At 46.5% G+C, this 72,089-nt stretch overlaps 3 protein-coding genes across 3 annotated transcripts in view; 2 read left to right on the top strand and 1 right to left on the bottom strand.

The window, feature by feature from the left end:
* LOC125944426 (double C2-like domain-containing protein beta) overlaps window positions 1-285 on the top strand; it is an 11,572-nt gene extending 11,287 nt beyond the window's left edge. The window contains exon 6 of the mRNA XM_049664902.1: window positions 1-285. This exon is cut by the window's left edge and continues 2,299 nt beyond it. The gene's annotated coding sequence lies outside the window, so the exon portion shown is untranslated.
* A 23,806-nt stretch (window positions 286-24,091) lies between these two features.
* Window positions 24,092-65,061, top strand: LOC119445158 (uncharacterized). The gene is made up of 11 exons (XM_049664901.1): window positions 24,092-24,328; window positions 26,225-26,257; window positions 28,136-28,315; window positions 29,969-30,120; window positions 30,512-30,604; window positions 31,629-31,859; window positions 33,854-33,977; window positions 45,661-45,840; window positions 46,285-46,442; window positions 50,053-50,364; window positions 64,792-65,061. The coding sequence occupies exons 1-11, from the start codon at window positions 24,256-24,258 to the stop codon at window positions 65,059-65,061; spliced, it is 1,806 nt and encodes a 601-aa protein (XP_049520858.1). The 5' UTR covers window positions 24,092-24,255.
* A 3,164-nt stretch (window positions 65,062-68,225) lies between these two features.
* Window positions 68,226-70,154, bottom strand: LOC119445157 (neprilysin-1-like). The gene has a single exon (XM_037709481.1). It carries the CDS (start codon window positions 70,152-70,154, stop codon window positions 68,226-68,228), a length of 1,929 nt encoding a protein of 642 aa, XP_037565409.1.
* Window positions 70,155-72,089: the final 1,935 nt, after the last annotated feature.

Below are 72,089 nucleotides of genomic sequence, written 5' to 3'. Positions count from 1 at the left end.
TAGTGTGGCTACCTGTTGTGTAAAATGAAGAGCGTTGCATCACCCAGCAGTGGCTTTAGAAAGTCTCGCTTTCCCCTGTGGCAGAATGCAGCCGCCTTTCATGCATGAGCGATCAACGCTAACTTGGCGGCAAGGCCAAAAATAACGAATGAAAGGCAGGAGCCGTGAGGCACGCGAAAATGGGTCTTCGCATTTGGGTTTTGACCTTTTATATTGTCACTGTACGTGTCATTTTGCCGAGCGCAGCATGGCAAGTTGTAGACATGAGATGCATAAAGCATCGTAAGAAATGATTGTTCAGGCCAGTTCAGCCCCCCCCCCCCCCCACCAAGAAAAAAAAAAGGAAATGAAAACATTTACCACGTAACCTCCATATTCAATAATCCTGCATGTCAATATGAGAAACGAGAACGCACGTGGTTCGTTATCATGCGGCACGTGGTTCTTTCGTTTTCTTTTTCCTTTGATTTAACAATCGTGCTCCGACATTGCTATATGCGTACGAACAGGTGCTCATGACGTGTTCTGTGACCACAAATCACAATGTTTTCCTTAGCACGCCTTGTTTCCTTCATAATTATTGTTTCGTTGTAGAAGCCACATAAATCAACCCTGCACTATTTCCAAAAAAGAAAAAAGAAAAGCAAACCTAACGGCGCGTGCTCAACTATACAGATGGCATGATAAGCGACTACAGCTGTAATTCTGCGCAGCGCTAACGTATAGAAATATAAAACCGTCGTCTGTGCTGTTTACCCAATTCAGAAATCATCCAGTTGAGCCAAGTCCTCCCGTTGAGATAAAGAAACACACAGGGAAAAGACTGTGAAAACAAAACGGGCATAAGAACTGCATACCATGCAGCTGAACGTGTCTAGAGTCGATACTAGCATATGAAAACCAGCCCGAGAAGCTTGTAGGATGGCTGTGACTGTGACTGTTATGCAAGGCAGACCTAGCGCACTGCGATGTGTAGGGGGTTTTGCTGCCTTACATCTGCGTTTACATTTGCAAGAGTTCTCTTTTGTGATTTCAGCTTTCGGCGGCGTGTGCTTCAAACAAGTAATTCGCGCAATTTTTTGGTTTACCGATCAATCTTAAGATTAGGCTAGTGTTTCATGGAAGCCCATCTGGCGAGGAAGGAACATAAGGGGAAAAAAATCCGAGGCCACATAAGCACTTCTTATGAGCTGCGAATGCAAAATTATGAATGTCCAATTGAACGCCGCGGAGCGGTCCTTCGAATCATGAACTCCTCGCGGCCAAGTTAGTGCGTTGAGACGCTTAAGGGCCGTTTATAGTCCGCCGTAACGTGAGCGCGCACCCTACGTCACGTTGGCGAAAACTACCCCCTCTATAGTCGGGCGCACTGGCGCAGCCAAAGTAACCGGCGGCTTCCGCGCGCCCGGTGCCGAATTGGCTCCTGACCCATTCGCGTGTTGGTCGCGTCGACTGCGCCGACCCACAATGCATTTCGGGCGAAGAAATAAAGGCGCCCACGCCGCTTCGCCCCTGCTTCGCCGACGGTCGCAAACAGCCGTTCAAAGCGGCGCTCGGGCTTCGGATCGTTCTGCGCATGCTCCGAAGAGCCGACGGCGCGCGCGTTGGAGTATAGAGGAGATGGCGTTTCGGCTGGCGCAGCGCAACCGGCGTAGCGTGACTGGCCGCAAACGACGCTGACCCACGCGCGCATAACGTCGGACTATAAACGGGCCTTTAACCAACGCCTCCTAGAGAGCACAACGCCGCTGCACTTCGATTCGTGACGTCATGCTACCTTGCCCGACTGCCATAGAATCTAATGGGAACGTTCCCGAGTAAGCCGCGGTGATTTAGACGTCATCGCTTTCGTCACGCCAGGCTTGGCAATGATAATTTCGGTTCAAGTAGCATTATGTCATAAAGCAGAGTGCATGGACCTATCTAGGAGAGTGCATGGAAGCTATCTAGGAGGCGCTTGTTTAGCCCAGTGTGTAAGACACTCGGCTTGTCAGGCGGCAGGTTCTAAAGTCGCTATCACCAACGTTCTTTCCTTTCGAATTTATTGTTCTTTATTACCGAGGCGAAGTTAGAACGCAAACCAGAGCTTGCGCGGACAAGGAAAGTGCAGATAACACCGGCTTCCGAGAGCAAGGGCGACGTGGTGTCGCGGCGATGAAACGTTGGGCGATGCCCTCACGCCACACCTGGTGCGCCAACGGGGCAGCAGGTGTTCCCTTTCGCCTGCTCTGCTCCTTCGAGGCGAGCACGTGACGGGTCGTCGCAGCCAATAGGAATTTAGGTGCCGCTTCTCTGCTACAGACGCCGGATTTTTCGCTCGATGGGAGATTTGATGTTTTCGCATCAATACACACTCGCCTAACCAAGAAAAGAAACAGTCATCATCATCATCATTATCATCAGCCTATATTTATGTCCACTGCAGGACGAAGGCCACTCCTTGCGATCTCCAATTACCCCTGTCTTGCGCTAGCGTATTCCAACTTGCGCCTGCGAATTTCCTAACTTCATCATCCCACCTGGTTTTCTGCCGTCCTCGACTGCGCTTCCCTTCTCTTGGTATCCATTCTGTAACCATAATGGTCCACCGGTTATCCATCCTACGCATTACATGGCCTGCCCAGCTTCATTTCTTCCGCTTAATGTCAACTAGAATATCGTCTATCCCCGTTTGTTCTCTGATCCACACCGCTCTCTTCCTGTCTCTTAACGTTAGGCCTAACATTTTTCGTTCCATCGCTCTTTGTGCGGTCCTTAACTTGTTCTCGAGCTTCTTTGTTAACCTCCAAGTTTCTGCCCCATATGTTAGTACCGGTAGAATGCAATGATTGTACACTTTTCTTTTCAACGACAGTGGTAAGCTCCCAGTTAGGATTTGGAAATGCCTGCCGTATGCACTCCAACCCAATTTTATTCTTCTGTAAATTTCTTTCTCATGATCAGGGTCCCCTGTGAGAAATTGACCTAGATAAACTGGTGGCGTGGAGCAGAGGTAGAACACCCGACTTCAAATCTGAAGGTCGTAAGTTCGAATCCTGCTCCAGTCCACTAGATCTTCAGGCATGGAGTGGTGCCTGATACCGGCAAAAAAAAAAATCTTGCCGAGAGCTAGTGGGGCTATACTAATTCAGGTGCAAGCAAACTAGGCAGGCCCACTAAGCTTCATAAAAGTCACTCCCTCACCAGAACAGGAATTGGCCACTACCTCCCTCATGACTCCGACAATTAAAGAAAAGAAACAGTACTGGTCTTTTATTTTGGGGACCCATGAGGGTCCGATGTGCTGCCGTTTCGGTGCCCATACGGGTTGGACGTTCTGACGCTTCGGGGGGCGTACAGGTTCCTTGTTCACATGAGGCGTGTGCACCAGAGCGTTGTAGTTTCTCTTCCCCGAAGCGTCAGAATCTGTGTTTTAGCATCTTCATTAAGCGAATTACGTGTTTTGTTTCATCTTCGTTGCATAGCATGCATTAGAACAGTAATTCGGCCTTCTGCAGATCGTCATTTTTGCGGCATTTTGCCGATCATTGCATATATTCATTCAAGGCCAGAAATGATCGCGTTGTTAGGAGCGTGTGTGTTAAATGGAGTGACGACTGTGTTTATGGCTGGTAAGGAACTTATCTTACTTGACAAAAAGTACGGAATTGAACGTTGTAAGACGCGAACATTTTCTTGAAGGTCTGTCGCTGGCGGTAGTAAAGACGTGAGCAAATTATAGTGCCGATACTAAGTTGTGTAAATGTACATGTTTCTGGGCCCCATGTCCGTAGGTTTACGGTTAAGCACAATTCATTTCTAGGTGTGTACAAACCTCCCGATGTTCAAGTCCGCCCTATCCGCACACCAGCTCTAACTTTGACACCTTTCAGCCTTTTGCATCGAACAAAGCTCTGTTGAAGACGTGGCCACCTAACAGGTGACCACGCTCTTTATCCGCTCAGTGGTTTTGGTTGCACTACGGTTTCTGCGCTTGTCTCGATGTTATCAGTTGCGATAAGCCGTGAGTGCTTTATGAAAAATATTTACGCATTTAAATATTTCGGAGGGTGGTCATTCTTAAATTTTATTAGACTCTCTCCACCTTGTAGATTTCTGCAGAACTGATTTGTTTAGGGCATGACAATTTCACCAAAAATTTCGCAGGCGTTCACTGTGACGGGTTTGACGGTTACTAATCGCCTTGAGACACTCTTTCTGGAACAAGCGTCCGCCCCTACGCGCTGCTTACATAACTTCGGACTTGTTCTCAGGCTGAATATGTCATAAGGTTGCACGTGCTGAAATCAGCGGCGACAGTTGGCGTGTTCCGAAGGGAAAACGCGAACTGTCGCCGCTGCTTGCCTTTGAAAGTTTGGTTGTGCTTCGCATAATCTGAGTAACTTTGATTCGTGTGTGACAACGTATTGGTGACAACGTGTTGGTGACAACGTAGCTTTTGCACCCTATACGGTTAGAAACATCATTCTGAATTTTGATCATGTATCGACGTATCCCAACAAAACAGGGTATACTTTACGTGCTTATGCTGCCCTTGCAGGTCAAAAAAAAAAAAAAAAAGAGAAAAATTAATGGACGTGCTGCGACATTGTCGCTTTGCACGTGTTGACACTTTGCTCATTTCGTAGCCTTACGGTGCATCATGTACATAAAGTGCCCTGAAGACCAGGGTCTGTACTCACAAAACCTTTATTGCACAAAGCCACACACACACAAAAAGAACTCTGTTATTCCTTGTATTCCGTATGTTTTCAGTAAGATTCTTAAGAAAAATACGCAGAAATTATATCACATCAATTTTCACTCCATAGAATTGATACTGAAATCACCGGGATAATATATGGGATTATTGGACAATTGAAACTATTTTAATGGCGACGTAAGAGCGTTTTCTCATTGCCCGTTTTCCGGACGTCTGCCACTCACGATATAATAATTGGGGTGATAAGGAGGCGATCGCACCGGGCACTTGCGTAAGCAGGGTTTTGTGAACCCAGGCCCTATTTTCTTTAATGTGTAGTGACGCAAGTGTTTGTTCGTGTGGACATGCCTCTGACGCTGGCAGAAGAACTGCCAGAAGTTTGCAAAACTTTTCTCTATTTTTAGTTAAGCGCCCTCGAGAAGGGCTGGCAGTATTTATTCCCGGGTCCCTGCACTTGGTATTTATTGTCGAATAACCTGATATGCCAGTGTCTCTACCTCGTATCGCACACTTCACATCTCGCGAAGCAGGCTTCCTACTGCTTTCGCTCATCAACACCAGTCAAATGTCTCAGTCTGCACGACCACTGACATTGAAGTACATAACATATGTGGATCAACTAGTGTTTCCCGCATCACGTGGTTCAGCCATAAAGCAAGGAAAACGCGTCGCAGCTTCTAGAAAAGACGACAACCTTATTTTTTATTCAGTGGAGACAATGAGACACTCCGACGAGGAAAATTTCCTTGCGCAGTAACACATGATTAGGCGCGAAGTTTTACTGGATCGTGAGAAATGTTTTTTACACGAAATGTGTGACCAAACAACGAGCAACATGGTTCAGCTTCTTCGCACTCAGCCATGGAAATTTTGTTAGGCCCCCCCAAAAAGTACCACAGTAGATATAGAAATTTTCTATTCCTCGCCAACTGCACGCTTCTCTTGTTTGCGTGGAAGGCGAGCAAAAGTCAAAGAATGACAATCTCATGTTTATACAGGTGAACGACCTTTCAGTCTGTCACGCGAAGCGTTTGTTCGAGTATGTACAAAGTTTAGCCGAAATTAGCTTATTTACAACTTAGGCGCTCGAACGCGAATGCTTTGAAGAAGGACTGGTGAAAGCTCGAAAAGTGTATTTCTTGTGTGATGCCACTGCAGACTATCTGCATGAAATGCTGAGATGTTTATCTGTGCGGGAACAAGAGGCGACGGTCTCGTAAAACTTGCCTTCCGGTAATGGTAGGCCCGTATACGGATGAACCACGTGATTTTTTCTCCTCCTGTCTAAATGCTGTCTATGCACGCAAACTGCAAAGTGTGCCAAAGACTGCATTGCTGTATCAACTGACGACTACCATGATTGTGTATACTGCCACGTCTCAAAGCATTGTAACGCAATGGAATAAACGTTGTTCTATACAGACCCTCTTTCATGTGGCGCAAAAAAAGCAGTGCTATTTCATAAAACGTTTCAGACTGCATATTTCTTTGAACATGAGCTGTTCGTCAAACGAGATTGATAATCGACACAAATGTGCGCATTGTGCTGTTCGAGCGCGCCACTCAGCTCCCGATTCTTAATTTCTTAGTATCTTTATCAGATGCTGAAATGAACTTGGTAATAACAGAACCTGTGACCAGTTAGTGCCGCAGATATGCAAGATGCTATCAATATGGGACATTTATTTCCAGTAACACGCCAGGTCGCTGCGGCCTCAGTGCACTGACCACGTTGACGGCGCTGGGCGGCGCTCCCGGTGGTACCCGTACAGTTTGAATGCCCCTGAGTCATAATATTTGTGGCACGTCATTCATGTGACAGCGCCAGGCATTATAAATTGTACAAAAAAAAACGTCAATGACCTCATTATTTGCCAATTGTTACGGTTTATGTTTCTATTTATTAAGTTTATTCTGTATGTCCCAATAGCGTCTGTAATATTGGGATTTTTAATTCTGAGTTCAGTGTCACTTTTCGCATATTCGTTCGCAAACTTGCGCAGCAGCGCATTTGCGATGCACGTGTCATTCCCGTGCGAGGACTTCCAGTTAGTAAAATTGAACAGAACGAATTTTGACTAAAAGCGTTTATGATTTCATCTGGAATGCGGTATCTTCAATAATTGGAGAAAATCGTCGACGTAGCACCCCGTGCGCTACAAGCGCCTGAAAGTGCCCATCAGAGCTATAATAACGTGATCATTGCCTGGCAAGCTTACTGACCCGCAAAATTTTCCTATATATAGGGATTTAACGTCCCAAGTAATACAAGAAGGGCTAGGGGAGACTCGTAATATAGAGGGCTCGAAATTAATTTTGACCACCACGCCTTCTTTAACGTTTATTTACCCAAAGCTCGGTAAACGAGCGCTTCAGCATTCTGCCACCCATTGAAATATGCGACCACGGCGACCGGGAGTCAAACCCACGACCTCGTGGTCAGCAGCAGAACACCATGGCCACTGAGCCACTGTGGTGAGTATGACACAGCGAAGAATGCCGTGCGGACCGACGCGTAATCGCGGGAGCGTGCATTCGGTCTTTCGCCGAAGATTGGAAAGGGGCATTGGTGACGTGCTGGGCATGGTCTTCATCGACAGAGCAGCCGGAGCAGTGAGGCTAGAATGAAGTAAGTGAAGCAACCTCGGCCTGCATGGTCTAACTCTGGCCAGCTATTTGCGGCGGGAGAAGGGACTCAGAAGTTATAGCAGTGGTCATAACCGAGGACCAAGGCGCAAGGTCCATGCTCGTTTCGTGTTTACGGGTCAGTGTTACCGCGTGTGTGCCACCTTAGCATTGCAATCATGCGTCATACAGTCAGGCCACACCGATTATCCCCCGTCCAAGCACTTCTGGGCCTTCTGAGCGAATTCGAGTGTGAGCGAAGGCATTGACGCATGCGCGACAGCCTGAGATTGAAGCTATCATATTAGGCACGGGGTCTCCATTCCGCGCAGGAACTATATTGCTATTTTTTTTTGCAACAGTGGCGTCACATATTAGGGAACTAAACTATTTCTGCTCGAAATTGGTTTGTGAGCAGAAGTCTGGCCCCAGAAGGACCACTGAGGCCGTCGGCCACTGATCTCCGGAGAGGCAGCAATGGGTAAGTTGTCATTATGCGTGAACCGAAGGAGTTTTGTATTTTTGGCCGGGTCAACAGTCACAGAAATAAATGGAAACGCTAAGTTCGGTTGTGTTCGAGTGAATGTGCAACGTATATAGAAGGTGGCAGGTTGTGCATTCGAGTGGGTTCATCGGAAAGCGAATCTCCCGTACCGTACCTTGCGGTAAGCCTTGTTTGTCTACAGCATGCACCGTCTCAATGGTACCGTTCGGTAGAAGGCAGGGCAAATGTTTAGGATGAAACCTTCAGACCAATTGCGAAAAAGAGGAAACGCATGGGCTTAAACGAAGAACCAGAACATTCTGCCTGGTGGGCGGAGCCATCTTTTTAAGACTCCTGTATAGAAGGTGCAATTCTCAAATGCCGTTGAGTTAAGGAGTTCAAGCAATGGTTGAAAACATGACTGCCACCCCAAGGGCTGCTTCTTCCATTTTCTTTCTAAAAAATAATTGAGGCGCTTCGTAGATATAAGCCTCAAGACTTCGTAAACAAGGATTAACAATTGTAGACAGTTTCACACGAAGGCGAGTGTTGGACAAAATTTCTTGTAGTGCGGCCATGATCATGGCACAAATAAAAGTACCGAGACACCGATGGCAGTAAAAAACTGATAAAACCTTTTGCCTTATAGTCTCTCTGCCGATCGGCGCCTCTCGTGTTTCTTCACTTGTGTTAGGCAGTTTAACAATTTGATATTCATCACCGAACCAGGCTTTCAGTAGAGCTGAAGTGAAACATACTATTTCTTAACAAGACTACATTTACAGGAAGGTGGAAGATTAAGTGAATGACAGTTGTCAAATAAGGAATGTCACAGAAGCCAGCGCTTCGAAATGTCTTCGTGAATCAAAGTTGCTTCTTAAAAAAAAAAGAACGAAATGAGCAATCTTGGTGCCAGTCCTAACAATCACACAAAATGAAGGCATAATTAAAAAATTGACGAAAAATAACTTTGAAAGAAGTATTTGTTTATACGAGTTCTTGTTCATTTTCGGCGAGGGTGATCGCTTTCAACCTGCCACCTTAGAGCACAGACTCGAGCGTCTGCCAATGTCTACTTCGTGCGTTCTACAATTCATTTAGCGAAGCTGTAGTGCGAAACCTGACGGCTAGCTGTCAAAATCGTCTAGAATTTACTCTGTGTTTAAGCGGTTATAGCAAAATGGACAGCAGGAACATCTTTCCGAAAGTCGTTAAGGCTGCATATGATTCCATTCGTCACATTCACGTTGTTCCAGTGTTTACGTCGATGTGCAATTAAGTGGCCTCGCAAATATACATCGACCTCTGTTCATTTGTCTGATTTCGCGAATATATTGCCCCTTTTTGTAGCCTAGTATTTGCAACCATTGGCGGAGATTCAAAGCTGCACAGGCTGTATAGTGTAAAAGTCTACGGGACTTAAGGTTGCGGAAGACACCATGCGAATGCGACCGAGCATTGGTGCCAATTGTGTATTCTACTTGCCGTAAATGTCGATGTTTATGCATTGCAAAATTTTAAGTCTGGGTTTAAACTAATTAGCAGTGTTTAAAACATCACTCAATGGCCGAACTCTCACGAAGTTGCAGTAAGTTGATAGCAGATAGAAGAAACGTTTCCGAAACGCTGAACGTTTCAGCGCTCGTCTGTGCACACCTGAAAAGCAAGCTGCTAAAAAAAAAAAAAAACAGAAAAAAAAACTGACAGCACGCCCTTGCGCGGCATCCGGCTTGACATGAAAAAAAAAGGAAGAAAGAACCACATAAAAGGTAACTTGTTGGAAACGTTGCAATGACGTGTTTTAGAACTTACCTAGGCGTTGCACGTGCTGACTTTTACCGCCTGTCAAAGTGGAGAAATGTGCATGACCTATGAGAAGGCAGTGTGCTTTACATCTTTCTCAGGAATGTACATCACCATGGTTGCCGTTGTCATCAACATCATCACCGTTATTATGTCTCAATGCTCGTCATTCGTGAATAAACACGTTCCATTTCACGCGTATTGAGCATCCTTTAATCTTGCAAAAGCAGACACTAACATGCATAACATTTAGCATTTTAGACAGTGAGATTTTCTTTGCGGAGGCAGAAGTCTGCTAGCATGCTTACCGCCTATGTCCCTTGTCCAACGTATGCACGGACTGTATAGAGCATCTTTAGGTTCTGCTTCCTTAATCAATGCATGTAATACTATAATTCTCATAGCCACAGCTGAGTAGTACATGTCAATACTTTGATGGAAATGGCTCGTAAACACTGTCAACGATACCCCATTAACAGACGACATTTGGTAGGAAGCCGATTCTTGAGCACGGACCCCGACATGTTGACAGCAATTATGATGCCGTCACAGCGCCGTGCAGAGCTTGCTGTAGCGAAGAGGAAAATACCGACCACTTCGTCCCGCTCTGTGCGTGTCTGTGTCCTGCTCCAGCGTGCACTGGGGTTCGAAGACGCCATTCGCTAAACGGCCGGCGTAAGGTCGATAACCAAAGGAACGCAGCGAGAATAGCGGACGACAGCGCAGCGATAGTCGAGTTCTGTGTCTACACGCGGAAATTTTATGGGCTTTGGAGACCTCGTGGCAGTTGCGAGCGCGCGTGGAACGACGTGTGTCTGTGGAAATCCCGGTAGCGACTGTGTGCGTCCATTATTATTACGACCAGCGTGTAATAGACACTGTTAAGTGTCCCTAATTTATTTTGTCTCTACTTTATCTTAATGATTCACTCGATATGCGCGATAAAGTAAAGAGTGGCTTTGAAAACCCGAATGCCTCGCGCTAAGGATTGTGGGTACTCAACGCCGTGGTGCTGACGTCGGGTTCTCTATGAAGCGCAGCTAGCGCTTCATTGTAGCTAGGGCTTGGAGGAGATGCTCCCGGTAGAGTCAATGAAAAACTGAAAAATTCGTCCGTAGGTGAATTCCTGGCATCAACATCCGAAGTGGCCATCACTATCGAGCGATACAGCGTTGGTTCAATTCGCAGGCCAACATCTGGTGAAGCGTTAACAATGCTGACAACCTCCGAAGACCGTTTTCCCCTAGTTTGGATAATAAAGGTTCCCAAGATTTCCCTACATTTCTGAAAAAATGTGATTGTTAGATTGTCTATATGGTTTTGAAAAATATAATTTTTTGTTTGTGTTATGAAAATAGACTAGAGATATTATAGAATAAATTTATTTATAAGCTCGTTTTAATATATTCAGATAAGGAAGTCACTCACCGCAAGCTGAAATGATGTCGTACGGCAAGTTCTTATGCTAAGAAGAATGACTCCTGTTTAACATTTTTACAGGAAACGACGCCAGCACGTTTATACATTATTGTTGTCCAAACTTAGTTTTTTCATCACGCAGAGCAAGGTGCCGGGATTACACGGAATTTTATTAGAGTTGTAAGGAAGTTGGGCACTGGACCTCTCTTATAGAATGTAACAATGTCAAAACAGTGTGCCACTTCACGACACCAATTTAAAAGGTGTGAATAGTCTTTTGCACGCCGCACAATGACGTGGTGACATCGCACTTATGCGCTTACACGCCATTTTCAGCGCAGCATGTAGGTACGGGGCAAATTATTATCTTTCTTCCAAAGCAATATTCGTCCAAACAGATGACCCCTGGTACTCTGTCCAAGGTACCTAGCTCCGCCTACGGGAGGATTCCGGAAAATATTAGGACAAGTGTGCGTAGTCGGATATTTAGTGCTACGACCGCATTGTCATGCTCGACGCTAGGCACGTGTCCACTAACGCCTAAATTGGCCCGAACTGCTTCGTTTGGCTTTGCAGAACACATTTGTTTCGCCGGTTGTTTATAAGCTTTTAATGCAAAGTGCACAGAGACATTGACAGCACAGCTTGAGGTACGAACGGCAAAATCGCAGTAGCACTGCTTCCTCAAGGACCCCACGGCATCTGCACCCTGCCGTTTACTTGGTGAGATGCGTTCACTGCGCTGCAGTACGATCAAAAGTATACTTCGCATGGTAATGCTAATGTAATTTGGGGTGACTGAAATCAAAACGCTGCCATCACATCAGTATTTGCACAGCTTTAATATCTCAGTGCGAAAATTCCCCAGATTGAGTGAGTGAAAAAACTTCAATCGGTCCACAATAGACGCGAGTAAACTCAACATCACCTGGCTACACCCACCATCGGGGGCCATCAGGTCAAACCTGACGGCCCTCTCGCGGGCCCTCTGGACTGCCAGATTAAGACAAATTTTCCGATTTCCCTGAACAAGGCCCAAAAATCTCTAGATCTAGAGAAATTTCCATGGAGTTGGCAGCACTGTGAGTCGGAATAAGGAAACAAATACTGAACGCCCCGTTTTGCCCGCCTGAACGTAAGGGTCCTCAAGGCTGCTGAGTGGCACACGACTGCGGCCGTTCTAATGTAGTTCTCGCGAAATTGAAGAGCTCGATGCTTCGTCGACTGCTACAGCCTGTGTCGCCGATAAACTAACTGATTACATGTAATCGACTACTAAAAAGTAATTGAATTGAAATTACTGAAGGCCAGTAATCAATCAATTACAAAACTATCAAATAGTGTAATTGATTACAAGAAATTATTGCATGGATGGATTTAGATGGACGCTAAACGAGTGCACGCTCACACTATTCACCAAGGGTCTGTAGACCCTTTTCGCTGAACAGTTTTCTCTAGAGGAACAAGATGGCGCTTTCGGATGGCCACGCCGCACGTTGCCTCAGCGAAAGCGGGATGGAATGAACGTGTGTGACCAAGTCCACGCAGCGCTGCTACTTTGTTGCCGGCCCTCAGCGATGCACGGCTTTCTCCGAAGATTAAAAAAATGCACTAATCTGCTAGCATTGTGTGGATAACCTTCAAAGACAGGACTTCAACCCCGGAACGTCGGCAAGAGTGTGTATCGCTCGTTACACAGTGACGAAGGGAGTAGCGCCGCTTCCTGGCATAGTATGTTTATCGCACGTTATCTAACTCAACTCACATGCAAACTTTCGCCCACTCTATCAACAACGTAACAAGAACAAGTGAATGGGCGCCCACTTGAATCAATGCGCCCTAGCATGGGTGATGGCGACTACACCGACAACATAAGAATTTTGGAAGCTGAACGTTTCGTAACGGTCCGCACAGTAAGCGAGTGACTAGCGATAATGCGTCTTCGATACAAGCTATTACAAAGTACAGAACATCTACGCTCCAAGCGTCGTGCGCTGCAAGAACAAATATATTGCAACTGAGCACACCCGCGAGCAATGATTAGGCAGAAAATAAGACCATCGCATAGTGACCTCATCGAGGACCTTTACTGAGTCAGAAACACGACAAGCCGCTGCTCTGAAGTGCTTACCAAATACAGAACGAAGAGCATAAATTTAACTCATAAGTGGGAAACTTGGGCAGGTTCGATTAGCTTTCTAGCCCCGCTTTTAGTACAAGCACCGTATAAGCTGCTCGCGCCGTTTGGACAAGGCGTAATGAGCTCCGAAGGTGCCTACAAGTCCTCTGAAGCAGTGGCCAAAGCTTCGTGTCGTCCACCCAGGCACGTTCTACGATTTCCGCCGAAACAGAGGTTTGTTACAGAGCCGCACCGGCGCGTCATGGACACCCATTGTAAACACAGAGGCAACGTATGCAGCTGAGGTAAGTAATGGACGCGTCACCACGTGATCAAACATGGCGGCGCCGACAGCGTCGCCGTGAAAATAGCCGACGCGTCTGATCCGCAGATCAGATTTCAACGATCAACGAGTGTGCGCTATCATTGTGCTGAGCGTTGCTTGTTTTGCTGGGCGCAGGTTTGCCAAATAAGCAGTTACATTTGGGACATGCGCTGTGCCACCATGGTTCTTCACCGCCACAGCAGCGTGACGATATCATCACTAAAAGAGTTGATGCTGCAAGAGAGCTTCGCCACCTTGTGCCTTATATCGCGTTGTCTGATTGGCTTACTTCACGGAACTCCAAACGTCGGTTATATAGCCTTGGTCTGACATTACAATTGTAGTTATTGCCAAACTCTCAGGGCGTGACGCAACACTACTTTGTCGGCTTAGGGTCGGAGTATCATTCAACAAGTCGTACAATATGTCGCGTTGGAATGACACAGGTGATATGCAGTGAGGAGACAATCGACCAATTCCTGTATCACTGTTATCGCGTCGACAAACAGTGCCCGACTCTCAAGCGTGCCTTGAGCGCACTACACGTGATCAGACTGTTGCCGGAGAGTCTTGCCTTGAGCAGGCTACACGTGATCAGACTGTTGCCGAAGAAAAAGGTCCTGGGAACTTGACCTCACAGCACATTATCCCAGAAAGCCACGCGATCTATTCTACAATACTTCAATGTGACATACTTGAGTTCATGACTGTAGGAACGCTGGGCATCATCCAGTGCACGCGTATAATGCGAACTCTTGTCTACTCACTCTCTTTCACTGCCACTTCACCTCGCCACGTGACGTATATGTATGACCGAAAGGCCAGGGATACTTGTTGAGCTGTGATATGAAATGCACGGGTGCTATCCAAGAGATTACACGAGACTCACAACAAGATTACACGTTGCGAAAACCAGTTGTTACACCATGGGCAACGCTCGTGTCCGATGCCCAAATGAATAAAAGATGCCCATTTCGTAACAAATCAAGAAATAAGCATAAAAGCTTCCCTATCGAAATCTTTCATATGACATCACCCTTACACATTGAATCATCTCGAATGATCACCTACCTTTTGTACGTGAGCTCCTCTGATCATGCAAGTCTTTTGAAATGTGGTTTATCCTCCTGAGACCCGAACCCAGCTATGGTACATAAGACAGTTTCAGTTAAGCTCCGCTTAGCTCCGTTCTGCCACACGTATAACTAGCATAACTAAAACGTGAAAATCGCCCGCCGCTCCGCTGTGGCTTAGCGGGGCAACTGGACCGTAAAGACGCTCAACTAAAACACTCTATAATTGCTCTTCGAGCTGGTCTTTATTAGAGAGTTTTACAATAGGGGCCCCGAAAGTTTGGGGCCCCAAAGAAATAGCGTCGATGCCACTGCGCATGCGCGAGACGCAAACTGCGTTTGGGTTTTGCGTCGAGCACGCTATTTCACCGATTCAGCGGCAGCCCCAATAGCGGCCCCAAAAGCTTTGAGTCAACAAACATGGCGGCACCCATCGAAGTGACGGCTCTCACCGAGCACCAAATTGGGCTCGATTCGTGGTAACGCGCGAAGTTTGTAAGCTAGGAGAAGTGACTGGGATTATCGCTTTCTCTCAACTAACGTGTGCAAGGAAGATTGATTCATTAGACGCCGCTGATTCCGAATTCGATTGTCGATTTCATGGCTCGTAGGCCTAACATGGATTATCTTGGCTCATGAAAGCACGTAAAGTTGGTTACTCAAAATTAAGCACCACAAATCGCTTGCTGTTATTAGAATAACCTCTAAAATGTTATTAAACGCAAAAACGCGAAAGTCAAAGTTGCTCTTCTTATCATAAAATGGTATAGTTTATCTTAATATTTGTAATAGTTTCTCTTTGACGCCGTCAGAAGGTGGCACAACTTGCTGCTTTTTCTGACGTCGTCTGCCTTCATGACGCGCTGAACATACCAGCGACCTGTCGCTTGGCTCCCACTTGCTTCCTTTCCCTGACCGCCCTTGGCGAGAAATATTCTTCAGCCACGCTTCCCGACGCTGTAGATCGGAGGAGAATTCGTGGTACTTCACAGTAGCGTCTCTTCTCGCGTTCGAGTTGCACAGCGGCACGCAACAGCTTCGCGGCATCACACCGCTAGAAAAAACCGTCTGCCACACACGCGCACACCAAAGAACCGTACTCAAGCACAGGAAACATGAGGCACGCTGCTCACACACACGATCACACAAAAAGCACAAGAGAATGCGCATGAGAAAGCACACCAACACGCATAAATCCTGAGGCAACCACATTTTAGCACGAACCGGCGTCTGCCTTGCGTACCGGAGCAGTGGCGTCCTCAAAAAAAAAAAAAAAAAAGAAAAAGAAATCACACCATATCCACGAAGTGAATGATGATTAGTGGGCGAAGCACCGGGGGATCATTCGGGTAAACCACAGCTACGGACGAGAGATAAAGAGAGCGTGCGTCGGGAACGAGAGAGAAAATTACACCATCTTCCCGTAGGGGAACCCTGAGTAGTATGCGAAGCAGCCATGGGGTCGACTCAAGGTAGTTTTATCAGCTGTATAAACTTGGACATGCAGCAGCACCAGCAAAGCGCAGAACTGTTGTCGACGCCGTCGGCGTTTTGCCCGCGTTCGCACCGAACGCGCGCAAAGTGGAAACGGAACCGGAAGTGGAAGCGGAACCGGAACGCCATCTAGTGAACACTTCATAAAACTACAGGTGACTACGGACACACAACGCCATCTATTGAGCAATTCATAAACTAGAGGTATGGTATGGTATGGTAAAACTTTATTATTGTCCCTCGGAACGCGCGTCAGCACGAAGCGGGCCGCTCCCACGTCGGTGGCTACATACTACTACTACTACTACAGAGGTGGGAACGACCCACACCCTAAGGAGCTTCGCCCCTAGATTAGCGGCCGCAACTGTTAACTCAGCCGAGACGCGCTCGCCCATTGACGGCGCCGCACTGATATCTACATTAAACACAGTTCAGGTCAGTGCGGCGACGCAACGCAGCAGGCCGCACCTTTTTATTGCGATAGCAATTATATGGACACTCCAAGGCAGATTTCTGCCGTCGCCGTCGCCGTGAGGTTCCGTGTGACGTCAGTGGAGATGAAATCGTCGCCGCGCGCCGAACGCTGTATGTGCGAGTGAAAGCGCGCGAGGGACGTGCGCTTTCACGGTGAGTGAACCCACGGCGGAGAACAAACGCGCGTTCTGCGCCAAGCTCCCTTAAGGGCTGCAGAAGTAGGCGTCTCTTTCCTCCTTTACAATCACCATATATGTAGAGAAAATGCGCCTTCTTCCGACGCGCGAAAGGCCGGAAGGGGGGGGGGGGGGGGGGAAGGGAGGCGACGTTTAGCTGCGGCACCACGTGCCTATCTATATCAAAACGTTGTGAGGCGAGAAGGTGGTAAAGACTTCCGACGCTGCTCGACGAGTGTCCCGTTCTGATGTCGAAAACCTCCGAGCCGCCCCCAGAGGCAACAGTCACCAATGCCGCACGCGTTTTGTGCGAACGCGGGCAAAACGCCAACGGCGTCGACAACAGTTCCGCGTGTTGCCGGTGCTGCTGCATGTCCAAGTTTATACAGCTGATAAAGCTAGTATCATTACTCCGTATAGCTCTCTACAAATTTGCTATCGCAATTGATGCTTCGCCTTTCGGGTGAAACTGCGACAAGTTTTTTTTTTATGTAGCGGCCGTGCTACTGGTATGTTACGAATATGAAGACCATTTTTAAAAATTTAAATACCATATGGCTAGATGCTAAAAACTCCACCTCCATGTACATACGTGGAAGAAGTAGCCATCTCCTTTTATTTGTTATTGTAAAATAAAAAAAAATGTGGGTGTCCATACTTTTCGGAAACGAAACACCGTTCACAATATTATTCTAGTATTATACATATCTTCTCTCCAACAGGAACTCAATCTTGATTCAGTAAAAAGAAACATGCTTAATAATGAACTAGTTACGAATGCTATTTAAGCTTAACAATTGTCGCAAGCGCTAAAGAAAACGTTGATCGAAATAAAGAATATCACTTAGAGAAGGTGAGGAGGTTCCTTTTTGTGGCTTCCAAGCAGTGTTGCCCTTAATAACTTGGCTCCGAAGCAGTGCAGTATTCGATGCTTTCCGGTATCACCTGCCAGACTCGTACGTCACCCAGGTGTGTGCTGCTTTTTTTCATAATGCGCGCTGTTGATTATATATGTGCCACTGTCATTATTAATTGAATGTTTTGTAGCCAAAGCTACATGGGCCGCATTCTCGCCGTTTCGCTGTGGCGGTGGCAGCACCGCGAGCTGAGCCGTTGCCTAGCAACCGCCGCAGCTGGCAGCGTTTCTTTCTCTCTGGTATGACCACCCCGCGGCGTCTTACCGGCGTCTGACCACGCCGCAAGCGGCGTATGACACGCGTATTTCGTCCGGCGAACTGCTTTACTGGAGAGGGTCCGGAATGCCAAGCGCGCGGAGCTAGCGTCGGAGACTGAGTATAGTGCCTAGAATATACTTATATTCTAGGCACTATAGACTGAGCGAGAGCTAGCCGTTCGGCTCGAAAAACGCTTGGACTTGTCGGCTTATAATTTATACCTGGCTTATATCGATGAGTGTATACCTAAGTATAATAATTACAGCTAAATCAAAGGCTAACCAAGTGAAACCAAGGCTTAACCAGACTAAACCAAGCTTTCGCTTTGCATATCCAGCGTTAGCTGAGCTAAGGCGCAGCCACATTTTTTTAAAGCGAAGCTTTATAGGCTCACAAGTGTCGGCGGTGGTTGTGGTGGCGGCGATGTCACGCGGGAAAAGTGGGCCGATCCTGGCGATAGTGCAGAAAGGGTCCAAGCTCAATGTCCCTGGCATGTACCAGGGTCAAAAAGAAAGAGAAATAAAGAAAGAAAGCGAGAAAGAGCGAGAGAGAATAGAAGAGAGAGAGAGAAAGAGAAGAAAGAAATAGTGAGAAAGAAAGAGATAGTGAAAAAGAGAGAGAAATAAATAAGGAGAGAGGAAAGAAAGATAGAAAGAGAGAGAGAAAGAAAATCACCACGAAGGTCAGAAATTTCGCTGACGCTTTTCATGATTATAAAATTATAAACCAGGAAGGTTATCATCCTTGGCCGGTGGCCGACTGCTGTAAGCGGCACCTCAGAACCAAAAATGCTTCTTGGCGTACGTCTCAACCACAGTGAAGCGAGCAAAGAGAATAGATGGTGACTTTGATGAGAAGCTGGACGTCATAGGCTTGCTGATGGCCCGGCATGCTGTCCAACGTGTCCGGTGATAATTATGGCACATTCAGTGCGTCATGCGCCTCCAGAAAATACAGCAATGCACCTGTTAACGCAAGATAGAAAATCTTTTGCGTTAGTTATTATACGATACCTTGCTTTATTGTCTCATAATAAAATCGAAGTTTGAAGAGATTTTGAAGCAAAACACGGAAGCTACAGTGTGTAAAAATTTCTATTGATCTACCAGTTCAGTGACAACTATAACGTTGGAAAATGTATGTGTTCGGCACATTCGGTAACCAGCCGATATATATTGCATCAGGAATTGGACAAACACGTAGACGGCAAGATAAGGAAACAGTACAGTTTGCTGCGTACTAGATTTGTTCGGCATTACTTTGCCAAAGTGGCAAAAAAAAGGAAGGCTGCGTATTTTTTATAGTGCAGGGGCACAGCTCTTGAAAGTGAGACATGCCTGTCTTGTAGGTGTTTTTTGTAAGGTGTGTGGTACCGTCGAAATGCCGGTTAAAGGCATAAGAAAGCAAGCAACCGAAAGCATGAAATGGCAGTGAGGCAAGCCTCCTTTGACGAGATAGCAGAGACTGTTTAAGAGTGCTGTGACGGCTTTACTTTTTCGGGGTCTGCCATTTCAGATGGAAATGAGAGAGATAACATGGAGACGAACAGTGAAAACAAAAATAAAGAGGAAGAAGAGAAAGCGCACGTAAAATAAAAATAAACTCTAATAAGAATGAAGAAAAGCCAGTCTAAAAAAAATTCAGATTGCACAGGAGAAAGACGGGAGCGTCCACACTCTCATATCTCGCAATGCATTCGGTGCGGCCTAATAACGTCCCGGTGTCACAGCGTGCCTGAGTCTCCTGACAGTCTTATGATCCTCCGCTCGCCTCCTCGCCCCGCGTCTCACATACAATCGTTGGTCCGGTCCCTGATCTAACCGCCGTGTCTCTACAATCCTACAACCTGGGTGACCGACTGCTGTCAACGGCACCTCAGAACCAAGAATGCTTCTTGGCGTACGTCCCAACCACACTGAAGCGCGCCTAAGGAGCGAAGAGAAGAGATGGTGACTGTGGTGAGAAGCTGGACGTCATAGGCTTGCTGATGGCCCTGCATGCTGTCCAACGTGTCCGGTGATAATTATGGTACACGTAGTAATCCCACGAACAGCATCATCTACGCACAGACAAGGCGTTCACAGGCCTTAACGAAACATTGTGAGTAACTGAAAGAGAAGGCATAGACTGATGTCGCCTGTTCATATATATATATAGTTCAAAAAATAGAAGCACGCAGGAAAAACATAACAGGACTTTACTGACGTTTCGGCCGGGGTCCGGCCTTCATCAAGAATCTTGATCAAGAGTCTTCATTGACTCTTGATGAAGGCCGGACCCCGGCAGAAACGTCAGCAAAGTCCTGTTATGTTTTTCTTACGTGCTTCTATTTTTTTAACTACTTCTGTGCCGGCTCCTGTTATTCTTTACTTCACTGATACATACATACATACATACATACATACATACATACATACATACATACATACATACATACATACATACATACATACATACATACATACATACATACATACATACATACATACATACATACGTACGTCCATACATGCATACATACATACATACATACATACATACATACATACATACATACATACATACATACATACATACATACATACATACATACATACATACATACATACATACATACATACATACATACATACATACATACATACATACATACATACATACAGGTAAACGCTATGTATAATTTGCCTCGTCGCAACGTCCTCATTGTGGTCACCTTCAGATAGGTGTACGTCTTTACTCTGAAGGTTCACAGTATTTTTGTTACATTTTACAATCGTGCCATCGTTTTTCTTGTCGCAGTGTTTTGTGGCGTCTAAAGCTAACATAGAAAGGGAAAGTGGTAGATAACGGTCTAGCCATGTGTCGTGTTACGCCTGATATGTCTTATGACATTAACCCTGGCGCACCAGTTAACTCCACACTATCCGCTTGTAAATTTTCATGTCGCCAGAGTACGGAGAATATGTTTCGCACCTGTAAATGATCTATGGTTTTACAATTAATTCGCTTTGCCTTTGTAGTGCCTGCAAGCAATGGTTGATTGATTCATTCGTGAAAATTACCGTCCTAAATTGACGCTGGCGCTACGAGGTACACCGCAGTAGATGGCTATTGATTAAGTTTGACCCACGATGCGTTCTTTAACGCGCATCTAAATCCAAGTGCACGAGCGTCTTTACATTTCGCCCACAGATAAATGTGGCCGCCACGGCAGGGAATCGAACCCGAGACGTCGGGCTCCGCAGCAAAACGCCATAGCCACGGTGTCATCATCGTGCCGGGTGAGTAAACAATAATGACGTTACAGTACAGCATGTGGGGTGTTGGGCGTAGACTTTGACGAGACGGGGAAACCGTTCTCTTCAATTAAATGAAAAAAAAATGTCTTTAGATGAAGCGAGTGCTTTGTCACACAGTCAGGAAATGGCGGGACAGTAATTTTTCATACGCGCTGTAAAGCCAGCACTCTTTTAGATTTACGCGTTTCTATACGGGCCACATGTCGCAGTCATGTTCCGGAGCTGTACGTTTCGCTATACTGTTTTAGCACACGTTTCTGTTCGCAGAAGCGTTTAACTCGAAACCGGATGTAGCCACAACACGAGGAAGCAGCCATAGAAGCTCATGAATGACGGTTAAGCAAGTGTACGATGGCTGGTGTGTCGCATCTGTTTTTACTACTGCATTATATAAAATAACAAAATGGATACCAAGAGAAGGGAAGCGCAGTCGAGGACGGCAGAAAACTAGGTGGGGTGATGAAGTTAGGAAATTTGCTGGCGCAAGTTGGAATCAGCTAGCGCAAGACAGGTGTAATTGGAAGTCACAGGGAGAGGCCTTCGTCCTGCAGTGGACATAGGCTGATGATATAAAATAGCGTCTTTATGAAGTACACTTTCTACACGTACCCCCAAAGCCAGACACGCCTTTAAGCTGCAAATAATGATGAGACATTCATGCGGATTTTGTCAGCGCGATGACTAATTCGCTGTGTTCAGCTCATTGATCGATATACGAGTTGATTGACCGACTGACTGATTTGACGTTACAGATCTTATCAACTTATCCTGCCAGCTGCTCCACTGCATTTGACTGTCGTGTATACATAGACAAAAACGACATGCGACTCAAAAAGAGAATGCGGTTTCAGGGTTCACGGTAATCGACACGCTTCAATGAATTCCAGATGTAGTCGAGTGGATTAGATATGTGAAGTTTAACGTATACCAAAGCAATGCAAGTGTTACGAGAGGCGCCGTAATGTGAGGCTTCGGTTTTGTTTCGTCCTCACGTGGGGTTCTTTATCTTGCACACGAGGTTGGGTACACGAGCGCATTCGCATTCTGCCTCCACGGGAAGGCGGCCGACGCTGCATGGACTCGAACCCGGCACCTCGGGCTCGGCTGCGGAACGCTATATCTGCTAATTCCCCTGGAATTGTGCGAGTGTGTCGGGAACACTAAAATCTATTTTCATAAAAGTGCGACTGAGAGGACTTCCGAGAGCAAATTTAAATATGCAATGGACATGGTGCCCATTGCGCCATGCTCCTGATCATCATTCACCGCTTCAGGTGCACGTTCACAAAATTGCTTTAGCAAGACGCATTTACTAGGCGCCTTGGTGAAAACCTCTCTTCTTGTGGAGGGGCGCCATTGCGCCCCCACCTGGAATGTACTAGGCGAATAACTATTTGTTCTTCGTGTTTAGATTAACGACGTACACCAGGCTTCACACAAGGTGACACCAGCCAATAAAAACATGACGTATAACTTTCTATCGCATGTAAAATTTCTGTGATTGAACCTCTCGGAGGCACATATGACACAAGTGAGACTTTAGACAAGAATCTGCACGTGCAAGTACGAACACAATATATATCTTACCATCGGAAGTAAACTTTTGCGGGATTAGACATCTCGGAAGCACATATGACACAGAAAAGGCTTCAGATAAAGGGCTCGACGTGCCAGTACGAATAGTAATTATAACTTAATATATCGCAAGTAAAGTACAGCCCACAAAACAAATTAACGAGCGCACGACGGCGTCCCCATAGTATTCACGACAGGGAATATTATTATGCACATATAGGTGCACATTCCCCTTCCCCCTCCTCCATACGCGTAAAATGCCACGCACGACGCAAACCAAAAGTCATATCGGAAAATAATCTCCTGATGGCAGCATCCGGTTGTCGGCATCCGGTTGTTGGGACGACGGTGACGACGAAGTTGTTAATGCAGCTGTAAAGTTACTACAACAGCTACGAGCGCAAAATCCACGAGACTTGATCCTCAACAAGTGCCGAAGTATCCTTCATTTCGCGAAACTACTTCCGTGTGGGGCTGCAAATTATACGAGTTGCGTCATCCAACCTGAAATGGGAGCCAGGAGAACACATGGCTGCTCCCCTGTCTGCCTCTGATCGCGCTCCGTGCGACGCCGACTTATAGTGGAAGCCTTCGCGGTAGGATTAGTAGGGCACAATGGGCGAGGCCACCTCGCTTCTTTTGAACACGCAGCCGGCTCTCGTTTACCCTGATTGGCTGACAGGAGTCCTAGCCTCTGCTGCAATCCACGGAGTGGGTTGCAGAGGAGGATACTAGGTACTTCTGTTCACACGCTGTTTGCTTGTTAGCCCAGCTTTTTATGCTGGCTATAGCCATCATGCTTGCGGCGTACTGCACATATACTTGCCCTGGTTTCCCTGTAGTAACCTTAGCACGATACTATTCGTTCCTCCTCTAAGATTCATCAATACCCTGTCCCCAATGGTTCTTGTAATGTTTCTCGAAATAGCACCCAGCAAAAGAGGATTTGCATCCTGGGACGAAAAACATGGGCGCGAGAGGTGAGGGGGATGAAGGAGGGAGGGCTTTAGTTTACGTGTTGTGTGATGAGAAGGTTTAGTTGGGAGGGCGCGAGGTGTGTGGAGAAAATGACACGGCAGGTTTTCCGATTTCGTGCACATCGTTTACGCGTCAGTGGAGCGGCAACCGAACAAGGAGTAACTGGCAGCCTGTACTTGATTTTCTTGTTTCAGTTTTTCGTTTTATTGCGCCGTGATGGCCCCTTGCACAGCATGGCGCTCGATTCACCGGAAACAAGTAAGCTGACTCAAGGGTCGAAAAGCAGCTGCGATGGGGCCTACACCTGCGAGTGAGCGGCTGACGTCCGCAAGCTAATTAGCTTGTTTTTTTTTTTAGGTTTTGCTTTTCTGTGTTCAGTACAGCGAATCTGTCTGCGTATCTCGCGATGAGTAGGTTAAAGAGGAGCGCTCCACCACCACACCAACGTGTATCTGCTTCTCCGTGACCATCAGCTGGAAGCTGTCAGGCGGCTGGGCGCAGAGTTATACAACTGAACTACGCTCCCTACTTATAATGGGTCGCTTCTCGTTCAAAAAGAGGGATTCGACTATTTCGTTGGGCTGCTGTCTCATTCTGCTCGCCGCATGTGAGTATTGGGGTGTGTTCTACGGTTCCTGCTCGTATACCCTTAGGGCCTGAATGACTCGTAACGCGTGGAAGCAGTTTAGTGGTCTCGATGATCTTGGCATTCTGCAACAGAGAGATAAGCCATGTCTTAACTGGCTTAAACTGGGGCGGATATCGAAAGCGTTTTTATCTCTCATGGTAACGTCATGTATCGCGAAAAGACGCAAGCCTTTCACAAGACGCTCGGTGTGACACTGTGACTTAAAACCAACTAACCCACCAACAAACCATTACCAAAACCCATGCGCGCAGGGAATGGGTTGTATATTGAATATATTGAATATCGACAATCTTTATCAAGAAACCGGAGCTCTTTGCTCTTCAGTAACGTTTTAGTAATTCGCAAAGCTAAGACGCCAAATGAGAGAGAGATTACAGAAGCTTTTCATTTCTACAAACTTGGTCTGGACAAGTGTGTTAGTGCGTCATCTGTGTTCTTGACAAGCAAAGAGCTCCGGTTTCTCGATAAAGATTGTCACGTGTAGTTAGATGGCTTGCCTTCAAGTGACTTGCAGTGCTATCACGCATACTCAGTTTGGTCCTTGAGGACGCCGTTGCTCAAGAATAAAGTAAGTTGTTAGTCTAGCACCCTTCTTGTTCCCGTCTCTGTGTCTTGCCTCACAGTTTTTTCTAGTTATTTCCGTTTGATGGTAATCCCTTACCAAGTAATTGCAATGATACGACGACTCATATGCCACCCAACTGAGGTAAATGTTTTGGACCTGAAAGAGGGAGGTTGGGTTAGAAATAGTTTTCTTTCCTGGTGATTTTTTTTTTTGCCATGGAAGCATGGGATCATAGAAAAGAAGGCAGGCGCCACGAGAAGAGGCTGGAGTATGCCTGACAGCCATTCTTTCGAAAAGTTGGTTTAGCGGCAGATTTCGCGAAACGCGACAGAAACCTACAGTAAACGCCACGCTGAATCTTTAATTTGACCAAGTCCCGGCCGGCGGCGGCCGCATTTAGATGGCGGCGAAATGCAAACACACCCGTGTACCATGCATTGGGTGCACGTTAAAGAACTCCAGGTGGTTGAAATTAAGCTAGAGTCCCCCGCTACGGGTATCTCGTAATCACATCATGGCTTTTGCACGTAAAACACTAGAATTTAATTTAATTTAGTTCTTCATTTCTAGCTTGACGTAAGTCTCTTTAATCATCAAAATAAAATAGCCTCGGCGCCCCTTTTCTGACAGCTCGGCACTGACGAGTTAACCATTCGACTGGCCCAGAAAGTGGTCACGCTTATGACCGATTGAAAAATAAAAGCAAAGAAAGCAACCACATAACATGCTGGAACTCGAGAGAGCGAGACTATCGACCTAGTTCATTCTGTGCCGCATTCTGTGACGTCAAAGTAAGCTGCTTCAGTAATTAGGAGATGGCATCGACACGGGTCATTTTTTTATTATTTTTTGTGTGTGGTCATGTCTTCGGGGGTACTACAGTTTTGCTCTCGGTAGATGTGATTGACTTGCTTACTGAAAACTGCAATGCGCAGCTATAGTTTTAACTAATCATTCGTGTCCGTTAGTTCATAGGTCCTCGCTCGCTTCCTTTTTCTCAACGATTGCGTCACCTGTCGCAGTAATGACCTCATGCGACAGAATCTAAATTCCCCATCACTCATTGTGGATTAACGCAAACTAGCGAGTATTGACTAGTTGGTTTGTGGTCAGATGAAAACAGCGCTATACCACGCGGGTACAGCGCCATGTCTGTGTGCTCATTCTTCTTCTCTCGTCTTGTGTGGTAGCACTGCTTTAATCTGATCTTATCGTAAGCTGCTGACCTATTCAGGTTTCTAATATCGCTCGCTGGCTCGCACTCACCTTTTCTTCGTTTCCTACCTCAGGTCGCGGGGCGGACGAATGGACTTACGGAGACGGTGAGTGTTGGTGGTGGTGGTAACATTTATTTAGGTCCTGGACTCACCCCGTTTTTATAGGGGCAAACTGCGGGCCGCTCCCACGTTGGTTAAAAAAAAAATAAAAAACACCACCGGGGTGAATGATGATGAGTGGGGTCCGGAGGGAATCTTAAACCGTAATCTTCCGTCTAATTGCAGTCTCGGCGCCTAAATCTAAGACTTCCACCAATACGATATGTGACGTCATTCCTATTTTATAACAGGCCCTTCATTATATGACCATCTTCCGCTTAAGGGGACGCTAGCACAAACGCTGATCAGTACTCCTAGTAAGGGGGAGAGGCCACATCGTCTTACGCAGGTTTACACATGCCGGAACGTACCGCGTTTGCCGACGCCATCACATGACTGCTGAGAGAGTATAACCCCCGATTCATACGCTCCTCAACATGACTGCCACCGTTCAACGGTCGAACGCGCTGAGCGGTGGCAAGTCAAGTCAAGTCGAGGAGCGTTTATGAATACGGGGGTAACGGAGATAGCGAGTATTGACTGTTGGTTGATGGTCTGATCAAAACAGCGCGCTACCACGGGGGCATACAGCGCCGTGTCTGTGTGCTCCTTCTTCTGTCGTCCTGTGTGGTACCACTGCTTTCATCCTATCTTATCGCAAACTGCTGATCTATTCAAATTTCTAATATCGCTCGCTGGCCCGCAATAACTTTTTCTTCGTTTCCTACCTCAGGTCGCGGGGAGGACGAGTGGACTTACGGAGACGGTGAGTGTTAAAAAAAATGAAATTCTGGGGTTTTACGTGCCAAGGACATGGTGAATGTCATGCTCACCGTTCTATTGTGCAATGACCCTGGTACGAACGGTGTGACAGAGAGGGAAATGAATGGACATTGAAACGAAACTTCATTTCAGTGGAATCGAGTGTTGTGGTGCGAGTATTCTGCAGTATTGTTTGGCGAGTGCTCTAACTCATCAAGCCATAAAAACTGAACAGCGGCCGTTCTTTGTTTATTTCTTAGGCATCCTCCATTACTGATGTCAGCGTCTCAAATTTTGCGCTATATCAATGCTTACATAAGTATCTTATGCTAGTCTGTGCTTAGGCCTTCAGAACAGTACTGTATACTAAAATAGACAACTGTTTTCATCTGTGCCCTGGCACTTTGACCTCCCATGACGTAATGACGCTTACAGTTTGAGCTGTCTCTTGACTGTTAGTATTCATATGAGCCATATAGTTAGGGTGTATATGTGTTGGGTTACTGCAGGAGGCCCTCTAGTTGTCGACTGTGTTGCCAGAACGCTACACATAGTGCATCGCTTTTCTATTTGCATTAATGGTGGATACCTGCATGGCGAATAGCGACGCCGTTATTATTCAAGCGCACTAGCAATTATTATTATCTGGCAAATGCGGAGCACTCCGTGGGCAAGCAATGTTATACACCAACGGTCAGTTTTTCCATAGCTTTGTTTTCACCAAGAAAGCCGTTCTAAACGTTTCTTATTACGTTCTTCCAGCCCAAGAATTAAGGTCGAGATGTGCTGAAACTGCGCCTCTGTATTCGAGATACGTAATCTACTCCAGGCCGAGTTTATTATACTTGAAAACCTTATCTTTTCAGCTTGTATATTTAAGACATACGAACACTCCGCGTAAAGAAGAAAATATTTCGTTTGCTTCCCTCCCTGTTATTTCCGGCATTTAGTACATAGCATACAAAAAGGCACATGCTATGTACTACCACGTACTTATACGCCTATAATATTCTACACAAGGTGGATTTTATTGTCTTGCGCATTTTAATGCTTTCCATTGGTCGTCAGAACAGCAAATTGCTGTGAGTCTCACGTTGAATTTCTCTCTCTGCCATCTTGTAGGGGTCGCTCAATGGCCGTACCTTCAGTTGAACGTGGAGAATCAGTGCGGCGGATACTACCAATCACCCATAAACATAGTGGACAGGTGGACAATCTACGACCAGTCGCTTGACGTCGTTCAGTACTACGGGTACCTGGACCCGTTGCAAAACGTATCCATTGTGAACAACGGGCACACGGGTATGTAGAACGCGTTCCAAATGTTCGTGTACTCCGGTAGAACGTTATGGTGTAGTGTCGCATGTGTCACAACAATTATCTCAAGCAACGTTCATGCTTACGCAGTATGCCATTTGCAATGCATGCCGAAATGCAAATTCTAAATTGGGCGCATGCGCAGTCGGAGATGTCTACGCTTCACAAGGACAAAGGCGACATATTGTGCTTGTCGAATGAAGAATGGTGATGCGATGTGCATGGCGGGGGGCGGAGGGGTAGAGGCGAGGGGCTCAGGGAAACCTCTACCTTGGCAGGTATATATATATATATATATATATATATATATATATATATATATATAAGCAATCTATACATTTTGTATCACATTGGCTCGTACCCGTTTCGGAAATTTCGCCAATAACGAGCACATATTTACTGTCAGAAAGATGGTGTAGCCCCCCCCCCCCCCTCCAAAAAAAAAATAACGAAAAAAACTTTCAACAATATCAAAAGCAGTGGAATATCATGCACAATTCTATTAACAAGTTAGGATGCTCTAAATATATGTCTACATTATATGTACAGGTTTTATGTCCTGATTTATTGCTTGTTGACGCTGAACAGAGATGCGCTCACGAGCACACTTCTTCGGTCAAAATTCCGCGCTATATAAGGCGTAGCGTCTAGTGGAGCATACCAGATTGATGTAGTTCAAATATCAGAAATCAGAGAAAGGGTTCAATCTGATGCGCCATTTTATTATAGGGTCTTCGTGCCCCTCAAATCTATTAGCTGGCATGCACAATTGACGGACACGCCTGTCGTGTTAAGTTGAAATGCCAAAAAGAAAAAAAAAAGAAAAAAAGGAAAAACGGAGAGAGTTAAAGGAAAGACACTAAGACCTGGTCGTGCCAGACAAAGCAAAGGGCAAAACACGAGAAACACGGAAGAAGAAGAAATAACCTGCAAATATAATAGTTTTTATAATATAATATAATATAATATAATATAATATAATATAATATAATAATATAATAATTTCGCCACGCTGTTACTATTATATTAAGTGGGGCCAGTGATGCGGCCATTTTCTTCTCAAAATGCGAGAATCTAGCCAACTTCAGTGTTGAAACAGCCATACGGATCTTGTCGCTCAGAATGTATTTTGCCATAGAAGTTCACGCGGCTGGTATAATTCTGAAGGGGACAATGAATGTTGACTAACGTTGCACGTTAGGCTTGTTGGTACAACAAGATGGGGGCAAAAGGCGTAGTGCATCAGAAACAGGACATAACGAGTAGAACACAGACAACACACATGTTTGGCGCTACTTACTAAACATTTGCAGCATCGTCTCGGCCAGGTTTTTCTCCCCCATCGAACGCCGAGCGCTCTCTCTTTGCTACTAGCACTCACTCAATCAATCAATCAATCAATCAATCAAAAATGAGCTTTATTTAAGCAATTCTAGGAATGCGCACAAAAATGGTTGGACAAATGGGCCTATGTGGCTAGTACCTGGTCGAATACAGAAATAACATATATAGGTCAACCACGTACATTTATTGAATTGGAGTGGCTTACGGTATTTGTACAAGCGCACAAAATTTCAAACTTAAGGGAAGCGTGGTGAATAATTAGCGCATGTAATTCTGTTGTTACTCTCCAAACAGTTGAATTCTCTTCGAGTAAAGCCAGTCAAGTTGTGATCACCGGCCGAGGCCTCAATGGAGCGTACGGTTTTCAGAAATTCCACTTCCACTGGGGAAATCGCTCCAACATCGGCTCTGAACACCAGATCAATGGCTTTGTCTTTCCCATGGAGGTAGGGTATATGACGTAGTATTCGGGAATCTCTTGCAACCCTAGAGAGCGAGATAAAAGGAAAATTGCAGCCTTGTACGACTCGCACGAGAACTCGCATGCCTTAAGTCCGACATTCGGTTGTTATGAACTGCCTTAAAGCTTACCTTCATTTCTAATTGCGAAGCACAATAATTTCGAGCGTATAGTACGTGTGAGAGTGCAACAGCTCTCGAAAATTAAGCGAAGTGAAACGCATGCACAGTGACGCTCGCGTAACTAGAGACATAGTTGGTAGGACTCCACCGCGTATGCAGTGTGGTTGCTCTGCATTTTGTTCTACACTTATACACTACTAAGTTCGAAGATTGGAGTGGCTTACGGTGCCTGCCTGCCTGTCTTCGTCATTACAGATGCACCTGGTACACATGAACAAGAAGTACAGCACGGGTGAAGAGGCCCTCAAGCATCCCGACGGCATCGCGGTCGTCGCGGTGTTCTTCGAGGTACAGTCTATCCCCAGTGAGATGCGCTAAAATAATTTGTAATCCGCGGGTCCATGGCTATACCATCCTGCCGAGGAACACGAGTTGCCAGGTTCAATGAATGACTTCCCGCTGTGACGATATTCCGATGTGGGTGGAATGGTGAAACGCTCACGTAGTTAGATTTAAATATGAATCCCAGGCGGGGCGAATTTAGTGTGGCAGCCCGCCCCTACGGTGTCCGTCATAACCCCACAGGGGTGCTTCGCTGCATAAAATTGCCACCAATCCTTTACCTGCTTTTTCTTACACGCCAGTGACACTCCTGTAACGATCCGTCTTCAAAATCAAAAATATCCACCCTTTCTGTCGAACTGCACTCATGTTTGACATCGACCGCGCTGTCACACGCCGGCCTGAAAACAGTTGCGAAACTCCCTTTAAAGGGGTCCTGAGCCACCCCTCGGGCTTGGTAACGAACAGAACATAGTCAACGGACAGCAGTACGCTCTTGTGAACATTTCACCGAAGTTTTGCAGTCGTGCGCGGCGCGTAGGAGCTCAGAAGCGGAGCGCGAAGTCACCTTTCTCTCAAAGCTCCCTTTTCAACAGCAAGCCAGGCTCCTCACTCTTTGCTGGACGCCTTATTTCGTAATATAGCAGATTCCCACAGGCAGCTGCTATTGGCCATGTCGCTTACATCAATCAAGAAGTGCGGTTGGATCAGCGCACTTCTTCCTGCTGTGACTGCGTACATTTATTGATGCAGTTTAATAAACAGGCTTAAGTGAGCAAAAATCTGATTACTAATATTGATGATAACTACGTACTTCCGGAAGAAGCCGGCTATCGTCTGCTCATACGTCGTCATCGCACATCGTAATCCGATGTGCAAGAGAAGAGCTCTTACGTGTTCGCAGGAAAAACGGGACCATCTCCTCCAGGCTGAGGACTCCCTTGTTCTCCCACTGTTGGTAGATTAGCAGCATATATTTTTGAATTTCTCGGAATGCCTGACGGGTCTGTGTATTGTGCTTCCATGGCAGGTGAGCCGGAACGACAACCCGGCGCTGAGCAGCATCGTGCAAGCTCTGCGCAAGATGCGCAGTGAAAGCAGCACTCGAGCGAACCTGGCTTACATTCCGCCTCTGCGACAGCTGATGCCCCAAAACGCGCAGCAGTACTACCGCTACCAGGGCTCCCTCACCACTCCGCCGTGCTCCGAGGCGGTCACCTGGACAGTGCTCAGGAGTCCGAGCGGAATCAGCGAAGCACAGGCATGTCGGTCAAGTTCAATTCGACGGATAGAGATGTCTGCTAAGGTTACCTGCTAAACTGACATTTGCTGGTACCGCGATCAGTTTCACTCGGTACTAAAAAATAGAAAAAAAAATTATTTGGCGCTGACGTGTGATGGGTTTTTAATAGACTTAGGCAAGCTTGTGTGGCCTTTTTTGCGCAGAAATTGCCCGATTTTTTCTGAGTTCAACATCTTTCGACATTTTTCGCTACATTTAGATTTGCTATCGGTGTTTCTAGACTAACTTGTGACATTTTATTGCGATAGCAATTATATGGACACTCAAAAGCAGATTTCTGCCGTCGGCGTCGCCGTCGCCGTCGGCGTCGCCGTCGCCGTCGCCGTCGCCGTCGCCGTCGCCGTGAGGTTCTGTATGACGTCATTTGGAGATGAAATCGTCGCCGCGCGCCGAACGCTGTATGTGCGAGTGAAAGGGCGCGAGGGGCGCGTCTTTCACGGGGAGTGAACGCACGGCGGAGAACAAACGCGCGTTCTGCGCCGTGCTCGCTTAAGGGCTGCAGAAGTAGGCGTCTCTTTTCTCCTTTACAATCACCATATATGTAGAGCAAACGCGCCTTCTTCGGACGCGCGAGAGGCCGTGGGGGAGGGGGAGGGAAGGGAGGCGACGTTTAGCTGCGGCACCAAGTGCCTATTTATATCAGAGGCTCCAGCAACTTGACATTTTTCTATACACCTAACAACCCGCCGTGGTTGCTCAGTGGCTACGGTGTTGGGCTGCTGAGCACGAGGTCGCGGGATCGAATCCCGGCCACGGCGGCCGCATTTCGATGGGGGCGAAATGCGAAAACACCCGTGTACTTTGATTTAGGTGCACGTTAAAGAACCCCAGGTGGTCGAAATCTCCGTAGTCACCCACTACGGCGTGCCTCATAATCAGATCGTGGTTTTGGCACGTAAAACCCCATAATTTAATTAATTTAATTTTAACCTTCAGTATGCTTTCGATAACTCTGTAATCCTCCTAGACACTGCCTGAAAACTTGTCGATGTTTTCTTAGAACTCACTGCATGCCTTTGACCGACTTGGGTTTCTTTAGAGAACGCAAATCATTTTTTCTCGTCACCTGAACAGCTAATACGACTAGATACAACTTCAAAGCATCTAAACCCCACCGTCCGCGTAAGTCGTAAAATCGTAGCCATTCGCTTTCTTTGCACCGGGTTCCGAAGGCTGCTCAGAAGCTATATGTAGAATAGAAATGTACTAAATGTGATGTGGAGTCTCGTGATATATAAATGTTCAGTCGTTATTAAGTAACGAAAAGTGGGAATGTAGGCCTCTTTAGAACTAGTTATTACGAAGTTCCAAAGACTACGAAATGAAAAGAGTAAAAAATTGAAAAAATTGAAAAAGCTAAATTATAAAAGAAGCACTTTTCACACTATAACACTTGTCACAAGCATGTGAACAGTGTCATCACCGACATCCTTTTGAGTCAACATATACGAGTATCATGCATATTTCATGATATCACTCTCATCTTACGGTAAGTTGAACTGGATAAAAATGTTCCTAAGTAAGCAAACGTGCTTGCTTGCGTGTTGTTCGAGTGGTAATTCAGTGCACTGTCGGGAATATGTCAAAAAACTACCATTTGGACCCACCACTCACTCACTCACTCACTCACTCACTCACTCACTCACTCACTCACTCACTCACTCACTCACTCACTCACTCACTCACTCACTCACTCACTCACTCACTCAATCAATCAATCAATCAATCAATCAATCAATCAATCAATCAATCAATCAATCAATCAATCAATCAATCAATCCGGTTGGTTCGGTCTGTTTGGTCCGGTGGGCCCAGTTGGTCGGTCCATTTGTGGGTCCATTCGTGGATCAAACACCGCTGCAAGGGAGCCACATTTGATGCAAACTGCCCTTCACAGCGGCTGTTAGCGTTGCCTCTCTGATATTTAAGCAACCTTCCTCTTCTTTTTCTAGCTGCAAGCCTTCCGTGACCTACAAGTCGCCCATGGTAATGGAAGCAGCACTGAAAACCTCGTCAACAACTTCCGTCCTATCAAACCCTTGAATGGCCGCTACGTCTTCAGGAACTTCCCATATTAGGACGCGCTAAGCTTAGGCGCACTGCTGTAGGCTACCGATTGGACGAGTTAGAAAAGCAGAGAGGTCGGCCTGAGCTAGCATGATCTGGCCTGGTACTCTGCATAGGGGAAAAAGCAAAGGGGACAAAAAAGAGTGACGATGAAGAGGACTCGAAGAAGGAATGCATATATACGCTGTAGTTTCTTTAAAGCCTTGCCTCTAGTCCGGTGATCTTCAAGTATTCCAGAGCAGCCCTTGTAGCTGTTGATGCTACTGTACGGTCACACATTGCGGACAAAATAGTACTTTCGGACAATATTTGCCTGCAGCCAATGCCTGTTGAGAATTGCGAGCGACCGCCACACGTTTGCGGCAACCGTGGTTTGGGGCCCGACGACGCAAGGGTAAGGGAGGAGCCGACGAACGGACGAGGGTCGGGGCGCTGGGCTAGCGGCCCGGCCAGCGCCTCGACCCGCAATCTGATCCGTGCCCCGTGTTTTGGGCGGGCCGCCTGCTGAGTGCGAATCGCCGGCGCCTCCGAGAGGGACGAAAGCGTCGGTGTGGCGTACTGGGGACTTGCATTTTGTGTTTTCTTCGCTATTCCTTTTCTCTTCCTTGCGATCTGTCTTTTGTACAATAAATATTCAGTCTTGAAGCGAACCCCGACGATTGAGCATCGTTCCTTCGAGGCTCCTGCGTGCGCGGCCTGCTACGCCACCGCCCGGAAAAGTCTCGCGTAGTTATAGTCGCATTTGCGAAGGACTTCCACAGTGTTCGTCCGTAGCCCCTTTTATTCCACAATGCCTGCTAGCCTCGAAGCAAGCGTCTCACACTGTGATGCGCAGCGAGGGCAGTCGCAAAACAGGTGTTGGAGAGTCTCAGACACTATAAAGCGAGCAAAGAACGACTTAGGCTCCATCACAGGATGCAAGTTGGCACGGTCAAGCAAAGAGGCCTGCTTCGCGAATAAATTTTCATCGCTGCAGTGATGCCAGTGGTTCTTCTATACGGCCTCTCCAGGAGGACAGCCCCGAACTGCCTGAAAAGCGTGACGCGCTGGTCAGGCACAGAAACCTTGAGCCTCGCAGCAGGTAAGTAGCTCCGTATCAGAAGCGCTTTCCGTATTGGAACTGTCACTTCGTCAAGTTAAACACGTATACGAGTGAAATAGAGCTACGTTTATATTACGACTCTACCATGCTCCCTACCATCACATACCACTCACACTAGTCTGTATGTGTCCAACAAAGTTTGATTAAAATACGTATCCGACTCGATGGCCTTCCTTGTCTTCCTATTTATTTGTATGTTTGAAACACCTGCTATAAATACACTGTGTGTGGGACCTTGTTGCGCAATACCAATTGGCTCTGATGATAATGGCGCCTTATCACTGCAGGCCACGTCCCTATCAGACTAAAGAAACGAATAGGAATTTGATTATTATTACTACTATTTGGTTTGAAAACATGTATATGTAATGAAGGAGTGACGTGACTCGCACACACGAGTAGCGTGTTGCATAATGCTCCCATTTAATAGACGTTTCACAAATATATACAAGCACAAGGACACAGTGTTGCCAACCTAAACACTGAAACCGAAAATGCAAGAACGATGTACAAGATACAACAGTATACTTGACAGGAAAGCGAGAGCGAGCAGCAGGCTGGCAACATCCTCCGGAATGGGACGAAAATTCAATGCCTCGAAATTTACACTCATTCGGAAGGGCACCAAATTTTCAGCAACGGTAGAACCTTGCAAAGGAAGTTTAATTTATAATGCCATTTTGACTTCCTCACGTGATTCTCGGGTAATCGCGAATAGTTCTTAATATTTTCTGATTTATTTTTCCTTTCTATTGCGATAGCCATTATATGGACACTCCAGGCCCATTTCTGCCGACGCCGGCGCCGTGAGGTTCCATATAGAGTTCACGGGCGATAAAATCGTCGCCGTGTGCCGTGTGCTCCGTGCGCGAGTGAAAGCGTGAGAGGGTTAGCTGGACGTCGCGGCTTAATCTCGCGTACGCAAGGGCGAGAAGCGGGAAGGAAGCGCGCCGTCTTCCAGTCGCTCGCAAAGCTTCGGAGTGAGGGTGGGGAGGGGCATTTTACTCCGCGCCGTACGAGCTACCGCTTGCGGCCACCGGTCAGCAAGGCTCCGGGGGGAGGGGAGGGAGGGGGAGGCCACGTACTACGCCGCGCACTGCCGCCCGGGCGGCTGTATCTTGAAAGCCTACTGCAGCGGGGGCAGAGTCTTACCCCCCTGCGTTGAGTTTTCATGGCTAAGTTCGCGTTGATGCGAGCGGCGGCACGAAGGTCAGTTCGCTCGCTGCTGCTGCCTCGTCTACTCACTACAGCGTTGTTTGTTTTGATTGCAGTGTTTTGACTACAGTGTTTTGACTACAGTGTTTTGACTACTCACTACAGTTTTTTGACAGCTAGTTGCCGCAGTCATCGAGTGAGATGTGTTCAAGCGTGCTTGTGCGCGCGTGACACCATGCTCGTTAATTTATTCAGTATGCCTATGTTTACAAGTTTATACGGCCGATAAAACTACTATCCTTACTTCGTATGGCTGTTTGCTAATTTGCTATCGCTATCGATGCTTCGCCTTTCGGGCGAAAAAGTGGCTTTTTTAAATTGTTGCTTGAGTAATGAGTTTGGCGTTATGGGAAAGCTGGTTCTGGCGTACCCTATCCTACCATGTTTCTACATCTGATTTAATAAGAAAAATGTGCCATTCGATAAAACAACAATAACAACCACAGCAAGACAACTAGAAAAGCAACAAAACTACAACACTACCAACGACAACGCTATAACGACAAAAGCAACAAAACGAAAAAGAGAACGACGACAAAGAACGACGACATGAAAGAAGTTCCTTCATCCACATTTTGCATTCAAAAGAAAAGGCGGCATATTTGAGCCGACTTTCCCAAAATACCAAATAGACCGCTTAGGCAAGGCCAAAAAAGAAAGAGAAAGTAAAGAAAACTGAAATATCAACTCGCACTTGACCCACGAAAACAACTTTGGGGGCTTCACCCATTACCCAGGAGGGGTGGGATTTCGCACATGTCATTTCGCGTGTATTCATACTTGCTGCATATATATTTGTACATAAAGTTGACTTTGTAAAACGAAACACGGCCAACAACATGGAGATATAAAAAGGAAAGAAAGAGAGAAGGTGAACGGCGGTAGTTTCTTTGGTAATCTTGTTCGAATACACGAATTATTTCACTTGCATATGAGTTATCAATCACACGCCTTATTTTCCTGTCTTTTTCGTTTCACTTAGAGTGCTTTGAAAGTCTATACAGAGAGAAGGGCAGAGGAAGTTCCTTTTTTTTTGCCCACGCATCTGCATCTAAATGATTGGTTGTGTATTCATTCATTCGTTTAGATGTAGAAGTATGGGAAGGTGGGCAATGTCACAGCCGGCTGTCCCAAAAATTCAAATTCGTTACTCAAAGAAAAATAAAAAGGGAGAAGAAATAAGAGAGAGAGAGAGATAAAACTTGTATTGTGTCCGGATGGGGTAAGGGAGAAGGAGGGCGAAGGAGAGTCACTCGTTCTTCCTCCTCAGGCGGCACTTAAGAAAAAAGAGAAGAGAATATCAAAAAGCACAATACACACACGCACGCATGCGCACAAGGATTACGACATCTACGGGCACCAGCATCAAAAGCACAGTTGAGTAACTATAGCATGGTCGCTCATTACATATGAGTGCAGGAGTCCACAGAAGTCTCTTCATATACACATAAGGACAACACTTCCACGAGGTCCGCTCGTTAAGAAAGAAGCACAATGTAGAAGGCAAAACATCCTGCTACTTAAATGCAGTCGATAAGATTAGTCTCCACTAAAAAATTGTGACGGGCAGTTACAGCGGGCCTTTGCTTATCAGGGCACGACCACGGTCCAAGCACTTTGCTTACTGTAAGAGGACGTCTGTCAAGGGTGTTCAAGCGGTCACGCAGGCGAAACCGATGTTGGTAATATTGGGTACATTCTAAGATATTCTTTATGATATTCTATGAAGTTCATTTATGAAATGCATAGAATTATGACCGCCTGTGTGGAGGTGCCTACAGGCTACTCTGTAACGTAAAATGATTGGCAATAGAAAGGATGAAATAAAGAAAGAAACACCAGGAAAGTATATAAATAAGAACTAAAAATAAACCTTTAAGATGAACAATAGGGAGAGCCAAATATAGGTGAAGATGAATGATTTCCCACACGTCTAAAGTCTATTTCAATTATTGTTCTTAGGCAACAACAACAAGAAAAACAATTATCGGCACTGCCCGATTCTCTGGCGAACTCTCTTAGTGGGTATGCGCCACAGCCTTCGGGGTCATCATCACCAACTACGACCAGCCTTCTCTTGCAAAAGAACAGCACGCAAGTATTGAAATGCCAAGCGCTCATGCAATATAACGTCAGCGTGGTGTTCTGTAAATGTGCCTATTCTCGGTCGCCAATTTTAAATATCCATTGTATTTTTCGCGTGATACTCTTTATATAAGAATATGAAAAAACTCGGCAAAAATCGACGCGAGGAGAGGTTTGCGAGACCAAAGGCAGCTCCTTTGTCACATGGGACGGTGTAGGCGTGAAAGAATGTTGACTTCGTCACCATGCCTTTGAGCATGCATTTGCAGATTTGGAGGATCTTGCAATGCGTTGAGTATACCACTGATCATATTTAATCCCTATAGGACACACCAGACAAGAGCGGCAGACTAGGACGCTCTGTCGTCTTTGCCTGGTGTGGCCTGTCGTGTCTTTAGCTTTTGCTCAGTTGTACTCGACACATTGCCAGATGAGCGAACACCAAACAGTCCAATATCTTGATGCATCGGCAATGCGTGTCACACGGCACAATTTTGATCGAGCTCCATCGGAGTCGAATTTCTCGACCGCGATTGTCTCCCTTCCGTAGCCTGTGCAAATAATCCACTTGTGACTGCGAAATTTAATCCCGATCGGCCTAGCTCACGTTCGAAAGTGCCCGTATGACAGGTGTATCAAGCAGGCCACTGACCGTGTCAAGGTCCTGCTTAGGAATCGTTACCATCGCGTGCATATACACTAAATTAGTCATTAGAATATGCAAAGTTTGTGTGTGCTTTCTAGGAAAAGTATGTCTGGAACCTTAAGTTAATACTTATGTTACTCAGTCGGCCTGTTTAATTTAACATTTTACCAGGATAGACAATGCATGCGTAGAGTTGTAAAAATGTTGGAAATGCGTAAGGGAACATCACCCGGCACAGCTAATGTGCCTTTACATACACGACGGAATTTTGGAAACTTTTCTAAACCACTGGCATTTAGCATGTATATTGAGATGCACGGGGCACGATATGTCAGTGGCTTAATCATAATTTTGCCGCCAGACTTCGAGCAAGGCTTACGCTAACTTTTGGTGCACCGGTATGTCGCCATGGACCACGATAAGCACCCGTAAAGCGCATTTCGTATTGCTCGAGGTGATGTCGCAGTCCGAAGTACGGCGTGAATGTACCGATTTGTCACACATTGCTACATACTCAATATATTATTATTATTATTATTATTATTATTATTATTATTATTATTATTATTATTATTATTATTATTATTATTATTATTATTATTATTATTATTATTATTATTATTATTATTATTATTATTATTATTATTATATTCAGCTATGCATTGAGGAAAAAGAAAAGCAGGTATTGTTGGAATAAGCAACGGGGAAAAGGTCACTTTGTCCATGCTGTTTCGGGCGCCTAACCACGGTGTCTAAACAAGAAATGCGTTTTTCACGTTTTTAAGATACCCAACGGGGAATAATCACACGTGACTTGTAAAAAGATTGTGTCACTGTGCTTTCTTCACGTGTCTCAGGAGGCTTCGCTCTTGAGAAATACCTGACACATTGCTTGCAAACTTGACCATTGCAGGCGTGGTCCTTCAGGAGGATTTAGGAGCCAGCTAAAATCTGGGAGATACGGGTATACCTTGCGACCAACTAGTTCGGGTGCTAACATATATCCCCACCCTTTTTTCCTCTTTTCCCATGTTCGCAGGTCGGTGCATCGCGGGCCTTGCTCTCCAGCCACTGTCGTTTTATTCTTATGCGCTCCTGCTTGTTACGAGCTGCATGCGTTGTCTATACTCGCGTTTCTCACAGTGCATTCGTCAAGCTTCCTCATACGATGGCATTTGGGACTCGTGACATGTGCATTTCGCAGCTTGGCGCGCAGTATTTTGCAAGGATTCTTCTCCACTTACTTTATTCATCTCTTATTATATATGCATCCCGCCAAGAAATAAATCGCGTTGATGACGCAAGCGCGGGTTCATTCGAATCAGTGACGGAGGGCAACAAGTGTTCAAATGAAAAGAATCGTTGCTGAATACAGCCCCTGTACCCTTTCTGACTAGCGTGAGCGTTTGACTCTTTTTTTTTTTTTTTCGCTCATACGTTTCTTCTCTCTGTGTTTCTCGTTACGCAGGGATGCAGCCTTGTTGGAGCTACAATAATGATGGTAAGTCTGCTTTACACAACAAGTACACCTCTTGTCGATTAGTTCAGTAGAATTTGAAAAGAAAAAGAAAGAAAGAAAGAAAGAAAGAAAGAAAGAAAGAAAGAAAGAAAGAAAGAAAGAAAGAAAGAAAGAAAGAAAGAAAGAAAGAAAGAAAGAAAGAACAAGGATGGGTGCAGGGGAACGAGCAAGAAAATAATTTGCGCGTTCTTTTTGGTAATAAATATACATTAAGGTCCTGTGTATCACGTCTTCGTACCCGTTTAAAACAGGATAGCCATATCTTTCAATATCATAAAATGATTTCAACCTAAGTTCTTTCAGACAGTCCCTGTTACAACGGTACACCTACGGTGCATCTAACTAAAAAAGTAGAAGATCAACAAGAAACTACACAAACATTGGGAGCTCAATTTATCAAACGTGCAACGCGATGACAGCGCTTGCTGTCTATTGCAGACGAGTTGCTTGTACAGGCTTTGTAGACTGTGGATTTCACCAACATTGCATCTTCTGAAAAATAAAAAAAATGAAATTCAAAAGTTCCCATACGCATCACCCCAATTTGCGGAATGAGGACTTTCATTCATTCATTCATAGGTGTTAAGGCAACGAAGGAACACACTGCCTATGAGAGAGGCCATGCTGTAGGGGAGGACTCGGAATTCATTTTGACCACACTCAAGGGGTGCTTGAACGCGCACGTCAATTTATTTACGCAATCAATATTTTATTTTGTTCCCATGTAAATGTGGCCGTCATGACGAGGAATCAAACGCACTACCTCCTGAACAGCAGCCGAAAGCACTGGCCACGGCCCGTCTAGGAAGACTTCGGAATGTGTCACGGAAGAAATACGATATCCCGGAGACAATTCGCTTTTATGTAGTGCAAAATTAGCGTACCAGGGGTTGTATCGAACTCGTGCGGAACTTGTAGGCGTTCGACAGAAGTCGAGGGCACGCGACTTCAGAGAGCTTTAAGCTTGGCAATAAACTTACAATTTAAGAAATGCCGGAATGGCTTAAGCGTAAACGTAAGCAGTAGCAATGGTGACGCCATCTGGTTAAAATGTAGCCTAACCAGATCATAAGCATACAATTTATTATTTCAGTGTCAGACTACGTGCCGCTCAGTTGCTGGTATAAAGACATCGGCAAAAGCATAGTTATGAATGCATAGTGGCCCTTGTTTAATGATTGTCTGAGAACAACACACACACACGAAAAGTTCTAACACTTCGTGGCTTAACAAACGGCCACAAGATACCACTTCCAGCTCTGCTGAAAACAAATAACAGATATCGCAAGAAACATAGAGAAGAAAGTGGGAGCGTTTCCTACTACAGTCTGGGAATAAAAGGAACTGGTAGACGTTATGCAGCGGGAGATAAGAAAGACAAGGCAGAAAAATTGTTGGATTAGAAAAAGGCAACCACGTAAGTGGTGAAACAAAGAAATATAACAAGCTATAGAATAGAAGAGATCAAGCAGGCATCTAAGGATCACTCGAGAAGACAAAAAGAGCACCGATTGGGAAAGCAAATTAGTGGACATCTATACGAAGTAAGGATAGTAGTTTTATCGGCCGCATAAACTGGTAAACATAGGCATACTAACTAAATTAACAAGCATGGTGTCACGTGCGCACAAGTAAACATGAACGCATATCACTCGATGACCGCGGACACTCACTGTCAAAACGCTGTAGTGAGCAAGCGCGGCTGCACCAGCGTGGGATCTGACCTTCGTGCCGGCGCTCGCATCAACGCGAACTATATACGCCGCGAGAGACCACAGCGTCAAGATACGGCCGCCCAAGTGGGCGCGCGCGGCGTGGAACACCCGGTGTTCCACAGTGTTCCACAGTGGAACACCGTGGAACACTGTGTTCCGTGGAACACTGTGGAACACCGTGGAACCACGGTGTTCCACAGTGTTCTATGGAAGGGGGAAGAGGGAACTGCGTTCCCTCTTCCCCCTTTCATAGAACACTGTGGCCAACGGTTTAAAGGAAAGAAAACGCTGTCCCCAACAGTCGGCAGACCAAAATTGGTGTCGTTTCAGCCGAGTTTGAATGAGCCTTAGCGGACAACGTCGCCGACACCCACACCGGAGTTTCTGCGACCCGGGGCCCCTAACGCTATCGCGTTGAAATACCACTGCCACCGCTCCTTACGTCGCAGCTTTCTTGTTGCATTCCGTTATTCTACGCCATGTCCTACCTCGCGTGATCATGAGTGACTGCGGTAGGCAGTTCATCGCTTGGTGGCAGCGGCGCTTGCTCGAATATGCCTGGGATATCCTTATAGTTGCTAATCAGTGTTGCAATATTACTAAAATCCCACATTGAAAAGCCTCGGCTGTGCGTCGCGTGCCCGTTTTTCGCATTTTATTGCGATAGCAAATAAATGGAAACTCCAAAGCAGATTTCTGCCGTCGGCGTCGCCGTCGTCGTCGTCGCTGCCGTCACCGTGAGGTTCCGTATGACGTCAACGGCGATGAAATCGTCGCCGCGCTCTGGACGCTGTATGTGCGAGTGAAAGGGCGCGAGGGACGCGCGCTTTCACGGGGAGTGAACGCACGGCGAAGAACAAACGCGCGTTCCGCGCCGTGCTCCCTTAAGGGCTGCAGAAGTAGGCGTCTCTTTCCTCCTTTACAATCACCATATATGTAGAACAAACGCGCCTTCTTCCGACGCGCGAAAGGCCGTGGCGGGGATTGGAATGGAGGCGACGTTTAGCTGCGGCACCAAGTGCCTATTTATATCAGACGCTCCGGCAACAGTCACCAACGCCGCACACATTTCATGCGAACGCGGGCAAAACGCCGACGGCGTCGACAACAGTTCTGCGTGTTGCCGATGCTGCTGCATGTCGAAGGTTATACACCTGATAAAGCTACTATCATTACTCCGTATAGCTCTCTACAAATTTGCTATCGCAATTGATGCTTCGCCTTTCAGGTGAAACTGCGACAACTTTTTTTTTTCAATCGTGAGAGCTTGCTTTTTGAGACGCTGTGTTAGAAAGCTCTGCCTTCGAAGTTGGCCCACATTTTGCGTCTGATGAATACAGACAAAGTGGGCAAACAAAATAAAAAAACAAAACAAATAAGCGCTTTGTACGAGTCCCTAACGCAAAAATGAAAACGTAATGGTTCGACGGTGATTGCCGGTAGCGGTTGGCTGACCTTTATTTTAGTTTGTATTAACGATAGGCGGTACATGTTTTTTATTTACAAATGAAATTTAGAGAAAAGGTTTGTGTAAGGTGGACCACTGCACATGGCCGCATAAGTCGTTTTGCAAAATATTAAGATTTAAAAATATATATATGGAAAATAATCCACGTAAGTAACTTGAGAAACTATGTAGGGCATACAAAGAGCTGTCTCGCGGCCCTGCCGTAGCGATTGCCTCCAAAGACCGTAATGTTCAAGTATACAGAAGTTCTATAAAGTGTCTTTCCATTTTATGTACAACGGTTTCTGCGTACAATATATATTTATCTTTGTTTTAATGTAAGCGTACGCATTCTGTGGCGAGTACCCCAGCAAAAACTGTCCGTCACGCTATGCCTTGTATTTGCACAAAAAGTGCGTAATTTGCGAAGACGTCCAATCGCCATCATAGTGTAAATGTACAGGGTCGTCCACATCTAAGGTGAACACCACCTACCTCATTACTATTCTAACCGGTAAAACTACAGCGTTTATTCGACTTCACGAGTGAAATGTTCGTTATACGATGTGTAATCATGGTGTCGATAAACAAAATAATGATTTTTCGAATTATGCGCTGAACATCAGCTTCTATGATGTCTTGAATACTAATAAGATGTTTACCCTAGATGTGGACAACCCTGTACATGATTGGCAGCTTTATAAACGATCAGGAATTATTGAAAGAAAAACGTCCGCCTCTCTTCTACCCTGTCAAAATGGATGTACAGCGAAGTTGGTGCGGACGTTACTCAAGCACCACCACCACAAGCGACGCCCTGCGTCACGTGCGCAGAAGTGCAGCATACGTCATTCTTCTAGGCCGTCCGCCAACGCAAGTGTCTTATTGAACAAAATTAATGTTGAAAAGTAAGCTGCGTCAGGAAATCCACAAAGTGTGACTTACCCACAAGCTGCAGACTTGATGGCTTCGGATTTTAATACGAATATACGCGAAAACATAATTCTGTTGGTTAGAAAAAGCTTATTTCGACCAAAGGCGAAACGAACAACTTTTGAAAGACGCTTTAGCTTCGCTTCCAAGAGAGGATTGCGATAGCATTCAAAGCTCCCTGACTGCTTCTCACGTTTCCCGGCAACTGCAGCTTATGTAACCGCAATGGTTACCGGGAAATGCTGGCGGCGAACCCTATTGACGAAGGCCAGCTGTCTGGTAGAAACGCGGCCTCTTGCGTGGGCCGATCCCGGAGCTCGTGCACAGCCACGCGAAAAGAATTACAACATTTTCAGGTTTCTGTTATTCTTTCGCACACTTAATGTTGCAGTTTGAGAAGGTTTAAAATAAAATGCATGCGCTGTAGGTGTTTTGTTTCATGACATTTTTTTTGTGGTCTGCCCTTCTCAAAATTCCAAGGAATAACTTTGTCAAGAATGTAAGACAAGGTATGAGCAACTTTAGCGATAGAATGGTGTGGCAATACAACCCGCATATAGCGCGTGTCATATAGGAAGGCGTGACATATACATCTACCTAAATATAATTTTTCTCTAACGCACAACGCCGCCGACTCCGGATTTTCTGCGGTGCCGGGCCCCAACGCTATGGCGTTAAAAATGCTAGAATGAAAAGCTATGGTATCCCTGATTAACTCAAGCACAGGATATGTGACTATTTGTCACCGCCCGTTTCAAAGGGGAAGCCAATAAATCATCATCACCATCACCGTAAGGCCCCTAGATTTGTTCACCTAGAGAGACCTTATGCTGCCTCCAGCCGCGTCTTCGGCGCTTAGGAGAAATTCCTCACGATGACATACATCAATGTTGCTAAAGTTTATAGATTACCCACCTCGCCCCAGATAAGGGTGCCGCTACGTCATACGTATTCGGATAGGTTGAAGCGCTCTTCCCAATCCTTTCCTTCGAAACTTTTTCGACGCTTCTATAGTTACGATTTGCCGCAGGTACGTGGTCGTGGCCCCAGTACCACTGCATAGCCAACAACTCGTGCGGCGGGACGGAGCAGTCGCCGGTGAACATCGAGACGTTCAGTGTGCTGCACGACATCGCCATGAAGGCGCTCGAGTTCGTGGGTCACGACGTGCCGTTCGACAACTTCACAGTCAACAACGACGGCCTTTCTCGTGAGTAGTCGTCGCGTACGCGAGACATGCTCTTGGCTGCTGCAAGCTTTCCAGGGCTCTCTGTCCTGTGCCTTTGCAGGAATACATGCGATTGGACATGTTGGTAATAGAACGAACGAACGAACGAACGAACGAACGAACGAACGAACGAACGAACGAACGAACGAACGAACGAACGAACGAACGAACGAACGAACGAACGAACGAACGAACGAACGAACGAACGAACGAACGAACGAACGAACGAACGAACGAACGAACGAACGAACGAACGAACGAACGAGCAAAACAAAACAAAACAAAGCAAAACAAAACAAAACAAAGCTAACACAGCACTTTGTGCACAAATATTGCATTGATCCTATTCAGTTGATATTTCTCTTCGCGTTAATTTTGCCTCAAGACAAGTACGCGTGACTGTGGGTGGTTGCTGTGGCGTTGCAGTGACCCTCAAGGCGTCACCACCAGACGCGACGACGAGGACGGTGCGGGGCGGTCGGCTGCCGGGCACGTTCGTGTTCCAGTACGCGCTCTTCCACTGGGGATCCAGCTTGCGCCAGGGCTCCGAGCACCTTCTCGACGGTATCGCCTACCCCATGGAGGTATTCGGTAACACGCGCGTACAAATGCTGCATTCGCGGAGAACTGTTTTGCAGCTTTATTTTACTGCCGATAACTAGTTAGAGGAAATATTGAAGGGAAGCTTTTAGAGGAATCATGCGAGAGAAAAAAAGGTAACTATAGCAACTGTACGAAGCAGAATTTTGATTTAGGACCTCCATCTTCGACAGCGCCACTTAAGACAGGAACAAGCAAGAGAGCACAGGCATGCTTTCTTTCGCTTGTATAACCTTGTGTTTCAGTGTATTAAATTGAATTGGTAATGAGCACGTGCCCTGTGTTCCTTTCCTTGTCTCTGTCTTAATTGGTGCTCTTGAGGATGAATACGTTGCCACCTTGCCCAATTTGCAATGTTAATAAAATGAAGAAACTCGAATGTATTGCGAAACTTGTGCAAAATAAGTAAGTTTAAGGAAAAAAATGGTAGCACGAGTTTACAATTGCCTAAGGCTGCATCAAAGAAGTTACAGTGACGTTTCACTTCGTGAACGCGGGTGACTGCGCAAGCGTATGTGTACTATAGCGCACACGAAGCTACCGGCCCTCGTTAATTGCGCCTAAATGCCTACACTGTCCGCATCGCAGATCGTATTCAAGGCAGGGCTCGCGCGGCCGCGCCATAAGAAGCAGCCGCCCAAGTAATACGCTCCCTCCCTCCCCCCCTCCCCCCTGTTGTTAGACGGTGCGCTTCCATCCCGATATCCTCCCTTGCGCGCGCGAGATTGAGTCGCCATTGCCGGCTTACCGTCGCACACTTTCACTCGCGCTCGCAGCGTACGGCGCGCGAGGACGATGTTATCACGAGACGAACCCGGTACGTTCGTATCGCAAACAAAACTCGTAGCCGCCGCCAGAGCAGGTCAACCCAGCGTGCCTCCGCCTACCTACCTCCTCCGCAACGCTTCGCCTCCTTTCTCCTTCCGCCCTTCGCTCAACGTTGCCTAGACTTTCCTGTGGCGTTGGTGGCGTTGCTTTGCCGCGCGCCCCGAGCGCTCCTTCGTACTTCCCCGGCGCGCGGTTCCCTTCACCTCCAGGAGCCTTCCTCATCCGCTTCCTTCGCGGGTTCGAACCGAGGAGGTTTCAACCTCCTTGGTTCGAACAGACATTCGCCGATTGCGCTAGCTGGCCACTTACGCTTGCGCGTAAAAGCATATATCGCAGACCTTTAAACTGCATCTATTAGAGCATCTTAAGAGTTAAATACGATATATGGGTTTACAAGCTATGTGATGATGATGTATGGGGTTTTATGGCGCAAGGGCCAGATATGGCCAAAGAGCGCCATACAAGCTATGTGAAACTGTTATAATACAAACAAGGGCTTTGCGAAAGCCCATCTCACAAATTAGGAGAATACTTCAGGGTGGTGTGTACTACATCTATCTTGTCCGCTTTATACATAGTATTTGTGCAGTTTATGACATTGCGATATTGCATTATCACAATTTGATTCTTCAGTATTTCGTGATATATTTCGAAAATTTATAACAGAAATTGAAAATTTTTGTCATCAATGATTAGATTTTACATTCTCATTTTGTTCAACAAAATCGGTGGTGTGGTCGCCGCGAAAAAAAGACAAACATTTCTTCGTTTTCATGTAATTAGATAAGCTAAAGCTTCCGTTTAGAATAAGCTGTCTTTGTAAATTATGCTTATATGGATTAGCAACACGGCCAGTATTACAGCGAGAGGAGGCTTGGACGAAATGAGGGGGGACGTAAACACGGAAGATGGCCGCCGTACGCGCCGCTCTCGATTTTCTGTGCGAGCTCGTTGTGACGTCGAAGGCTTTGAGAGTCTTTGTCAAAGTCCAGTTTAACTCTTACTAGGTCGAAAGGAACAAATTGCAATTCCTAAATAGCCAAAGACTCAGCCTAGCAGGTTTGAATAGCTTTTCCCCTCTACCAAAACGGCCTTAAGACGATAAAACTACTATAAAATCCGTGACATAACACTGACTCATCGGTGCTCCGGTTTCGGAGCGAAATTCAAGAAGTAGCTTGGCCATTTATTTGTCCCTTATTATAACCTGCACATCTCCACAGAATCAATGAATAGGGGACATTAAACGCATAGCTAACAGCTCTAAGCCAGTTTAGTGCTGTTGCCACTTTGCATCTCTTAATAGACCGGTCGCGGCTCCCGAGTCTTTCGGTGGGTGGATCGGGCTGTCAGCGCACGAAGAATCATTTTATGAAGACTTCTACATTTGTAATCGGTTGGTCTTAAGATAGTGTCTTGACCTCGTGGCAGTGGTCACGGCTCTTAGTGGAAGACGCAAACATGTAAGTGAAGCCTTGAAAAGCCGTTTCATGAATTGCTTGCGTGCATGCGTGAATGCGTGCTCCAACGCATTTCAAGCGCAGCGGTGACGGTCTGAAGTTATATCCACTCGATCGCCACTTGGCCTGAGCATAAAGTTATTGCGGCCATTGTATGACGGTGTTGTTGCTATTTCCTTTTTTTTCAGTCACAGCTGGTTTATACGAACGAGAAATACAGCGTCGTAGATGCGACCAAGGAAAAGGACGGTGTTGCCATTATTGCTACGTTATACAGGGTGAGCGATTTTCTCCCGCACCTTAGTTTTCTGTGTATTGCACTGCATACTGGTATGCGTTTTGTAACTACAATCTGCTGCTTCTCTCTCAAAAAAAAAAAAAAAAAACTGCCGCAGTTTCGCCCGAAAGGCGCAGCATCGTTTGCGATAGCAAATTAGTGGACAGCTAAATGAAGTAAGGATAGTAGTTTTATCGGCCGTATAAACTTGTAAACATAGGCATACTAATTAAATTAATAAGCATGGTGTCACGCGCGCACAAGCAAACGTGAACCGCGGAAACTCGCTGTCGAAACGCTGGAGTGAGTAAGCGCGACTGCGGCAGCGAGCGAATTGGCCTTCGTGCTGCCGCTCGCATTACCGCGAACTAAGCCGCAAAAGCACAGTGCCGGACGCCCTTGGACTTTATAGAAAATCTCACGGTGACTGCGACAGCCGAAATGCTTCTGCAGTGTCCATATAGTTGCTCTCGCAATAAAATAAAGAACGAATAGCTGCTAATCAATGCTTGATCATTCCACTCACATGGTGTCGCACGCGGTGTACGATTAACCGAATCGGTGACCGTCGGAATGACTTGAGTTACGCGGACTACGACGGGTGGATTGACTCGCTCGACCTGATTGACGAAATTAATGTAAACGTTGTCGCGTCGGCCTCGGCCATCCGGACTCGACCAGCTCGCGTCGAGTTGATGAAAAAAAAAAAAAGCTCTGGAGTATTACATGCCATAACCACAATATGATTATGAGGAACACCGTAGCGGGAAACTCGTTATTTATTTCGAACACTTGAAGTTCTTTAACGTGCACTCAAATATAAGTACACGACTATTATTGCATGCGTCCGCCGCGGGCAGGTACCGAACATGCGACTCTGCGCTCAGCGGCGCGACGCCATAGCCACTAAGCTGCTGCAGTGGGTCCGCTCATGCAAACGAAGCTGCAGCCTCCAGTGGCACGGATAATCGCGTTCGTTTCCCGTTTGATATCACTCGTCCACCGCTAACACAGCCGTCCTCGACGTAGGCTTCGTTCGTTGACTTCGAGTCGGTGAAGGCGATGCGGACCATCCTGGCTGCGGCGCTGAACTCCAGCGCCCCGAGCAAACGTCGTCGACGCCGCCTTCTTCCTTGGATGGTGCGCCGCCTCAAGGGCAGTGGCAGCAGCGCATCAGGGGACTCGGACAAGGACGTGCCTCGGCTGACGCTGGTCAGCCTGATGCCACCTGTGAGCCGAGACGAGTTCTACACGTACCGTGGCTCGCTCACCATGCCTCCGTGCACGGAATCCGTCAGCTGGACCGTCTTCAACAGGCAGGCATTCATCTCTGAGTCACTGGTGAGGTTTCTGCGTGAGCCCAGAAACGTTCGTTTCGCCAGTACTTCTGCTTTGTCGTTGTAGATAAAGGAACAAGCGCTATGAAATCCATCGGTCGTACAACAAAGACCGAACTCGTTGTACGTGCACATAAATGTATTGTCCTTTGGTCTATACATGTGATGCACTATATTCACTATGCACGTGCTGCAGTATATTCAGTGTGCACGCGGTGGCTGCGTGGAGAACTAAATGCATGCGGGCACGGCCCCCGAGACCGCGGGAAGCCCGAGCGTAACCTTGAAGGTCATTGCATGAGCTGGAATCTTGTATTCAGACGTGTAGCGAGGCAGTAGGTCATCATGACAGCGGCTGAGTGTTCCGCCGCATGTAACAGAGGCAAGGGTGGCGACCGCTATCTGCACTAGCATCGTCCATTGATTGAAGGAAGCGAAGCACCATCTGATGTTCATAACACGAGCACCCGCTTGCAACAGCTCAAACAGACGGCAGAATACGTTGTCAAATGTTGGTGGCAACACACAATGGTTTCGATGGCAACGTACCACTTATGGTAGAGGACAAGCTGCGTGTTTGAGAACCCTGGTCCGCATGGGCGAACTTGAGAGTGGAGTAGTTTATGTGCGACAAGTGCTACATCACTCAGAGACATAAAGGTGCAGCCCCGTCACCTAACTCGGGCAAGGATGAGACGAATCTAGCGGCCTCCTTAGGAGATGCGGAGGACTGTAAAAAAGGCAGTGTATGGGGATGTTGTAAGATGCCAGGGTTCCAGCTATATAGGACTTTCAATACACTGTCGCCGGAAAACTCTAGCTACTACCCCTGCACGGAAAACCAGACAAATCGCTCATGACCTTTTCAGGTTATGTCCTATGGTGGCCGTAAACCTGTAATTTCTTTCGCTTACCTACACAGCTGCCATCGCTTTTGCCTCATCGCGACAGTCGGCATGTATTGTGGAACGTGTACATTCCCGAGGCCAGCTATCGCAATCTGCGAGCTGTACGAATGGTTTGTTCTCAATCTTGCGGTGCAAATCAGGCGACGTACGATGTGTTCCTTTAGATGAGATGCAGTTTCCTGCTTGTGTTTCTCCATACACGTTATACTATTAGTTTTATTGCGATAGCAATTATATGGACACTCCAAGAGGATTTCTGCTGTCGTCGTCGCCGTGAGGTTCCGTAATAGGTCCAAGGGCGATAAAATCGTTGCCGCGCGCCGTATGTGCGAGTGAAAGCACTCGAGGGACGCGAGCTTTCACGGAGAGCGAACGCTCGGCGGAGAGCAAACGCGACCGTTGCGCGAGAGGCCGTGGGGGAATGGGAGGGAGGGAGGGGGGGCGACGTCGTGCTGCGGCACCAACGGCGCAAGGGGAACTGGTGACTCAGTCTCGCACGCGAAAGGATGAAAGCGGGAAGGCGACGCGAGAGGGAGGCCAGTGCGTTTTCAACACTTCCCGCAACTGCGCACTTGTACTTTATGCGGCTGCGGCCAGTGAACCGCACCGTATTAGAGTGACCTAGAATAATAGGTGAGTGTCCAAAGCGGCGGCTGCGGCGACAGCCTTTTTCTGGGAACTGCCACGCCGCGCCGCTGCTGCTCCGGACCCGTGGTCTTTTCGCACTCGCGAAGCGCATAGAAAGCGAGGTTAGTCTGCTACGCGCTGTAGTTTTTTGCGTTCAGTTTCCATGCAAAGCACTTAAAATCTATTTAACTTCAATAGTGTGGTGCTGCATGGAGATTACCCATCCTTGAGCGTTGTCTTTGTGCTTGGGCAGCAAGAGAATGCAAAAAAGTCACAGGCCTGCGTGGCATACGCAGCAGAGTCACAGCGTAAGCTGGCGGATCGGCTCAAGAGTAGCTCCAATTTGGGCACCACGCACAACAGGGTCTTCGCGGCAGTCTGTTCGCCTCGTTTCGACGAGATCTGAACTGTCCGCCCGGCGTCGACGGCGAGCTGCGGCTTGTAATGCTCTCTGCACAGCAGTCTGCTGAGCCCGACCAAGCCTTACAACTGCAACTTACATGTCGGGCACGCTGCTTTTGCAGGCACCTTAACTAGATGGCGCCACCATACTGGCGGAGGCACGGTAGCTCGGGCAGCTCGAGATCGCTTGACTGCGCGCCTCTTCTGAATCGCATCTGGTCGTATGCCCGTGCGCACGCTGCGTTTGCAGGCGCCTCACCTAGATGGCGCCACCATACTGGCGGAGGCTCCGGTCGTGTGCCCCTGCGCGCTTGCCTTATAGGGCATTTTTCGGCTGCCCGATAGCAAGCGCTTGCGTGGCTCAGTGGTAGAATATCTGGCTCCCACGCAGCGGGCGCGGGTTCCATCCCGGCGGAAATCGGGTACTTTTGCATTTCCGGCGATAGCGGTTACGCGGCGCACACCGGCGGTGGAGGCGCCATCGCCAACCGAAACGGCTATTGGAATGAGCCCATAACAGCTTACGCTGTAAAACTAACATTTCAAACTCATCAGCGAGGCCTATAGCTCGGGTGCTATAGAGTTCGCGAACGGTAATGCGTGTGTGCGTGCGTAGAAACGCGCTAAATGAGCCCGCGCAAGGAAGGAACGCAAAAAACGGTATTCGCATGGATACGCAGGCAATAGCGCACCATGCTTGTGAGAATAAGAGTAACGAAAAATAGTAAATTACTAGCGTAGTCAAGTGAAATACGTGTGTGCAGTGAGGCGCTTTTCACTCACAGTCAGTAGTGGTTTACAGCCATATGTATATGTGTTTATTCGACAATTTTTTAGTCTCGACAATACTTTATTATGAACAGAGCACAGTGAGAAGGTGTAAAGGAAGCAAGAGAAAAAGCAGAGACGGCTCTGTATAACGCCGCGATATTGTTGGCTTATTTCGCTTCAGAGATAACGTATACAGGAACAATTCTTGTTGTACGCTATCTCTTCAGTACAAACTTCGCACACGATGTACCTTAAGGTTCACCGTGAGTGAAGCTTGTTGCAAATTCAGACATTCGAAAGAAAAGCCATTCCAGCCAATATTTAAACAAGTATAAAAAATAAGTAAACAAATGTACATTTTTCTACATTGAAATGAATAGATAGGTACTGCTGGCCTAGCCATTTGCTCATTTGTCATGTAAAAGTTACTGCTGCAATAGCCTTGTTTTAATAATCCGTGAATCCTCTCTGAAATTACCAACATGTAACTGCTCATGATATCATAGTTATTGCTTAACCTGTGAGTTTTGACGTATACTAACAAGCATTCATGGCGCATGATGATGTTTGTTATTATATTGACAGGAAGATCGGCTTGAAAATTACTGTCTTTGATGCCCTACAACTATCGCTATTGATTCTACATATCCCTAAAATAGTTACTTTCGATAACAGTAAAACACGAAAAGTTTATGTTCTGGTGATTAGTTGCCTCTTTCATTGCGGAACTGCAAGTACGTAATTATTTATCAGTAAGTATAATTGCTGGGTACGAACCAGCGAACATACGCAATAAATATTCCTAAAGTTACTTTCATGTTAAAATTCGCTTATTGTTTGCGCTCTTGCAACACAAGAAGGTGAAAGAGGAGTTGCACATCCGTAATGCATCACGTTTGTTGTCTGACGTTCGCTCGTAATTATGAAATGAGACCTAAGTACACAAAGTTGCACTGTTAGCGTTTCATTTATTTTGGTTTGTCTTGTTTATTGCCGCGTATATTTCTTGCGTACCCTTTACCTACACGCCGGGGTAGCTTAGTGGCTTTGATAGGTTGGACTGCTAAGATGGAGGACGTGGGTTGGATTCCCGGCCACGGCGGCTTACATTTCGATGAAGGTGAAATGGAAAAAAATTTGTTGCAGTTTCACCCGAAAGGGGAAGCATCAATTGCGATAGCAAATTGGTATAGAGAGTTATACGGAGTAAGGATAGTAGTTTTATCAGCTGTATAAACTTGGACATGCAGCAGCGCCAGCAACGCGCAGAACTGTTGTCGACGCCGTCGGCGTTTTGCACGCGTTCGCACCGAACGCGCGCGGCGTTGGTGACTGTTGCCGGTGCCTCTGGGGGCGGCTCGGAGGTTTTCGACGAGATCAAAATGGGACACTCGTCGAACAGCGTCGGAAATCTTACCCACCTTCTCGCCTCGCAACGTTTTTATATAAATACGCATTTGGGGCCGCAGCTAAACGTGTCCTTCCTTCCCTCTCTGCCTTCACCCCACGGCCTTGCGCGCGAGGGAATAAGTCGCGTTTGCTCTCTATATATGGTGATTGTAAAGGAGGAAAGATACGCTTACTCGTAATTCTGCAGCCCTTCAGGGAGCACGGCGCAAATCACGCGTTTGCTCTCGGACGTGCGTTCGCTCCCCGTGAAAGCGCGCGTCCCTCGCGCCCTTTCACTCGCACCACGGTGCTCGCACATACAGCGTCCGGAGCGCGGCGACGATTTCATCGCCGTGGACGTCATACGGAACCTCACGGGGACGGCGACGCCGACGGCAGAAATCGGCTTTGGAGGGTCCATATAATTGCTATCGCAATAAAACCACCCGTGTACGTAGATTTATGTGCATGTTAAAGAACCCCAGGTGGTCGAAATTACCAGAGCCCTCCACTACGACGTCTCTCATAGCCATATTGTGATTTCTGGATGTAAAACCCCAGAAATTATCATTACTGTTATTACCATTTACCTGTGCTGTCAGTTCTTCATGATATATGGGTAAGTTCGACACGTTGAGATCGAGATTGGCATTCAACACGTTCTTATAGTCACACCCACACCATCAGAGGGATTTCTGACCGAAGTATGCGGGTTTGCACCGCACTTCATATTGTTATCGTTAATCGTGCGTGAATGCAAGTATGTCAGGTTGCTAATGCCATGACCCATCAGTGACCTTAGTCACACATTTGTGCCTTTCCACGCTATACTTTGGTATATATACCAAGTGAACGAGACGCGAGCGTTACGCGGTTTGTATTTACTTTTGGTACCGCGGCCCCCCGATGGACTCATTTCGCTTCCCAAGAGCCAGTTAATGATTTCGCCTTAATAAAGAAACACCAGAGCGCGGGACGCAGTCTTGTAAAACAAATCTAAAGCATGAAATAAAAGAAAGGAAGCGATAGGGTGTAAAAGCGTTAGCATGAGCTAGCCATATCTGCTACGTTCTCCTGGTTATCATCGCGATCTCCAGCTTATTTTCTTCTGCAGCACGTTCACGTTGCTCATTCCACGCATAAATGAATGTAGTACGCGCACGGAATGCGTTACCCCAACAGCCGCGTAAGCGCGGACCAAGCGAGCTAGAAAGATATAGACAAAATACCCGTATTCACAGCCGGCAAACGCGTTCTTGGTGCGGTGAGTCACTGCGGTATTACCTTGCCGTGACGTGGAATTTAATATATCTCAAATTGTCTCGATGTAGGCTAATAGCAGCCGAAATATCAGGCTCGTAGCAGACGCCCGCCGCCTTGGCGCGGCTTCCGCAGCGGAGAAAGCCCACGGGTCCGATACAGCAGCGCCGAGGTGCGGGAGTTCCCAAGAAAACGTCCTCGCTCCTCGCATGCATTCGTGCGGCGCTTTGGACACTCCCCAGTATTCTAGGTCACTCTAACCGTACTTTGAAAGCGATCTGCAGACGGCTCATACCTTTGTATGCGCTGTGCTTTCGCCGCTCAGTTTCCGTTGAAGCGATAGACCCCACGAACGTTCGCTCGCTGCTGCTGCGCTTGCTCACGCCAGCATTTTGACAGCGGTTGCCTGCGCTCGTCGAGTGGGATCGTCGAGAGTTTGCTTGTGCGCAAACTCTCAACGATCCCACTCGACACCATGCTTGTCAATTACGTTAGTAAGCGAATGTGTCCAAGCTTACACAGACGATAAAACTGATATCCTTACTCCGTATAGATCTCTACTAATTTGCTATCGCTATTGATGCTTCGCCTTTCGGGTAAAACCGACTTTTTTTCAAAACATGTTTCTCTCTCTCTCTCTCTCTCTCTCTCTCTCTCTAAAAACGCGTTTTTTTCTCTCTCTCTCTGCAACAGATACAAAAATTCCGGAGGCTCAAAGATCGCACGGGCGTCAGACCTCTTATGGACAACTTCAGGCCACCGCAGAAACTCAACGACCGCAGGATAATCTCCTCCTTCCCGCCTTTTTGACGTCGCGGGTTCGACGCCTACCCCGCGACTGATACTCGCATGATATATATCCCACATATTTTATCACACCAATGTTGCGCATATACACTGTATGTCAAGAGATAGCAAATCGTAACAGTTCTCGTTCGTATTGCATTTAAGCTACTTACGTGCGGTGACTGGTCATTCATAATCTGACACTAATCGTAAATGACAATTACAACTCGTATTCATATGCGCAGCGTATACGTTTTAGAGCATATTTCCGGGAGTTTTTTTTTTTTTTCAGAAGGCATGCTGAGGCATGGCCCTCTTTACTAGAATAAATACGCGACCTTACATGAACGTTGAAGAGCAATACGAGTGCGTGCGCAGACGCAGCGTGATGGTTACCAAGTGTCGAGAACTCTCGGACTGCACTATGGCGTTGATTTGTGATAAAATGTGCATGTACCTGCAATGCAATAACGATGGTCGTAGTTCGATTATCTCTCCCAGTGTTGTCCATAAGGCATGGAACGTATGAACGACAGTTTCGAGGCATTAACATGTAAGGGTACGCGGCCGCCAGCCACAGCTTCATGCTAAAAATATTTTACGTAAATCCGGCGCTAGTAGCTAAGCGCACCGCCGGTACAGCGCTTCTTCCATCATGTGAACGAGGGCTACAGCCGATAAGGATTTTCGAAAACCTTGTCGTCCTGGCATTCAAAAAAGGTTCCCATTTCTCGTTTTAGCTCGATATCGTCATCCCAACTTTGTTGTATAAAAATAGTTCGCATCGCTGTCTAATTTCCACCACATGGGAAACAAATTGCGCCCTTAAACGTAACCAAGGGTGTACATCGGTCGTACCCCGATGAGAGAGTCTCAGTTATAGACCTATAACTATAGACCTATAGAGAGTCTCAGTTATAGACTTAAAGAAAGCTTTTGACTCAATAAAGTACGATATCCTACTGGAGAAAGTGTCTAGATACGGGGTGCGGGGAGTTGCACTAGAGCTCATTAAAAACTACTTGAGTCACCGCTATCAAACCGTGCAAATAACGAATACCACATCATCAAAGTTAAAGTTAACACAGGGAGATTTACAGGGGTCAATACTGGGACCATTTTTATTTCTTGTTTACATTAATGGCATTGTAACTATACCCAACTCTCTGAACTTATTATGTATGTCGATGGATACTAAGATCTTTTTTTAGTCCACAGGTATGATAGATATGGAAACAAGAGCGAACACCTACCTTGCGTCCCTCTCGGCCTGGCTCAGGCCAAACAGGCTGCAGCTTAACATAGCAAAAACAAAGCATGTAATATTTCGTGCACCATACCACTAAATGGGGAAATCGTTTTAACCTTTGAAGGGTAACAGATAACCAGGGTTAAAGAGCAAAAGTTTCGTGGTGTTTGGTTCCAAGAGCACCTCTCACGGAATGAACAGTCGCGGGCAAAAGTTTGTGCACCAAAGATGCCACGATTTTATTTTTTTTTCTTCGCAGCCTCGGCATTCCGGCTTAAATCAAGAGCGCATGCCTACGTGCACGTGTTTGACCAATACAGCGTATTAAGCTAAGTCGAGGCCGCGAAGCTGCGGTTTATTTATTTATTTATTTATTTATTTATTTATTTATTTATTTATTTATTTATTTATTTATTTATTTATTTATTTATTTATTTATTTATCTATTTATTTATTTATTTATTTAAATAAATAAATAAATAAATAAATAAATATTTATTTATTTATTTATTGTACCCTCAAGACCGAGTTATTACAGAGGGGACTGGGTAACAAAAAAAAAAGAAAAAAAAACATACATAAGTAATTAACAAAGGAGCAAAAATGGTTTAGTTAATACAGCAAAATTGATTAGCTAATAGTATCAAGGAGCGATGATGTCGGATATGGCCGAACGAAACTTTGAGTTGTCCTTGATTGCAACAACTGCGCCGGGAAGGTGGTTCCATTCTTGAGAGGTTCTGGGAATAAATTATTCTTGACTGGTGTGGCAGTGAATTATTCCAACCTTATGGCTATGATCAATGCGAGAGGAAATGTAGGTAGGAGATGATATAAGATTATCGCGCAGGTAGGAATTGTGGAAATATAGTTTATGAAATAAAGCAAGGCGAGTGCACTTACGTCGGGCGGAGAGTAGAGGAAGTAACAAGGAATTTTTTGTCGAAGTTACGCTTGAAGTGCGACTATAATTATTAATTACTACAAATGAAACGCGCAGCATTGTTTTGGATTAGTTCAAGTGATTGAATCAGGGTTTGAAGGTGAGGGTCCCAGATGGATGAGGCGTACTCCATTTTACTCCTAATAAGCGTTTTGTATAAGATTAGCTTTAATTACATAGGAGCAGAAGAAAAATTTCGGCGAATATAACCTAGCATGCGGTTAGTGTTGTTGATTACCTTATCGATGTGTAACGACCAGGAAAGTGTCGAGGTTATGTGGACGCCTAGGTATTTATAGGATGTTATGGCTTCTAGGGGACTATCATTAAGATAATAGTTCGGTGGAGGAATATTTGCTGCGAGTTACACGCATACATTTACATTTACTTAAGTTAAGTTGCATTAACCATACGTCACAGCACTTAGAGATAGCGTTAATATTGTCTTGTAGGAACTTGTTATCAGAACTGTCTGAGTTTTCACGGAGGATAACACAGTCATCTGCGAAAAGGTAAATGCTAGAAGAAACATCATTGGGTAAATCGTTAAGGTAAATTAAGAAAAGACGAGGCCTAGAAATGATGCTTGGGGCACACCAGGGTCTACGGGGCTGAATGGGGATATATGGTTATTTGACGCAACGTACTGTGACCGATTAAGAAGAAAATGTTCAAGCCATGGATGAAAACAGGTTAGGATCAAGACTAAGTTTGGTAAGTTTAAATAGAAGTCATCTATGACACACTTTGTTGAAGGTTTTGGCGAAGTAAAAGAAAACACAGTGAATGGACCTTTGTCAAGAATAAGATGAAGGCTGTGAGTAAAAGGAAGAAGTTGAGTTTCGCATAACAAGTTTTTTCGGAAACCATGTTGTACTTTAGTGAAAAATGAATTATTGTGTAAGTGCTTTGCTAAATGTGAGTACAAAATATGCTCAAGAACCTTACAAGGAATGCTGGTGAGGGAAATGGGGCGGTAGTTGAGGGGCGAATTTTTGCTGCCGGACTTGTGAAGTGGAACCACCTTCTCGACCTTCCAATCTGCAGGGAGTTGATGGGTGTCTAGAGATTGCTGAAAAATTCTTGACAGTAGAACAGATGAATAAACAACAGTATTTTCCAGAAATTTTGCGTTAATCAAATCAGCACCAGGACTTGATGACAACTTTAGACCTTTACTTACATTTTCGACCCCAAGAGGTTCAATGATTATAAAATCCATAGCTGGGTAATTGCAACACTCAACAGTTGAAAGCACAGGATCAGTACATGCGACGAAGTTGTTACAAAATACAGAAATAAGTACATGGGGACATACATCATCGGGTACCGGTGAACCACTGGAATCGATCAGCGTGATCGCATTATCTTTTGAGGGGTTAATAACACGCCAAAACTTTTGGGGGTCATTCGCAAGCATTTTGGGCAATGTGTGTACGTGGAATGCATATGTTTGTCCAGTTTTATCGTTTGCCTTATAAGCATCCCCATTTCGAAGCCAGTGCACTTTTATTTGCTATTCGATACAATCGTTTTTTTCCGGCTGGAAAGCCTTTTTAACTGGGAGTTGAACCAGGGCTTCTTAAAATTGCATGATATTTCACTTGATGGAATAAACTTATCGGTGAGATCATATATTTTATTTTTGAAAACGATCCAGTTCTCATCAACAGTGCGATCATCAAATTGGCTGAAAAAAAATCAAGAAAGTTAGCTAGCTCAATATTATTATCGTCAAAATTTGCCCTGACATAGTGATAAATTACTATTTTTTTCAATAACTGGTTTTAACACAGGAGGCAATATGTTGGGCGAAAGACCCAGGTGATCGCTTAAGCCCAGTAAGCATGAAACATTGGTAACCATGTCAGGATGAGAGCATAAGATTAAGTCAAAGATGTTAGCAACGCTGGCTGAGATCCTTGTTGGTTCCAATACTAATTGCGATAGGGAAAATAAAGAGCAGAGATCACGAAAGTCATTACTTTGCGAAGAAAATGGAGAACAGCGTGGAACATCAGTAGTCCAGCATATGTCGGCGAAGTTGAAATCTCCCAATAATATAATGGGGTTTGAAGGATGCCGCAAAGTAAGTGTGTTAAGCACATCGTGAAGCTCATCGGTAAAAATGGCTGGGTAGGAGGGAGAGCGGTAGCAAACAACGATCGTAATTTTACGATGACCGATGTCAACGCAAGCACAGACAACTTCAAGGTTACAGTGAATGTGGACTTGACGACACTGCAAGGACTTTGAAATAGCGAGTAGTACGCCTCCGCCTTGGCGAGCAGTGCGATCGCAACGGAAGACACGGAAACGAGACAGGTCAAATATTTCACAATCTTGTACTTGAGGTTGCAGCCACGTTTCGGTTAATGCAATAATACCAGCATCACAGCTATCGACGAGCGAGTCAAGTGCCTCGCGCTTGCTAATCACACTTCTGGCGTTAGCAACGAGCACTGAGGCTTGTGCTGTTAAAGATATACCGTTGCCCCTCGCGCGTTCCTACGTGGCAGGGTGATGACACGGATTGTCAGGTACGCGTGCGTGATCTGGAACACCACTTTTAACCTGCTTAACGCTGTCACTTGTTGGATCATGCATGAAACATTCCCTATCAATGAAAAGCTTGTTAAAACGTAGTTTAAATGATGGGGAATCAGGCTGGTTTTTACCAAATTCGAGCAGCTTTTTCCTAGCGAGCCTTGTCGCAGGCGAGTAGTCCTCAGGTACTAAAATGTTGATACCTTTCAGCTTGGTGCGCGACGAAAGCAAGCTCGCCTTAACTTTAAAGTTCGATAGTTTCATTATAACCGGGTGGCACTTCGTGTTCGAAGAAGTCCCAATTCGGTGCGCCCGTTCAAATGAGTTTGGTGGTAAGGCACTTCCCCTCGCGGACGATAGAGCATCTAGAGCTTTCTGTTCAGTCTGCAGCCATGATTCACGGGAATCGGGTATGCCGTAAAAGATAAAGTTATTACGCCTTGATCTGTACTCCAAGTCATCCAAGCGCGAGACTATGGTGCCCTGCTGCTTTCCCAACCGCTCGGCGCTCTCTTGAATTATGGCGAAATCATTGCAAACAATGTCTAGTGCATCAGATTTACTTTCGAGTGATCCAAGGCGGCGGAAAATATCGGTTAACTTGCTTTCAATTGCGTTTTGGAGGCTAGTTTTCACAACCTTCATATCCGATTTCAACTCGGACTGACCTTTCGCAAGCTCGACTGTCATCTTCTTTATGATAAGACGGTGCTCATCTGATTAGACTGGAGTTCGGAAGCACTACTCGAGGCAGGGCCATCCTCAGTTGACTTCTGCACCTTTGGAGGCCCCGGGTTTTCCTCGACATCACCGCATTGCAACAACAGCAGCACTACATCGAGGCAATCACACACAGTAGCATGTAGGACAAGTGAGCATGGGAGCAGCAAAAGGGAGCGATTGTCATTCCGCTTAGCATACAGAGCCAAAATGTTACGCACATGCGGAGCGAACAAAAGTTGCGCATGAGGCATTGTGCAACGACTGCTGCTCACGTGCCCACTGAAGGAGTCGCTGATCAGCAAGCTGTTTTATTGCGATAGCAATTATATGGACACTTCAACCGGATTTCTTCCGTCGCCGTCGCCGTGAGGTTCCGTATAGATAAAATCTTCACCGCGCGCCGTATGCCCGAGCGGAAGCGTGCTGGGACGCGCGCTATCACGGAGAGCGAACGCACTCAATCTCCCACGCGCAAGCAACGAAGCGGGAAGCCAGCGCCGGAGGGAGCGGGGGGGGGGGGGGAAGGGGGGGGGGGCATTTCTACTGTGCCAACAACCGCGCTCGTCGCTCGACCGCACGGTCTCTTATCTCTCCCACGCGCAAGCAAGGAAGCGGGAAGCCAGTGCCGGAGGGAGCGGGGGGGGGGGGGGGGGGGGGGCGCACTTTTTCTCTGCCAACAACCGCGCTCGTCGCTCGCCGCACCGTCTCTTATCTCCACACGGCTCTGACCTTTATGCAATATGCGTTCGCCGCTCAGTTTCTGTTGAAGCGATAGACCGCACGTACCTTCGCCCGCTGCTGCGGCGTATATATGCGCTTGCTGCCAGCGTTTTGACAGTCGTTGTCTGCAGTCATTCAGTGTGATCTATTCATGTTTGTTTGTGCGCGCTCACACCACGCTTGTTCATTCAGTTAGTAATAGTCGGGCCACATTTTCCAACGCACGCTACACATGTAATGCTGCCCGGATCGGCAGTGCAGCGCTACAGGTGTGTCCCTTCGCACGCGCTGCCCACGGGAAGCGCTTCTCATCAACACCACCGTTTCACACGCGCCTTCTCGTGGTCATCCAGTCTCTCTTCATGTCGGTCTACTTACGCCGCAGCACACCTGCTTACTTAATCAGCTCATGTTTACTACAATTCATATTGCTACCAAGGCCGCTCACCTTACTTCGTATGACATTGCTGTGTTGCTATCGCATTCATTGCTTCGCCCTTAGGGCGAAACTGTGACATTTTTTTCCTTGTACCAATAAACATATCTCCATGGCCAGAAATAAATGTAAAACACGCTGTTTTAATTGTCTCTGATCTGGAATAATGTTTGGGCTTTGTGGCGATAAATAAATAAATAAATAAATAAATAAATAAATAAATAAATAAATAAATAAATAAATAAATAAATAAATAAATAAATAAATAAATAAATAAATAAATAAATAAATAAACAGGTTAGTATGTCCATTCAGTTATGAACTATGATGACCTGCTCTTAAGGCCTCCATGTTTATATCTTTTTCTTGAAACATGGTGTGAACTTTACAGAAAAACATTTTGGACTTGTAGCATTAATATTAAAGACACATCAGACTAGCCGTCATGGTTACAACTAATTGACTACGGATATTGACCTCTTTAGATGATGCGTTATATCATGAATATCACTGAAATATTTGTTACAAGTCAATCCGCTGGTTATTTAACCACAGGACCTTTTCACGTAACAAAGAACACAAATTAACCAGAAGTTATACAGAACAATGTCGATATTCTCGTCAAACTTGGTAGTTAACCTCTTGAAATAAATTTGTTTTTGCATTACTATCCATATACTATGGTGGCGTATGACATTGTTCTTAGTTGCGGGATGGTTACGTTTACATTCAGAGCTATGTTCAATTGCTTTTCTTGTCCCTACTGTAAGAACACGCAATGAGCTGGGTAGAGATGCCACGACTGAAAGGATTAGGGTAGGTTAAGCTTTTTCGTTGACTAGGCTGACGCCATGTCCATTCGAGGCCTGTTTTGTGACTCCCTTTAAGAACATGGTCTTCCTAGGTGATTTCACATGGGTTTGGCATATCTGAGCTCTCGGTATCTTGTAACAACTTAAAAAAATAGATAACTAGCCTTTCCCGCCTCCACGTGTTGTGGAGAGTCGCAAGGAGTACGCAGTTAATAATGAGGAATGAAGCCAGAATTAGCTGTACATTAGGTAAAATGAGTGGCACGGCTTAATTAACGCCAATAGACACGAAAATTTACCACATTGCATGGTACTCCTGTAAAGGGTGCACTGCCGCAAAGATAAGCTTGCTGAGGCAAAGCCGCCGTACGACACACTTTTGGGAAATTGAACAAGTCCTTTTGGAGTAAGCAGGGGTCACACGAGGCAATGGTGTCTAGAATGTGGCTTCCAGGGTGCGCACTAGAACCGCGATTTACTCGCCAAGTATGCAAAATTATATGTACGGGCATTATTAATGGCAATATTGTCGAAAATCAACCACATTGCACCACAGACCGCACTATCTCAAGGATCGACCCAGCAGGCCTCTTGATTAAAAAAAAAAACAAAATGGTCAACCAAGTGTCGAGGCTAAGGAAGACAAGGTCGACGTAAATGCGCGTGAAATACCATACGAATAACATGCGAAAATAATTCATAATGAACACGAAACAGAGACAGAATAGAGATACTTAATCAACAGTTCATCATCGAATCACGTGAACCATCATCTACGTCGACCTTGTGTTACTTAGCGTCGACAATTGTATAACCATTTACGTTCTTTTTTTTTAAACTGGTGTCTTCTTCTCGCAGGCGTCCCGGGTGACAAGCCTTGCGGTCCTCAGCCCGACACTGCCACGCCGCCCGGTCCGCGGTGACGTCAGCAGGGTAGCCAGCCCGATTACCGCAGCGTCTCTGCGGAAACCTCGCGCCGTTTTGTCTCCGACCCGGCCTCCTGGCTCGGCAGCGCCTAGTCGCGTGGGTAGCCCCACGGAAGGTTACGCCCCCGCGAATCGTCCTGCCCGCTTTGTGGCACCTAGTCGTGCTGGAAGCCCCACAGTCGCCTACGCGGCCGCGAAGTGACGCCGTTAGCGTCTGGTACTGTTGTCATGAGATCGGTCTTTTCACTCGAACAAACTTATGTATTAACTAAATACTGCTGTGCTGAATAAGACCAGCTTAGTCGTGTGGCATTGTATATTGTTATTTGTAGAAACTGTTTGACTGTTTCCAGACTTGTAATGTACCAGATGCCTCAGGTACCAAAGCGAAAGTTAAGAAAATAAATTCGCATATTTGAATAAATTCGATCCCACGTATGTTACATTGTGCTTTTTTTTTCTTTAGCTGCCGAATTTTTTTTTTTAGACTGCCCGTGGAAGAGCACACAATTCTAACTCTTGCTTCTTAATTACTCCATGAGGACGCCATTATTTCTATGAAATATCGATATGCCTAATTGAATAATTACCATAGTTAGCCTAATTGTGTATTTAAATATTTACTTCACGGCATATTTGAATCTACGCATTGCAGGCGGTGAGTACGCATGGTGCATCCACTTGAAACGAATTCCCAGAACTAAGCCAGTTCTGAGATGATAATTTTCAGTGTGCGACGAAATGCATTGGCGTTCCAGTTACTTTTGCTGCTTGAATGCATAAAAAAGCGTTTTCCTAATAAAAAAAAATAAGTGAAAGAGCACTGCATCTTTACCGGAAGTTTGACCGCGTGTATCTGAAAATCGGTGCCATCGTGAAAATTTGTTTTCAGTCAATATGCCTTGCATACTCACTAGCAACAATTCGTAGATTTAAATAAGTGACATAAATCAATTAATGAAACAATAATTAGGGTATTTGTGTTAAATGCTTCATTACGCATAGTCATTTCTCATGGAAGTAATGGGCGCGTCATCGAGTAACTTAGATCAGGAATTAGAACTGTGCTGTCCACCACCGGTAATGCTTAAAATTTTGGTGCAGCTAAAAAAAAAAAAAAAAAAAAAAGTTACCGAAGTGTCTCGAGTTCACATTTCCTCCTTCACTTCTATGCAGCTCAACGACTCTCGCTCAGTGCACGCTCTGGTTCCATTTTGTTCTCACCCCTTCGTCTATGCGTGCCCCTCCGCACACGCGCGTACCCATTCCGGGGAATTGGCCAAGGATCTTCACTTACCCAGTGTCACAAGCACAGTTGCGCATGCGCAGTGACCCAAGTTGTCTGTTCGGGAAAATACCCCGTATCACACGCCCAACTGGACATATTCAGTGGCCCAAGTTTCCGGGCACAAACCCAGTGGCGCCGACTAGGGCTGGCCGATCCGGGAGATAGTGCAATAGTAAACTGTACTTTACTCGGCGAGAGAGCGACAAAGCAGACGCGTTTATCTCCAGGAAAGAGACGCGTTTATCTCCAGGCGTAGAAAAGTTACTCCTGATAACAAGGTAACTGCCTTCACACTTGTACGGGCAGTAAAGATGGGAGGGCTGTCTTGTGAGCGAGCTGTGTTTGCAATAAATAACTGCTGAAATGCGATCAACTACACAGTACTGCGCACGAGCAACGTATATAATGTGCTTTTTTCCCTTTATTGTTTGAGCAGCCGAAGCATAGCTGAAAGTGCACTGAACATTTCAGTCTTCACGCACCAGATTTCAGCTGAGATAATCTAAAGCTGGTCTGGTACGTTGGAATAAACCGCCTTTTCAGTAGTTGCGGTATTTAGGATTAGTTGTGCGCCGCGTGGTTTTTCACACCACGCACCACGCCAGGAATCTTGGAGATCATTTTATTGGTGGGAGAGATCTTCTTTCTGGGGTTTTACGTGTTAAAACCAGTTCTGCCTGTGAGGCACGCCGTAGTAGAGGGCTCCGGATTAATTTTGACCACCTGGGATTCTTTAACATGCACTACAACGCAAGCACACGGACGTTTTTTTTGTATTTCGCCTCCATCGACATGCGGTCGCCGGGGCCGGGATTCGATCCCGAGATCTCGTGCTCAGCAGCGCAACGCCTTAGCTGACTGAGCCACCCCAGCGGGTATTGGTGGGAGATAAACATGCTTTAATAAGATGGGGGGTTACTACATTGCAGATAGAACATTGTACAACTGACATTAAATACTGAATATGTGCCGGGAAAAATCTTTGCTTAACACATTTCCTTAGCAAGCAAAATTATCTACCGATTTCTACTGTAGCACAGTTGAAAGTACACTGAACACTTGAGTCTTCAGGCATCAGATGTCATCCGAGATAATTGCAGATGGAACATTGTACTACTGACATTAAACACTGAATCTGTTCCCGGCAAAATCTTTGCTTAACATATTTGCTTTGCGAGCATCTACGAGTATTTCATTTATGGCCTGTGACAGGCACTGGGTGCGAGATACTCTATCAAGACAGCAGCAGCAGCGGTAAGTCGAAAGAGGCGGCACAAAAATTGCGTAGGTCCAACGCACATCAGGCCGCGCAACGACTAGCAGCATAATAGACGGCCGAGCGATGTGCAGCCAGTGTCGAAATATCACGATGCTCTGCTCCACCTGACCTTATTTTACGTTATGACGTCATACATATCCTGGGAAATGGAACCGAAACTTCGCTGCAAAAGCTAATAAAGTTATTGGGGGTGTTCTGAGGTTCGCCAATATTTTATTTCCTGGGTCTCTACATCTGAAACCTTCATTACACACACACACTCGTCATGTGTCTCTGTACTGGTTTCTCTCAATGGCTTCACTCGTTTAGTCAGTTGTGAGCTTCATGTAGGCATTTTAGCTTAGAGCCTAATTAACTTTGAAATTGAAAGACCCACCGAGCCAACTTGTTGCCCCTACTTCACGCCTTTAATGAGCGTCAAATTCCAAAAGGCGACAAATGCAAGTCATTGCGAGTTCAAAAAAGCGCTTAACTGCAGCCCGACGAAGAAGCATGGCGAAGTTAACGACCTTTTGTATTGCGGCGCCAAATTTGAAGCGGCGCGTGCTAATAGACTGTGAAGCGACAAGAATCTCACGGTTATGTTTAGTCTTGCGTCTATAGCTACTACCATTGCTGTAAGGACGCAAATACGAATGTAGGTGCCTCTGAGAAGGCATGTCTCAAATATCTTACAGCGACAGCTACAGACACCGATTAGTAAGTTCAAGATGAAGCAGGCACATTTATAAGTAACACCACATGGGGGTGGATGCCACTTCACGACAATCAACTCTCGGAGTACCGTGAGAGTCTGCAGTCAAAAGAGCTCACACTCCGCGACAGGATTCATCGGCGAGCCGAGCGGGCAGTTAAAGGCATTCGCGAAAGCCTTCACGTGCGGCAGGAAGTCACTGCATTCCGGCTGCGAGAGGCCCCCGGTCCAGCTTCCGTGGCACTTGGCGTAACAGAAAGATACGAAGAAGAGCCGAGACCCAGTCAGAGTGGGCAGCCCTGGCAGGCTGTCGCTCGTGGACGCGTTGCCGAAGGCCTCGAACAACGGCCGCGTGGCGGCGGCGGAGAACGTGGACAGCCACTTCACCGGATTTCTCCCTAAAGTTTCGAGGGAGACGCCAGTGCAGTTGAGGAATCGGTAGAGTGGGCTGTCCGCGGAGATGACTTGCGGTGCCAGGGCCCGCTCGCTCAACGCGTAGGCAAAGTGCGAACCGACGCCCGCGTAGTTCATCGCCGGGATACCACGTACGCCGAAAAAAGGGAACGAGAACGCGTACGGCATGAGCGCCAAGTTTCCGTCCGTGGAGAGCGTCGTGAACGACAGCTTCGCGATGGACGCCGCGGCGAAATGCGTCACGTCCTCCCTGTACGGAACGGCGGCCGCGATCCAGTTGTCCACCAGCGAGTCCGTCATGTCTGCGGGACTGGTAGCCGACGATCCGCTACTATTGATACGTTCGTCGAAGACGGCGAACGCGCTGACGGCGAAGTCGCGCTCGGTGACGGCGAGCATCTTGTCGACACTGACGTCGTCCCTGTAAGGCCACTGCTGCAAACGAGCCAAGAAGGAGCTGCGGACGCCCCAGAGGAGCTTTAAGGCCTCCGCTCTGATGTCGCTGTCCAGCACGTGGTTCACGGACGCGTTGAATGCAGCTGTTCCCGAGAGCAGGTAGGCCTTGCTGAAGCAAAACGCGCCGTGCCAAAGGGCAGCCGTCTTATCGCTTCCGTAATAGTTGTTGATGAGTCGACGGTTGGTGTACAGCGCCGCCACCTGGATGGTCAACCAGGAGACGAACTGGTGGAGCTTCGACTCTCCGAGGTAGTTCCATAATGTGAGGAATTGCGTCACGTAAAACGGATGGGTGGTTAGAAATGAAAGTTTTTTTTCAGCGATGCCGAGAGAACGCAACGTGGCGTTCCAGCGGGCTTGCGTGAGACTCGGCACCATGTTAAGAAGGGCCCCGTCTATCCGCTGCGGTACTACAGAGCCGTTTACCAGACCGATGAAAAGGAAAATCATAGCGGAAGCCTCGGTGTCTTGAGTCTCTTTGAAGGTAACGATGCGACCGGATTCCTTATCGTTCACCGCGAATTCCGAGACCAGGTTGTAGAAATATCCTTTGGCCGTCTCCGGTTTCTGCCTGATCTCCAAATATTTCTTCACGGGCCCACTGTCTACGGAGGGCCGCATGACCAGCGTGATGGAGTCGCCCTTCTCAATGACGTCGATGCTGAACAGGACGTTCCACCGGAGATGCACGTGGACGTAGAGGAACGTGCGCAACAGGTCAGCTGCGGTGCCGGACACGACGGGCCACGTGATGCCGGCCTCGGCGAGGGCCCTCCTGACTCGCGGCATCTCGTCGCGATCTCCCCGAAGCACACTCGCGCAGCTGCGGTAAAAGGCCGCCGAGCGTTCGACGGCAGACTGGCCGTGCGGTGGCACCACCAGTGCCCGCACGAAGCTCGACATGCTGTCGAACGTCGACATGAAGGCTTCCTCGGCCACCGAGAACTCGTGATTTCGGCGCCAACCGTCGCACACGTAGCCCGTGAAGTCGGCGCACGGATCCACGGACTCGTTGATCGACTCTCGGAGACGCAGCGCGTACTGTGTGCAATCCTCGCTTCTGCAGCCGCCATTTGCAGCTAGACGCGTTCCGCCGAAACCGATGAACAAGGCCATCACCACGCCCGCGACGATCACGACTGCTGCCAACGCAATGACCACCATGGCCGGCCGCGATAGATCGCTCCCCACAGGCTCCTGGGCGTGCGAGAAAACGTGTTTGAACGGCAAGTATACGGCCGGAACCAGTGGTTGTCATGGAAACTGTAGAATAATTGCGACGGCACTAGCGCTTTTGAATATCGCGTTGCCCTGTATACGCACGTTTGGTATACGCCTTAGCCGCCCCATCCTCATATTCGAACACGACTACATGATTTCTCTCCTTTTTTGCTACCATTACGCACTACTGGTAATGTGTATTTATGTACCGTATTTACTCCATTGTAACGCGAGCTTTTTTCATAATTTTCGTTGCTGGAACTCGACCCTCGCGTTACATTCGAATAAAGGCAAACATTTACGATTTTCTATAAAATATTCTAGGTTCGCAGCTTCTAATGGTACGTTGGCAACCTGTACCTTTATGTATAGATTCAATCCATAAACAAGTCGACCAAAGTCAAAACGTTTTTGTTGGAATCAATGTAACTTTTCCATTTTCACTGTGCTTATGACTGGTGTCACCGTTACCGCGCCTATCGCGCTTCGACTTTGTTCATTCCCAACGTCATGGCGACGCAGAGCATTCAGAATGACGACCGCTTCAAGAGACGGATAATTTAGATGGTCGAGTAGCTGGGAAAGTTTTTTTTCCCAGCTACTCGTCGACTCGTTGACGTCGAGCCGTCGAGCCGTCGGCTGTGGCTCGACGGCTCGACGTCAACGAGTCGACGATTCTCGAATGGTGACACCAATGCGAGGCCCTCTGTAAATGCGGGACCGGTAGGAAGGGTCTCGTAGTGGCTTGGTACTGTCCCCGAATGAAATGGTTGTGCGGTCTTTCATACAGTAGGTACTTAATCTCAGACGAGATTCGTGGCAGGGATGACTTGATTCTCGGGCGATAACTTTTGAAAATAGTTTCACTTTCGCTAGACTTGGCTCACTTCGGCATCTGACTTCTCGAAGAATATTACCGACAGCGGCCTCGGCACTGATAACGAGCCTGCACGCATCGCCAGAAACACTCTTCGGGGACGCTTTCGGTGCCGAGGCAAGCGAAATTTTCGAAAGTGGAACTGTCTCCCAAAGTTATCACCGGAGAATACCACCTAAAGAAATCTACGTTTTCTTCTCAGACGACAATGATAAGTAAAGAGAACTCGTTCACGAATTCGTTCTTTGAATAAAGGTACCATTTCTCGTTCCCTTCATCTCGCGTTACATTCGCGATCTTATTTTATTCCTTATTATTTTTATTTCCCGGACTGACAAGTCGATCCTCGCAGTACCATCGTAGGTCACGTTAGATTCTAGTAAATACGGTATATCTTAGCCCTGTAATGAACAAGTACTGAGCTGAGAGTATCAATAAATTGTGGTAACTATAGAAGTTCTCTGCATTGCAATTTTGAAATACCTTTAAATTACACTAAATAGCGACTCCAAATGACTTTAGAGTTGTAAAGTATGACATAATTTAAGTACTACTCAATTAAAGTATAACTTCAATAATTAAGCGATGACGGGACGCACTGTTTCTTCCAGTACTTCATCCAGGTTATCGGGAGTTTCTAGGTTGAATATTGGTTTTCTTGAAATGAAGTGTTGTCCTTCTTTGTCTTTACCGATAAACGTTTATCTGGACTCGAGCAGACACCGTCCCAGTTTCCGACGTCAGGGAGAGTTAGTGCGTGAACGTCATGGAGCATCTGCATCCACCTTACCTTTTTTTTCGCATTTTCTGGCTTACCGAGTCCCTTGTAACGCTAAAAGTGGCGTTTTCGTGGTATCAGAAGAGTAATTTAATTAAGCAGCTCAACCCAAACATTCCCCTTAAGTCTCCCTTAACAAGCTTCACGTAAAACGTTTTGACGTCACAAAGCGCCGGTTGTCTGCCCTGTGACTACTGTATGTTACGGAAGCAGAGAAATGGAA

The sequence above is a fragment of the Dermacentor silvarum genome, chromosome 3, assembly GCF_013339745.2.
Source record: "Dermacentor silvarum isolate Dsil-2018 chromosome 3, BIME_Dsil_1.4, whole genome shotgun sequence".
Lineage (NCBI taxonomy): Eukaryota > Metazoa > Arthropoda > Arachnida > Ixodida > Ixodidae > Dermacentor > Dermacentor silvarum.
The sequence above is the reverse complement of the archived record's forward strand: the minus strand, read 5'-3'. Positions and strand labels throughout refer to the sequence as shown.

Coding starts and splice junctions, on each gene's coding strand:
- LOC119445157 (XM_037709481.1), bottom strand. CDS start 70,154: ATGGTGGTCATTGCGTTGGCAGCAGTCGTGATCGTCGCGGGCGTGGTG.
- LOC119445158 (XM_049664901.1), top strand. CDS start 24,256: ATGGGTCGCTTCTCGTTCAAAAAGAGGGATTCGACTATTTCGTTGGGC. Junction 28,316..29,968: donor TGTGAACAACGGGCACACGG/GTATGTAGAACG, acceptor CTCTCCAAACAG/TTGAATTCTCTTCGAGTAAA. Junction 45,841..46,284: donor CAACAACGACGGCCTTTCTC/GTGAGTAGTCGT, acceptor GTGGCGTTGCAG/TGACCCTCAAGGCGTCACCA.